The sequence below is a fragment of the Lissotriton helveticus genome, chromosome 3_1 (assembly GCF_964261635.1).
Source record: "Lissotriton helveticus chromosome 3_1, aLisHel1.1, whole genome shotgun sequence".
Classification (NCBI taxonomy): domain Eukaryota; kingdom Metazoa; phylum Chordata; class Amphibia; order Caudata; family Salamandridae; genus Lissotriton; species Lissotriton helveticus.
The window spans coordinates 466248908-466320996 of NC_136061.1; positions in this window are offsets into that span (position 1 = coordinate 466248908).

Here is a 72089-nt window from a genome sequence, read left to right on the forward strand (position 1 = left end):
CTAAAACTGACAGGTGCCAAACTGTAAATTAAAATGCAACCTCACCATAACTTGTGATTTTGAATTCTGAGTCCAGTGACACTAAACTTGGAAAGTCTATCTCTTCACAATTCAGAATTGCACTTAAAAGATGTAGTTAGTAATCCCAATGTTATCCTATGGGAGGGATAGGCCTTGCAGTACAGAAAAATGAAATTGGGAGTTTTCACTACCAAGACATGTAAATTTAAAAATATATGTCCTACCTTTTAAATATATATTTCACCCTGCACTTCGGTCATATAGGGCTTACCTTAGCAGTGACATACATATATTAAAAGGGAAGGTTTAGGGCTGGCAAGATGGTTACCCTGCCATGGTGAAGTGGCAGTGCAAAACTGCATATACAGGCGCTGCAGTGGAAAGCCTAAGCCGTGGTAAGAAGGCTACTTAAATGGCTGGCACAATGAGTGCTGCAGGCCCATTAGTAGCATGTAATTATGGCCCGGGACACATGTATTGCACTTTACATGGGGCTTTTAAGACAATTAAATATACCAATTGGGGTTAAGCCAAAGTTGCCATGTTTAGAGGAGAGAACACAAGCACGTTAGTACTGGTCAGTAGTGTTAAAGTGTGAGGAGACCTAAAACTAGCAAAAACAATGTTAGAAGAATGGAGGCAGTTAGGCAAAAAGTTGGGGGAAGACCACCCCAAGGCTGTTAGTTCTAACAACAACCTTGTAAGACAAATCTAGATCTGTATGTGTGTGTGGGTTGCACAGTGAGGCAGGCAGGTCGCTCCCCACGCTGCTACACAGCTCTGCCTGCATTCTTTTTGCCTAATCTTGTATTTTTCCCCTATGCCTAACTTGCTTTCTTGCCCAGACTTATTTGTATTCCCCTGTGCCTGTACTTGCTTTCTTGCCCAGACTTGTGTTTATTCCCCTGTGCCTGTGCTTGCTTTCTTGCCCAGACTTGTTTTTATTCCCCTGTGTCTGTACTTGCTTACTTGCCCAGACTTGTTTTTATTACCCTGTGCCTGTACTTGCTTTCTTGTTCAGACTTGTTTTTATTCCCCTGTGTCTGTATTGCTTTCTTGCCCAGACTTGTTTTTATTCTCCTGTGCTTGTTTTCTTGCCTAAACTTGTTTTTTATTTTCCTGTGCCCAGTTCTCCTGCGGCCCCCGCCCATTTTTCCCGCTCCCCTGCAATCCCATTCGCCGCCCTGCTCCCGCCTCCAGCTGCTCTTCCCTCCCACATCCTCTCATATGGAGGCCGCGCAGCGGCCGCGTCGCTGCCGTGCTGATGGTGTGCCCGTCTGCGCCCGTCCACGCCTGGACAGCGCCCAGCGCCAGGACCCCTGGACCCCACGAACACCATGACGCCCGACACCGCTACGATGCCAGAACCCTCCACGGACTCAACACCGGACGATCACACACCTGCTTCCTGGCCGCCCCGAAACGCACCCACGGAGCTTTCACCTGCCGGAACTGCAGCTTCACAAGCATCCGCCCCACCATGCTGCCGACCAGGAAAAAACCCAACCACCTCAGATGCATCCTTCTCAACACCCGCTCCGCCCGCAAGCATGCCGTTGAACTCTGGGACCTACTCGACTCAACCTACCCAGATGTCGCCTTCCTGACGGAGACCTGGCTGAATCCCACCTTGGCACCCGACATAGCCATAGCCGTATCAGAAGGCTACAAGATCACCCGTAGGGACCGCACCAACGGAGCAGGAGGAGGAATCGCCATTATTCACAGGAACACTCTCGGAGTCTCAACCAACACCCATGACACCCGCAGCACCGCCGAACACCTGCACTTCCAGATCCACACCGACCCCAACACCACCCTCAGAAGAACCCTCATCTACAGACCTCCCGTACCCTGACCACAGTTCATCGACTCCATCGCCGACTTGGTCAGCACACTCGCCCTTGCCTCCACGGACTACATCCTCCTTGGGGACCTGAACTTTCACCTCGAAACCAACAACGACACCAACTCCACCACCCTGATCGACAACCTAGCCAACCTCGGACTCAGAAAACTCGTCACAACACCCATCCACTCTGCTGGTCACACGCTTGACCCCATCTTCTCCGCAAGCCCCCACGTCTCCTTCAACCACACCACCATAATCCACTGGACCAACCATCGCTGCATCCACTTCACCTTCAAGAAACCCACCACACACGACCGCACCCAACAGATGCCTCGCTGCTGCTGGAGCAATGTCATTGAAGATCAGCTAACCACCACCCTCGCCCAGAGCCCACCCGCCGACCCCACTGACCCAGACACCGCCCCCACAACCTCATACAGTGGATCAATGACTGCGCCAACACCCTCTCCCCGATCAAGAAACCCTCCAACAGTCACCCCAACAAGAAAGTCAGCTGGTTCACTGAAGACCTCCGGGCCTCCAAGCAAACCTGCCGATCTGGATCCATGAACGAACCCCGGACAGCCACCCAGCCCACAAGAACGCCACCCGCAGACACCATCACCTCATCAGATCCGCCAAAAGGGCCTCCTTCAAAAACCGCCTAGACAACAAGGGGCACAACAGCAAAGAGCTCTTCAACATCGTGAAGGAACTCTCCAACGCCAGCTCCTACACCAACGACGTCCCACCCTCGCAAGACCGGTGCGACTCGCTGGCCACCTTCTTCCACCGCAAGATCGCAGACTTCCACGCCATGACCGCCCCGACAACCACTGAGACCTCCGCCCCCACGACCACCATCCGCACCAACTGCCTGCTCTCCTAGACCAACATCAATGATGATGACACCATTAAGATCATCAACACCATCCACTCTGGATCTCTGTCAGACCCATGCCCACCCCACATCTTCAACAAAGCCAGCACATCCATCGCACCCCATCTTCAGCAAGTCATCAACACCTCCTTCGAGACAGCAACCTTCCAGGAGAGCTGGAAGCACGCCGAGATCAACGCCTTACTCAAGAAACCCAAGGCGGACTCCAAGGACCTCAAGAACTTCCGGCCCATCTCCCTGCTCCCGTTCCCGGCACAGGTCATTGAGAAGACCATCAACGAAAAACTGACCCGCTTCCTCGAGAAGAACAACATCCTGGACCCTTCCCAGTCGGGATTCCGCAGCAACCACAGCACTGAGACTGCCCTCATCGCCGCCACCGATGACATCAAGTCCCTGCTGGACAATGGAGAAACGGCAGCCCTCATCCTCCTGGACCTGTCAGCCGACTTCGACACGGTCTGCCACCACACACTACGAACACGCCTCCAGACCACCGGGATCCAAGAGAAGGCCCTGGACTGGACCACCTCCTTCCTCTATGGCAGAACACAAAGCGTCCACCTTCCCCCTTTCCGCTCCGAAGCCACACAATATCTTCTGCGGCGTACCCCAGGGCTCATCCCTCAGCCCAACTCTGTTTAACATCTACATGCCACTGCTCACCCACGTCGCCCGTCAGCACGACCGCAACATCTTCTCCTACGCCGATGACACCCAGCTGATCCTCTCCCTCACCAAGGACCCCCACACCTCCAAAACCAACCTTCACGAAGGAATGAAGGCCATCATTGAATGGATGAGGAACAGCCAACTGAAGCTGAACTCGGACAAGATGGAGGTCCTCATTCTCGGATCCACCCCTTCAGCCTGGGACGACTCCTGGTGGTCGACCGCACTGGGAACCGCTCCAACACCCACCTACCACACACGCAACCTAGGGGTCATCCCGACTCCACCCTCTCCATGACTTAACAGGTCAACCCAATCTCCCCCTCCTGCTTCAACACCCTCCACATACTCCGCAGGATCTACAAATTAGATCCCCACTGGAACGAGAAGAACGGTCACCCAGGCCCTCGTCAGCAGCAGGTTGGACTATGGAAACGCCGTCTACGAGGAGCCTCAGCCAAACTCCTGAGGTGGCTCCAATGCATCCGGAACACCTCTGCATGCCTGATCCTCAACATCCCTCGCCGCAGCCACCTCCCACCCCACCTGAGAGACCTGCCCTGGCTCCCAGTCAACAAGAGGATAACCTTCAAGCTCCTCAACCTAGCACACAAGGCACTCCACAACACCGGACCAATGTACCTCAACAGACGACTCAGCTTCTACACCCCCACCCGCCAGCTCTGCTCTGCCGACCTCGCCCTCGCCACAGTCCCCCCCTTCTGAAGAGCGACCTCTGGTGGGAGATCGTTCTCCCTCCTTGCTGCCAAGACATGGAACACCCTCCCCATCCACCTACGGCAGACCCAAGACCTGCTGACCTTCAAAAAACTCCTCAAGACCTAGTTTTTCGAGCAGTAGCAGCATTCCCCACCCCAGCGCCTTGAGAGGAAATACTGAATTCAACACCTTTGAAATACCAAACCCCACGAGGGGTGGTAATGTAGTGCATCTCGACAGCACTTACACAAAACTTCTTCGAATATGAGGGCACTCTGTACCTACAATGCCATGGCACCAGCATGGGCAGCACTTTCGCGCCGAGCCTGGCGGGTCTATACGTGCATCATTTGGAGACCACAAAAATTCTAAACCCAAATAACCCCTTCAGGAACAACATCCAGACATGGAAGAGATACATAGACAACGTTTTAGTCATCTGGACAAGTGACAACCAGTCAGTCATGGCTTTCATGCAGTGGCTTAACAATCAAAATGCCTTTTTAAAATTCACCCACTCCAAGTCCAACAAGTCTATGGATTTCCTAGACCTTAACATTTATCACGACTCAGGGTGTCTGAAAACAGAAACCCATTTCAAACCCACCGCAAGGAACTGCTTACTACGCTTTGACAGCTTCCATCCGCAACACCTGAGAGAGAACCTGCCCTATGGGCAGTCCCTCCGCCTGCGCCGTAACTGCAGTGACATAAGCAAGTACAAGGTACAGGCCGAAGACCTCAAAAAGAAACTACAAGACAGATGTTACCCCGACAAAGTCATAGACTCAGCTATGAAGAGGGCCCGAAACAACAACCGGGAGGCCCTGTTGGAAGATAAAGTTCCCAAAGACAACTCACAATCCAGAGCAGTATGTGTCACCACATAAAGCACGCATTCGAACCAAGTGTCAAAAATGGTCACCAAACACTGGAGGATATTGACCAGTGGAATGTTACAACTAGAAAAACCTTTATTTGCCCACAGGAGAGGTAAAAATCTAAAGGACATCCTGGTACACACGAGACAACCCAAACCACCCGAGCAACGAACTAGGCTCCAAGGATTACAGGGACACCATCCCTTTGGCAACTGTAACAGCTGCCACTTGACAAAGAAAAGTCTGTCCCTCACCTTCATGGGACCAAATGGGATCAACGCAAATTTTCAAATTGCAATAGCAAGAACGAGGTGTACCCTATCATTTGCCCCTGCAGATTGAAATATGTGGGCATGACCACTAGACCAGTAAATATCAGGATAAATGAACACAAAAGCAACGTTAGATGCAAAAAAGCCACCACGAAGATGGCTGCGCATTATTTGGAGAGGCAGCATTGTGTCAATGAACTCATCTGGACTGTGATAGAACAGCTACCCACAGACACTGGCCTTTTTGAGAAAGAACAGAGGTGGGTGTTCCGTCTGGGGACCAGCAAGACAGGCCTTAATGATGCCATACCTTGGGGGCAATTACAATGAACTCTCTATGTACTATTCGAGTTATGCCAAGTATTTTTGCCCTATTTTTGCTTTACACGCTCTTTTGGCATTTTCTCTGAAAATTACCTTGTCTGCAACTGACTACATGTAATACACAGCCAAATGCCACCCTTGCCGTGTATACTTAACATTCGGGTGGCCCTGATCAGGCCTTACACTCCTGATTATCATTTTATTAGGAGTACGTTTTCTGGGTTGATAAACGATAAAAACAGAGTCCATCCCAGCCGTTTTTTCCAATACACTGAGCTCTGGGACCTCCGTTACCTAAGCGAACTAACAACAAGCTTAGAATCGAACCGCGCATGTGCGGAGATGACCCGCCTTTCCTCCGGCACATGCGCATTAGATCACATCACGAATGCGCATGTGCGGCCAACGGGACACCGCTCCTCCGCACACGAACAGGGAAGCTACAAAACAATTTAAGTAACCAGCCCATATACGGGCGTACTTCCGCCGGTAATTGGCAGACAATTAACCTATTTTCTCGGCGAGAACGGGATATAAATAGATCTGGCCCTCAGCACAGCGGCATAACCACCGGAGCAGCGCTGAGGGGAAGAGGGCAGATCGTCTCCTGTAAAATCATGAGTTTTGGCCAGACAACGCTGAAAACCAGGTTTTTCCTACAATTGTAAGTAGCAGATCCTAAAACAAGGTTTCCTCATGGCAACAGATTGCTGAACTCAGCATGATGACACCCCCAACAAAGCGCAAAAGCTCATGAGGCAATGTCACCTAACACAGAAATTAAGACAATTGTTATATCTGTTTACCTCTGTTAGAAATCGGATCCCTGGCTGGCCAGGGCTTGCGCCAAAGTCAGTCAGAGACCACCACCTCCACGTCAGGGCAAGGGAGTTACACGCCAAGATAACCCCTGCTCACCCCCTTGGTAACTTAGCACGAGCAGTAAGGTTAAACTTGGAGGCGATGTGAGTTAAGTATTTGCGCACGCACCCCAGCAACAACACCCAAGGCCCACCACAAAGGACACTCCACACAAGGTTATATAAAAATAGCCTTTGTATTACACCAAAACACATTAGATAAAAACACACACTTTACAATGTGCCAACAGGCACGGGCAGAATTTACAGGGGATATGTACAAGACAGGGCCACCAGGACCACTGTCAGGAATCAGCACTTTTAGAACTTAGCATTTTTAGAAAATAGTACTTTTAGAACATAGCACTTGGAACATAACGTACACAACCAGTAACTACTGGTAACGGGTAAGTACCACCTACGCAATCCTAACCACCTTAGGAACAGGTCACGCAGGGAACCAGGACCTCACTAGCACCACCTGCACTAGGAGAACAACCCCCTAAGTATCACAATACCTGTAGGGGTATAAGCACATAACACATGATGCATAACATACATTCAGCGGTGTAAGGAAGGAAAACACATGATGCATCAACAATACATTCAGAGGTGTAAGAACAAGGCACATGACGCATAAAAACACATTCAGAGGTGCAGCAAAAGAACACTTCGCAGAAATCACATTAGCACAGAACTTACATCAAGTCCAGGTTGCGCCACTGCACCAACACCTAAGCGTAGCAGCTGCCCACTACTTGCTGGGCAGCTGAGGGACAAGACAGGGCCTAAACGCTGCAGCTGGCACTAAGTGCTGCCCAGCTGGGGAAGGCCAGGGTAGGGACGAAGGAGGGCAACTCACGCCTAAGTCCAGAACATGTCCCTAGGAAGGAAAAACCTAAACGGTGCAGCTGCCAACTAATTGCTGGGCAGCTGGAAAACAAATCTGCGACAGGGTCTCTCACTAGCCCCTCAGGAAGCAAAACTGCGCAAACGGGGAGCCTTCTAGGCTCTAGGACAAATAATGCGCCCATTGGAGCCCTCTGGCTCAGGAAATCATAAGGCGCAGCGTGGGAGCCCTCAGGCTCTGCAATTATTGGTGGGGCCAGGGCAACCATCTAGCTCCTTGTAAAAAGGTGGCCCCATCGTTGGAGCACCACAGCTCTGGGGGAACACGGGCCTTCCGAGACCTCAGGACCCCCCCGGGGCCCCTGAGCACTTCTGTCACATTGGAGAAGCCCACTTAGCAAACGGGGCCGCTCTGACACTGTCCTTCTCTAGTGCCGCAGTCAGCACGAACAAGCAACATCTAGGGAGTCCCCCCAGCCCTCCTCAACTTACCGGGCTGTTCCCAGGGGCTCCTCAGACTGGACGCGGCAGGGGCAGGCGTCACGCTTCACCCGGTCCCCCATCTCGGGACCGGGACTTGGGAGGCAAAGCCCTACAGCTCCGGGCTGACTCCTCCTTTCTGCTGGCGGCCCCGGGGCTCTCCCCACATCATGGGAGCCCCGGGCGGCCATCACTCGGTCTCCTTCTCTTTCCGGCCAGCGGTAGTGGCCAATCACAGCGCGGCAATGGGGCGGGACTTCGTCTGCAACCCGGAAGTCCCGCCTACGGTCAGGCGCAAGGCTGCCTGACTTCCTGTGCGGCCATCTTGACGCGGCTCGGGCCGCGGCGGTGATTTCGGGGGCAAAACGAGGGGTGGGCACCCTCGAGATTAAAATAAAATAGAGAAGCGAGGTGGGCACTCGCAAAATAATTAAATAACGGGGTGGCACCCGTAATTAAAAATATAGTGCAACGAAGCACTCTGGGGAACAAAAAGGGCAGGAGCGCTTCCCTCAGAGGGAAAACGACAGCGCACTGCCCAGGCATGCAAAATGAAGTGCTCACGGGGCGCTAGGGGCAGCCATAGCCCTGGGGCAAGGACAAAGGCACAGCAGAAGGTCCTGGGCATCAGGAGGGGCATGCAGGGCCCAGGGGCCAGCGCACAGGGCAGGAGACAGCCCCCATGGCGGTCCCTCCTGGGCCCCACCAGCAGCAGCCCCCTCCTATCAGGACCCAAGCAGCCAGATCCATAAGAAAGGTCCATCAAGTATCCAGGGGCTGGGCAGGGCCCAGGGAGGCAAGCCTTCCCCTGGGCCCAAGCAGCAGCACGCCCCTGGTAGATTCAAGTCAGCAACCAGAACAAGAACATTTTCATGGGGTCACAGCCCCTCTTTTATACACCTTTTCCCTTTGTCTTCAGGTGCAGGGTGGGGGGAGAACCAGTCGCAGCTGGTTTTGGAGCACTGTGTTTACCTCAGCCACCCTTTCCATTCACCAGGCAGGCTAGGGTCATCAGTCGCACCACAGGGGGCGGAGCCAGCATTGTGTGGGAAAAGCCCAGCCCTATTCAGGACACAGGTGCAGCAGCTCCCTCACATCAGCATGCTAATCTCTCCATTCACCACCGGGGCAGACCCACAGAGACTCCTGGAGCCAGGCTCCCCAGCCAGCTTCAGCCAATCACGCGCCAGCATACTTACTGCACAGACAGGCACATGTCTAGAAGTGGCACTTCCACACTAGACACATTCATGCCGCATACATGTTATGTTATGTTATGTTATGTTAAAACCGCACTTCTTGAGCGCACGGCTACCCCAAAAGGTGTCCCGGCGCTTTAGCAAAGAGGCCTGAACAGAACCAAGAAGACCCAGAGGCGAATACACTCTAGGCGCACAGGTTATGCAGAGAAAAGGACGGTCTTCAGCTCCTTCCTGAAGGCCAGAAGGTTATTAGCCTTGCGAAGTGAAAGAGGGAGCTCATTCCAGCAGCGGGCTGCCATGAACTGAAAAGACCGGCCACCCATCCGCACTCGTTTGATCACTGGCACCTCCACTTTCGCCAAATCAGCAGATCTCAGTTTCCTCCGGGGAACGTAAAAAACAATACGCTTCCTGAGGTAAGCAGGGCCCGTAGAGTGGAGGGCTTTAAATGCCAGCGTGAGGATTTTAAACCTGATTCTGCAAGGCATTGATAGCCAATGCAACCTGCCACGCAACAGAGAGGCACTGACTCTCCGCGGAAGGCCAAAAATTGCTCTGGCCGCTGAATTTTGGACAGTTTGTAATCTGGACACCAGATATTTAGGTAGTCCTGCCAAAAGTGCGTTGGCATAATCTAGACGCGATCCCACAAGCGCTTGAACAATATTCTTGCGGTATTGTAGGGAAAGCAATGGGAGAAATTTTCTCACCATCTTGAGAATGCCGAAGCATTTCCCCGCTAAACCCGTGATGTGTGGACGAAAAGAGAGATCGTCGTCAAATACAACTCCCAGATTTTTTACTTGGGAGGATGGTTTCTCAGGGGGAAACAAGTCCGGGGGCCACCATGTCTTCCAGCCAGGGTCAGGGGCACAGCCAAAAAAGAGCAGCTCGGACTTATCCGAGTTGCATTTCAGGCTCTGGTGCTGAAACCATGCAAAGACTGCACTCAAACAGTCTTTGATTCTGCCGCCGTCAAAAACCTCTCCCTTCCTGCAAGTAAACAGGAGCTGGGTGTCATCAGCGTATGAAATGACCCGGGCTCCAAATGCCTCCGCGACCTTCGCCAAAGGGGCCATGTAAATGTTAAAGATGGTGGGGCTCAGGATAGACCCTTGAGGCACCCCCACCTCTAGCGAAGGCATTTCCGCGGAGAACGGTGGAGCCCAGATCACCTGTCGACGGTCGGCTAGGAAGGATTGAAACCAATCCAACACCGTCCCCCGCAGTCCTATCTCCCTGAGTCTTAAAAGGAGACCTGCGTGTGGGACGGTGTCGAAAGCCGCCGACAGGTCCAGCAGGACCAACATAGCCTTTCCCCCATGATCAAGCGTCTCCCTGATGGCGTCGGTCACCTCCACAAGAGCTGTCTCCGTGCTATAATTGGCACGGAAACCAGATTGGGAGTCATGCAGCAGTTTGTTATTCTCGATAAAGGTGGTAAGAGTATGCTGAACATGCTTCTCCGCCACCTTCGCCAGAGCAGGGAGGAGAGAGATTGGTCTATAGTTGGCCGGCTGCAAGGGGTCAAGCAGAGGTTTTTTGAGCAGCGGGAGAATGAGAGCATGCTTCCACTCTCTAGGGACCACTCCGGAGCTCAGAGACATGTTAAGCAGGGGGTTCAGCAAGCTGTTTACAGCTGAAGCCACATTGCTCAGGCATTTAGCCGGACAAACATCCAAGGGGGATCCTGATTTTAAACGGGAAAGCAGCTCAAGTGAGGTTTCACATGAAAGCGGGGGAAATGCCGATAATGTGGGCCCGGCCTCTGCTTCAGCAGATGACAAGAGCTTTTGATCGCTCCCCAAGGCCGCAACAGCCTTCAGAGGCCCCACCCTGCCAAATGAATCCTGAATCTTTAAGATCTTACATCATTTCGCAGCATTCAATCACACGAGTCCGCACAGACTCGAGCCTGTACACCTCACGCATCAGGAACTACCAGGGACACATACATTCCACATGCATTCCTATGGGAGGACAGGCCAATCTCACACACGCACTCAGGGAGCGCACGCACTTTACACTGCGCCACAGTGTCAAAGTGTGCAAAGACCAGCAATCACCATCACCAGGTCACCAATAAAAGCAAAAAGTTCAGGGGTGAACCTACCAGAAGGGCCAAGTCCAACAACCTCCTCATAGAAAAGGAATCTTTTGGAAACAACATCCATCCATACATATGTGTGAAATCTTTGTGTTTTTGTGTGTCTATGTCCTTTTTCACTTTTTTCCACAGGGTGTATGATCTAGGAGGCAATCTACAACCCTTTATTTACATATTTATGCATATTTCTTTGTCCTTAAGGTCACTGAAACCCACTAGACAGTTATAAATGCATATCGAGAAAGATAATGATTATGTATTTTTCTCCCTCCAGGTCTTCACTAAAACGCCAATGGGGTGAAAAGACTACGTGTTCGAATTACTAATTAGGATCATACACACTTATAGTTCACTAATTTTTGTATAATACACTTTAATATAAACATTTTTTCATGTGAGTAAGGGGGGATAAACTTGTGCAAATCCTGTCCTGAAGAAGGAGTTCTGTACTCCGAAACATGACTCATGTCGACGCACTTTAGAGGTTATTGTACATAATACTACAACATTAACCTCACACTGCACCCCTTTTAACAATACCAGCCGGGGCCTAATTAAAAGTTTTTTTTCTCCCCACGAGCCAGGTATTTTTTAACTATCACCATCACCACTCCACCACTCACATATAATACCCCACACACTTTAACACATAGTTCACAGGAAGTGCTCCCACGTAGCCGTAGGTCGCAGCACGCCGCATCCCGTAGAGGGGTGCGAAGACCCCAATGATGAAGCATGACACCAAGGGGCCTGTTGGTGTGTGAGGGGTATTCAAACAACACGGTGTGCTCCCCACCACAGTAGGGACCACCACTAACCCCCAAGTGGATTCCAATTTGTTTATTTGTGGACATATCCATAAACACATGATACAAATGACACTGCTTTGCTATAGTATACTTTCTGATAGACACTCTCTGGAAACATACTGCCAACTTCTTACAATAGAATTTGTGGAGGCCCACAAACAGATCTTGTTATAAATTACCCTACCAAGAATTTTAACACGGATGTCAATGAGGGAGATTGGGAGATGACATCTTGGATCTCATTGATCACTGTTTTTGAAAATGGGGATAATTATTGATGATGATCAGGACCTTGGTAGGTAGGAGTAGGCTAAATTATAAAAGATGTTAGTCTATAGGTGTTTCCATAGACCAGGGTTACATTTAACCAGGTCACTTTCACTGTTACTCCAGGGTGCTTTCCTACTTGGGCTCTGTTAGTTGGCCTCCAAATGTTTACTTAAAGAGATGGATAATTAGATCTCATGTGTATGTGGAAACGTTGGCTCTTGAGTAAGTATACTGGGAATACGGACAAAATAGATTTGAGAAAAATGCACCACACAAAATTCGTTAGGGATATGACAGCTAAACAAAGAGACATGGCTCCTAGGTGACCTAGTAGAGTTTATAGTATCCCAGGAGGCCTTCAAGTCTTTTAGAGAAGGGGAAGGGACTAGATTCCCCTACATTTTCTATTTGCCTGCTTTTAATTGATAATTTATACTGCATATGGGATTTGGATACAGCTTTAGAATCTCTTGATTTAGCTCCCAGAGCTTTTTGTAGCTTTTTGTTGAACCTTCTGTGAATTTTTGGTTGGTTACTGACAGGTTTTATGAGGGCAAGGTTAATGTGAATACAAAGATCTTGAAATGAGTTGACAATCACCTCCCGCCTTCCCACATCCTCAAGGCACCTTAAAAATGATCCGCCATTTTATGATATTATAAAGGGCTCTTCTTCTTCCTTATTGATCAAGATTAGGTTGTCATGAGAGATTTGTGGTCACCATAGATTGATTCAATGGATGTGCCTTTATTCTAAATAATCAACCACCCCTGGATATGAATATATAATCAATAACAGATGCAGCAAAGCTGCCTTGAAATGTTGGTGTGGATTTACACTATTTCTCAAGTACTACTGAGAGTTACATAGGTTGTGATCTGAAAAGTAGCCCTTAACTTCTGTTCTTCTCAGGTCCTTGATATCCAATAATGGTTACAAAGCTGCACTATTCTCACTAGTTTCAGAATCTTCCAATATAACATTAAAATCATTGGCAAGGATTAAATGAGGCTACTGTCCCAAAATGCTATATCTGTCTTTGATGATTTCCAAAAATCCATATCAGCTGAGTAATTTGATGTTTGGAAAATCCACAAAGTTATTGTTGAAATTAATCCAGCAAACACAAAAACTAGTAGTGTCCATCAATTGCTGCTGCTTGAAAGTCACCGCTTTTAGTTTGTATAGTCGGGGGTTTTGCTAGAAGTTGGCCTGGTATATGCTCTCAACTAATTAAAGTAGCCACCTTGTACCAGTCCAAACAACCCTTGTGGTGATTAGGTCAAAGATAACCTTTATTGAAAGCTATCCTAGTGGTAGCTATGAAGAGCAGCCTTCAGGCCAAGTCTTGAAGGAATGTTAAGTCCCTTGTTTCACCAGAATGCAACCTTATTGTATTGGTTAAATGAGAGAGAAACTACACAGTAGTTATAAAAATATGTATTTATTATCTATTAACACTCTCTAGTATCCTCTACACAAGGATAGAAGACACATCAAATAATACAGTTGCAAAGAATCCAGGTGGAGACCAAACCATATACTAAATAAGTGGTATACGAACCACAACTCAGGACTAGATGTAGTCTATAAGGGGTAGAATTGCTAGGACCCTAAGGAATCACCCAGGGTGAGTGAATAGGGACCCCACGGAGGACGGGTGCAGAGTGAGAATACGACTGCATACTCGGTACAATTCAATGGGAAAGTTGCAGTTGGAAAATCAGAGATTAAGGACCCTTCCCAGCAGATTACGAAGACAACCCTAGGAACTTAAGAGTTTCGAGGGCCACACCACCTGTGGATATCTTTGAACCAGAGTTACCTATCCCAGATGATCCAGGTGCACAGTTGCAAAGTGGTGTCGGAAACCCTTGTCGTTTTCTATGGCTGACGACAAAGAAATGCTGCTTCTGGAAGTACGAAAAGTGTCCAGTGGAATCCAAACATGGGTTCTAGATGAGAAGAACCTGAAAGCAGAGAGGACAGAGTCTGGGTCACTTAGGAGTGACCAGGGGCTCGGTAGACGAATGCTCACTGATGTCAGGTGCTTCAGGTGTGTTGACAGTGATGTTGACTCTTCAGCTGCGAGGACCCGGAGATGTCTATCATGATCAGGAGCTGGAGGCGAGCTGTCCCATGAAGGATGTTGAGTGCTGAGGATTCATTGTTTGGTGGAAGCACCAACAACCCTTGGCAGTGGCAAACATACTATATGGTCAAATTCGGTGTTGATCTGGCCCAACAGGATCAGGAGACTCACCACGGCAAGGGGAGTCAGAGCAGGCCTGGAGAAACCAAGGGAGCCCAAATAAAACAAAGTTGACTCTCAAGTGAACCCACAGGCTGAAGGCACAGGACTAGCAGGGGGACCTCAGGCGGTTTCAAATGATACCAGCTAGCAGGGCACAGAGGGCGAGGATGCCAGAGTCCTTCTCAGAAAAGATGCACTGGGGTCAGGGATACAAATGGCCCAATGCATGGAATTCTTGCATGAAAGCAAGCATGTGCAGTTGGAAATGGACGTTGTAAACATGAGTATGGCTATACGGTCTCCACTAGGGATATTTGCCTCAAAATTGGTAAGAGGGCAGCTCAACCCTGGAGACCTTCAGAAACTCACATCCGGTGTTGCTGCAGTCTCCGGAGTACGCAAGAGCTCTGGAGCAGCAAACCGGTCAGATTCATTATGGTGCCTGCATTTGCAGGGGAGTGACTCCTTCATCCCAAGGGAGATTCTTCTGTTATCTTGGAGGTCCACAGGATCCAGCACGGAGCCTGTATGGATCAGGGACAGTGGCGAGACTGGGGACCGCAAGCAAAGACGAAGTCGAGCCAAGAGAGGTCAGCGAAGTCCAGCATGGCCAAACGGTGGAAGTGTAGTGGTATCTACTCGCAGAATCATGTCCACGTAAAATCTAATGTCCTGTAGCCAGCTAACCCATTTTATACCCACAGGAAAGGGTTGGACAGATTCTAAGACCCCTCCAAGAGGAGGGACAGGACAGGGGGATGGCTGCACCCATGTCCTTTGTCCAGTTTCGCAGCAGAGCAGGATCAAATGGCTCCCAGAAATGGTTTGAGCTGGGCTATGCACAGGGATACCAAATGTGCCTCTCGTGCAGACTTTCTGGCACTGAGATAGTGCACCCACCCAGCCCCAATCGCTAAATCCTGTCTGGAAGGTAGTCACACCTACCTGTGACAGGATGCCTATTGTGCTGCCTTCCCCTGCTCGAACTTGGCTCAGCAGCAGAAGGCAGACTTGCGTCTGTGGCTGGCAGCATCCATTTTGTGCTGTAAGGCTCGAGAAAGTTGGTACCCGTAGACTTAGGGACCCCCCTAACCTAAGTTCTGAGGAAGGAATTATACCACCCACATAAGTTACTGGTGTGAAGGTATGATTCCAAGGTGTTTGACACCAAACACGACATACTTTGTTGCAGCCGTTTTCAGGATTTACAACAAGGTTAAAATGCACATCTACCTATATGTCTGGCAGTATCAGGTACTTGGGTCCCCTTTGACACATTTAGAGTTGTCTTGACAGCTAAGCCAATTGTTGTGGCTCATAGACTCCCTGGGTTCTACTGTGTTTTTCATTCTGTGTAGTTGGGGATGTGAACCAGGTAAGGGTCTTTAAATTTTGTATCCCTTTGACCCTCCCTCCTCGGTTTGTTGTGATAGTATCAAGTACAGCCCAGGAGAACGGTCTCCAAAGACTGCAGAGGAGCCTCGCTCATGCAGGGAGACCCTCTCACATAAACCCAGCACCCTGCCTTCAGGATGGTGAAGGCCTGCTATAGGGCTGACTTATAAGGTTTAGGGTGTAGTGATATATATAGATAAAGTGAACATATATCTCTCGTAAGCGGTTCAAGCACCAGCTTAGACAGGCTGCAGTAGCAGATCTGAGGTTACATTTTGCATGGCCTCTCATGAGTGTCATAATACATGCTGCAGCCCATGGGAGGCCTCTGGGGCACCTATGCCCTGGGTACATGGGTACCATATACTAGGGACTGATAATGGTACCCCAGTATCCAATATGGAGTTGTGCCAAAGTATTCACATGTCAATTTAAGGTAGAAATCAGATAGGCTGAGGTCCTGAATAGCAGGATCCCAGCCAGACTATTCAAAACTGTGGGTGCAAAAAGCAAAAAGTGAGGGTAACCATAAGAAGCAGATCCTACTTTCCTACAGTTTTGACTTCCATAAACATTTTAATCGATAGCGATGAACCTCCGAGAGCTAACCGGCGTTCCAAAGCACTCATAGCCATCAAAATCCACAGGTATAGAGGACCTGGGGCCCGATGTAGGTGGCCCAAATACCGGTCGGTAAGGGTGAAATTCGGTAAATTTCACAGTTACCGACCGGTATTTAGGCATTAGTGATGTAGGGAAGGATTCGGTATTAATACCGACTTCTAATCGGCCTTGCATTTAAGGAATCGGTAATACCGATTCCTTAAATACAAAGTAGGAAGCTCTTTTAAGAGTGCATTTGGGCCTTAGGAGTTGGTGGTAATTGACGAATTCCTTTAAAAAAGCAAATTTTTGCTTTTTTAAAAGTGCCATGTGGCACACATCCATGCCTTTAGGGCATGCATGTGTGCCACATGTGCACACATTCACATTTCAGGGGTGCAACAGGGTGTCCTAGGACACCCTGGCACCCTTGAAATACCTCTCGGTATTACCGATTCGGTAATACCGTATTGGTAATATCGAATGTCTTCACATTCATTCCTATGGGCCTCCAAGGCCATAGGAATGAATGGGTATGTATTCCTTATTACCGAATCGGAATGACTAAATCGGTAACAAGGAATATTAACGATTCGGTATGTTTTACCGAATATTTACCTACATCGCAAATACCAAATTCTTAATACCGAATCGGTAAAAATCGGTATTAAGAATTCCGTATTTGGCAATTACCTACATATGGCCCCAAGTCCCTTAAAAGAATAAGATGTTAAAGCCAGTAATAAAACCCTTTTAATCAGGCTGGGACTGTTTGTTTGATTACATATAGACACCAGATTGCAAAAATCAGCTTTCTGTTAGGACCAATCCTGGGGTGGCATCAACAAGGATTGCAAAAGAGTTAAGCTAGGACAGAATAGCTGGTCCTTTTGATCACATCCCTGTACACCATTTTGTATGCTCACCTCTTGGAGTGGTCCACAAGAAAGAGAAGGGGAAGTTCAGGTTGTTTCTTAATCTGTCAGCCCCTAGAGGCAATTCATTGAATGACGCCATTAATGAGGAAATCTGTAGTGTTAAATATGATTCCTTTGACCAGGCAGTTGATATGCTAAGGGGTCTGGGCCCCGGGGCCTTGCTAGCCAAATCAGATATTCAGTCTGCCTTCTGTTTGCTGCAGGTCCATCCTCTAGATTACCACCTTCTGGGTTTTAAATTTCAAGACAAATTCTACATGGATATGTGCATGCCCATTGGATGCTCCGTTTCCTCCACTTACTTTAAAAAATTCAGTTCATTTTTGGAATGGGTTTTTAGACAGGCGACAGGGCACCAATATGTCATGCATTATCTGGATGATTTTCTTTTTCTGGGGTCGGCGGGCTCCCGGGAGTGTGCTTGGGCGTTGCAGGAATTTTTTGTGCTCATGCGGGCCTTCGGGGTTCCCTTGGTGCCTGGGAAGATAGTGGATCCAGAGATCACAATAGAATTCCTGGGCATTGAGTTAGACTCAGTACAGGGGTGTTTCCGGTTACCTATGGAAAAAATTTAGAAATTTAAGACAGCACTACAATAATACTTTGCAAAAGATATGGTAACCTTACATCAGCTACAACAGACAGTGGGTCAGTTGAATTTTGCGCTGAGAGCCATACCTATGGCACGACCATTCTCCAGGTCCATCTTACAGACCATGACAGGTCTCCAAGAAAAACACCATCACACAAGACTGTCATCTGAGGTTCGCCAGGACATGCCTATTTGGATGGCATTCCTGGAGGGTTTCAATGGCCAGGTGGTGTGGCCCAGTCCTCCCACTAAGTCTGCGGAGTTAGGTTTATGGGCTGATGCTGATGGCAGTGTGGTGTTGGGTTCAAATCAGGCCTACATACTCTGCTAAACTTTCATACACCTTAGTATAGAAGTTGGCACGGACACTGGAAAAGGCAAAAGACAAGTTTATTAAGACCCCATGGGGTGGTGATACATTCCTACAGCACCCTTCGGCAATGTAAGAAGTAGCACACCGAACATCGGTGCGCGACCTCTTTTATACAGTTTAATAGCAATAAAAAGGTAGGCGGTTACAAGTTACATATTTTAGGTACATATAAGGTCATAAATGGAACACAGCCAGCATGTGGGAGGAGTTCAATAGCACTGGTCAGTTAGTGTTAACATTCCTAAAGAATGACCAGTTGATGCATAGTGCGCATGTGCGCTTGACCAGTACTAAAAATAGCCTGTTACCGAGCAGAATAGGTGACCATGGGTATCGAGAAAGGACGAAAGGGCACACTGACCACGAGGCAGCATGTTCATAGAAAATGGAAGCCAGAAGGATTCAAAATGGCCCCCGTTCGCTTTGGTCAAGTTAACGAAAAGACCGTGTAGCTGTGCTAAACGCTAACTCAGGAGCTGCCAAAACACGACAGACGGCCCTTTTAGCAAAAGCTACCTCATAATGGACGTAATCAGAATGTTCATCATCAATGTTAATAGCCATTATTTTCAATACTTCATCATTGATCAGTTTCTCTTGCTTAACAATAGCTCGTTTAGACGGAATACAGGCTGTGATACATACAGAACATAATGTAGGGCCACATTGAATACATAAACAAAGGGAAAATAGTACTCCAATAAAAATGCATAGAATCGTTAATAATTTCCAACCCCAAGTACTAAAGAGGGTCCAGAACCAACCAGAAAAGGTCCAAGCTCCATTTTCTGAGTGAATCTCAGCAGCTATCTTATGTAATTTCGTAATAGAATCATACACGGAAGGTGAGTTATCTGGCACGTACACGCAACAACTACTTCCGATGACGCGGCATGCTCCGCCCCTGTCAGCTAGTATCACATCTAGAACCATTCGGTTCTGGAGCGCTACAATTCTGATAATTTGCAATTCCTCAGTAATATTCCCTAAAGCAGAGGCAGTTTCATTAGTGACAGCTTCCACCACACGTGTAAGCCGCCTTATCTTCCTGCTATTCAGTGCAGCTCCTACAAATGAAAATAAACCCAAGTTGAAATCTACATATTGTTGTAAAGTGGTATCAGTTTGGTCGATTTCATCAAGATCTAATGTTCATTTAACTCTGTTCAGTACGAAATCATGGTACAGCACGTAATCATTGTGGTACATAGGAGGAGCAATAAATACAGGTGGTAATACAAAAGCTATGTAACACGTTCCTAACCATCCCAATGGTAGACGATGGTATCCCTTATTTCCACAAATGAAATATGTGTTACGTGAAGCTACGAATGCAATTCCAGTTTGCGTATCAAAGGTAAGTGTAATATTACATTCACTGCGGCCTACAGGGATTGTACCTTTATTTCTAATACACAGATCTGCTTTTGTATCAATAACTGTTATCATATGCAAGCTCGTCACATTTATAAGTCTTTGATTCGTATATACACGAGGTGCAGAGACATTGTCCGGACGATACTCTTCCCATTCAAATTTAGTTCCTTCAGCGTGTGGATAACCATCTTTGTCGTTATAGCATATTTTGTTCGATCGAAAAAGTAATCCACCTTTCGTTGGCCATCGCAGAGTGAAAAGAAGAGTATACCAAGCATGGCAAGAACCATTATGAGAAAACGGGAGAGGAATGAGTGGAGTTCCTCCCCTCTTCTGATGCCCGGGCAACATTCCACATACCCAACAATTGGACGTATTGGTCATATTATGAGTATAATGCAAAATCTGAATAAAACTGTTATTCAAATAAGTCTGCCTATGTCTTTCTTCGTGAAAAGGCAAAGTAAAATGAAAATGTTCAGATGGGCTTGGAGTGGTGGGCAGCAAATGTTCTCGTGCAGGAAACAATTGTTCTATAGTCCAAGCTAATACTGCGATCACCACTATGGTCAAGACAAACAAAACAGCACCAAGAATTCTCCCTTTTCGTGTCGAAGGAGATGCCATAGTTCACAAAACAATACTCTTCCAAAACAACACTAAACGAAAAAAAATAAAAACGATGGTTCTGGACCGAGGCTGCCGTTGATTTGTTCTCCGGGATTCAAGACGGGTGTCGCTACACTGGGCAGAACTGATCCCCCCCCCTTGATATTCCCGGCTTCCGTTTCACAAACCTCAGAGCGGTTACCAACCAGTTCAAAAATGCAAAAAGGAATCTTATTTCCTGGGACATAGATTGTACTTCACTTTATCAGAAACAGTGTGGTCCGGGAAGGCTCCCTCCAATTCATCAGGCGTGACAGCTGGGCTCTTTTCTGCATCCAAAATCTTTCTGTAGTCGGATAGCACCACAGGGCTCACCAGATCCGGAGAGACACGTCGGCAGTGCGTTGAATGTATCCACCGCTTCTTATTGGTTACTCTCACAGCAGTCCGAGTCGCCAGCAGCACTTGCTCAGGGCCATGCCATCTCTGTTCCAAACTGCTGGAGCGCTCGAACACTCGGATCATGACATGGTCGCCAGGACGAAGATCGTGAGCCTCACCAGTGGAGTTATCAGGGAGCGCTTCTCGAACCTGTTGATGAATAGAAAGCAAATCATTTGTTAATCGTGCCAAATAATCGTTCATCATTATACAAGGCACATCATGTATCAAACGAGGCTTAGGAACTCCCCAAATATTCATCGGCCTTCCAAACACCACTTCATAGGGTGTGAGGCCAGATCGAGAATGTGGCACTGATCGAATAGACAGCAATGCCAGAGGCAAAGCATCCGGCCATTTCAGAGATGTGGATGCCACAATCTTTGCTAGCTTTAGCTTCAAAGTCGCATCGTATCTTTCTACCAAACCTGCTGATTGCGGATGAAAGACAGCGTGGAATCGTTGCTTGATTCCCAATCCTTTCAGGACGTACTCTACTACTTTCCCAATAAAATGAGGACCATTATCACTCCACATAAACTTACAAACACCATAGCGCGGGAAGTACTCTTTGAGTAACACCTTAGCTGTTGTCAATGCTGTATTGTCTTTCGTAGGGTAAGCCTCAATCCATTTGCTGAAGGCACACACCACCACTAGGACATACTTGAGATTATTACAGCGTTCCAGCTGGATGTAATCCATCTGTAGTACTTCGAATGGTGCAGTAGGTGGAACAAACCCTCCTTTAGGAGTATGAGTCCCTTGTCCAGGATTGTGCTGTAAACATATCAGACAGGTCTGCACTACTCTCTTAGCCGTGCTAGCAATTTCAGGATTCTCCCAAACTCGTGTAAGCAATTTAGTAATTGCGAGAGCTCCAATATGTGCCAGCCCATGTGTCATTTGCACCATTGTTTGTAAATAGGCCATGGGTAGTTTCCATCTCTCCATATCTTTACTGCGCCAGCAACCCTCATCATCCAATACTCCTTCAGTGGCCCATTTCGTAAGTTCTGCCTCAGATGCTGATTTCTGTATATCTAGTATTTCTTCTCTAGCATCATGCCACCGCTCGGCTTGTGATTTTACCACATACATGGGGGAATTATTTTGTAGCATAGCGGTCTCTCTCGCAATGCGATCTGCGAAAGCATTGCCTTGTCCTATTTTGTCCGTCACCTTTTTATGTGCACTGCATTTGACTATTGCTACTTTCTTTGGACATAATAGTGCATTCAGGAGATCGTATACCAATTCTCCATGCATGATGTGTACTCCGTGTGAAGTCAAGAATCCTCGTTCCTTCCAGAGTAGGCCAAAATCATGCACTACTCCAAAAGCGTAACGACTATCCGTGTAAATGTTCACACATAGTCCAGCACTTAACTCACATGCTTTCGTCAAGGCTATCAATTCAGCTGCTTGAGCCGATTTCTGAGGTATTCGTGCTGCTTCTACCACTGTCTTAAGTGTCGTGATCGCATAAGCTGCGGAAGTCGTACCATCTGGTAACCTCACGCACGATCCATCAACCCACAGTTCCCCATCTACATCTGGAAAGGGTGTATCCTGTAAATCGATACGACCCTTTGTCTGTTCCTCAGTCAGAAAAACACAATCATGTTGTTTTTCCTTCTGAGTTTCAGCAACAGGATCCGGCAGTAAAGTAGCAGGGTTCAGTGTCGCACATCGTTTTAGTGTGATGTGCGGCGCCAACAACGTTAACTCATATCCTGTCAGACGGGCACTGGTTAGATGCTGTGTTTTCGTTTGATTCAATAACACATCTACCGCATGGGGAACTAACACCAACAATTTGTGTGACAAAACTATTCCCTCACTTTGTCGTATCGCTACTGCTGTTGCTGCAACTGCTCGAAAACATCCAGGCAATCCTCGAGCCACAGGGTCGAGTACCGCCGAGAAGTATGCACAAGGCCTCTGTTTGTCTCCGTGTGTCTGTACTAAAACTGACAACGCGCACCCATCCTTCTCGTGTACATATAATGTGAAAATCTTCGTGTAATCAGGTGTACCTAACACTGGTGCAGAACAAAGAGCTTGTCTCAATTGTTCAAAAGCATTCTGACATTCATCCGTCCATTCAATGGGGATCGGTGTATCTTTAGACAACAATGCCAACAACGGTTTAACAATGTGTGAAAAACCCAATATCCATTGCCTACAAAAAGACGTCAAACCTATAAAGGCACGAACATCTTTCTGAGTGCGAGGGACTGGTGTATCTAAAACTGCTTGAATTCGATCTGGTGTCAATGCACGGCCCTCCTTAGACAAAAGATGACCGAGGTAGGTCACCTTGGGTCTACAATATTGCAGCTTTTTCTTTGAAACCTTATGATTATTTTTGGCTAGGAAGGAAAGCAAGGAAAAGGTACTTTTCTCACATTGTTCTTGTGTGTCTGCAGCCAGTAAAATGTCATCCACATACTGAATAAGAACCACTCCATCTTGTAATTCAAAGGAATCAAGCTGTCTTTTCAAAGCCTGACTATAGATGCTAGGACTTTCTGTATAACCTTGAGGAATTCGACAAAATCTGCACGATTTATTATTCAATGTAAAGCCGAATAGATATCGACTATCAGGATGTACAGGAATCGAAAAGAAGGCATTCTTCAAATCGATGACTGTAAAAGTAGTTGCTGTCGATGGAACCAACGTAAGCAACGTGGTGATGTCAGACACCACCGGGTACTGAGGCACTACTATCTTGTTGATTTCCCTCAAATCAATAATAAAACGGTAAACCTTAGCATCTGTATCTCTTTTAAGGATCGGTAAAATTGGGCTGTTGCAAACATTGTAGGGGACTTCCTCAACGACTCCCGCCAAAATCAAATCGTTCACAATGTGTATCAAAGCAATTTCACCTTCTCTCGAAATTTTATATTGTGGGACACGTCGTAGAGATACTCCCTCCTTTACAGTAATACGTACTGGAGGAATTATCATTTGCCCTACATCCGTATCAGAAGTGGCCCACAACGTTTTTGGTAAGGAGGCTAATACTTCAGATTCATGGAGAAAACACACTCGCTCAATTGCTGGGTAATTCTCATTCAACACAACTCGTACTCCTTCTGGGGCACAGCGAATAGTAGCTCGAAAGTGTTTTAACATATCGAGTCCCATAATATTATCTGGTGTATTTGGAGACAACAAAAAGGGACAAGGGGCAGCGAATTTATCAACATAAAATGCAACGGGTTGAGACAGTGGGCTAGAAGTAGGTGTTCCATCGAACCCTATAGCTGTAATTACCTCGCCAGACAGGGGAGCCCTTGGAACCAAGTATTTGGACAAAGCGCTACGAGTAGCTCCTGTATCGACCAGAAATTGATCAGTAGAACCCAAAACATGTGCTTCTATATATGGACCCCTTTGATCAACTGGTACCTCAACCGATTCCACACCCCATCCTACGCAATCCTATGCATAGTGCTCATCACGTGGCTCAGCAGAGCCACCCTCATTTATCTGATATTGATTGCGATTATCAAATGTATTATAATCTGTCTGACCACGACCCCTTGCTCCATATCCTCCACGACCATTTGCTCCATATCCTCCACGATCATTTGCTCCATATCCTCCACGATCATTTGCTCCATATCCTCGCGGCCCCCCATAATTATTCCTAGACCTTCCACTTCCTCGTCCCCTCAAATTACACTGTTCTCGAAACACCGGACAGTCTGCAATCCAATGCCCAAACTGTTTGCAGTATGCACATTGATTCACAGAAATGTCAGAACGAGGGGGAGGAGCGTTATTGTACAATCCTCGTCCCCCTCTATTGTTTCCTCTCGTAGCCTGAACCTGAGCTAACATTACCTTCGTCTTCAAATCCTTCGCTTTCTTCTCACTACTTTCCTTTGCCTCCAATTCCTGTCGTTCATAATATTGAGCCATAGTCAAGAGAGAAGCAGGGGTTGCCGTGGTCCACGAACTTTCACTCGTTTTTAATCGTTTTGCAATCTCCGGTAGGAGATTAGCCACATACTTATCAACGAATAAATGCCTGCCTGTATCTTCTGTTAATGATTGCCCACTGTAATCATGGAATGCTGCCTCAAAGCGAGAGAAAAAGTCAGAAACCGATTCATCCGTCTTCTGCTTACACGAGGCTAATATAGTCCAATCAATCTTTTTAGCGGGAGCAAGAGTCTTTAATTTTGTTAGTATGGCCCCTGGAAGGTCTAATATTAATTGACAAGGCTTACATGCTGGTTCCCTATCTAAATCAGCTTGAGCAAGATCTTTCCAAGTGGCCCCAAGAGTCGTGTGGTCATCAAACTTACGAATCGTTCTCCACATATCAGGAGGCAATATCAACCCGAAAAACAAATCAATATCAACTAACGTCATAATACACGATGAAATTGCACTTTCAACACTTTCATAGAAAGCCGCAGGATTTTTACGGGGATCAGGCAAAGCATTCTTAAGCGCCATAACATCTGCTCTATTCCAAGGCGCATAAACCCAGTTATATACAAAATACCCTTTCGCGTCTTTAGAGCGTTTATCATCATCTGTGCCATCCCCTTTGTGGGGGACATATAAAGGCGCAGCTTCTCGCATAGGTCTAACATTAATCGCAGCGATCTTATCTGTTCCAAAGATAGGGCATTCTTTGGATATTTCCGTCGCTCCGGACGCAGGCGGACCCTTCGATTTTTCCGACTCCCGTAGCCGTGTCGCCTCATTCCGTAGTTGAACCAACCGTTTGAAAAATTCATCCGCATCTGAAAGAACAAAAAGACCTTTACGAAAGTTCTCACGACCCTTAGATATATCCTTGGGTTCTAATTCTGAAGAGTATTTTCTGAACCGTTCAACAACCTCATCTCCAAAATGATCTAAGAAATACAGTCGCTCTTGATCAGACCATTGTTCCATTTGCTTACTAATTTCAGAAACAGTAACAGTATTAATATTTAGCTTTCGTGCAAACTAACACAATTCCGCAGTTCGTTCCGCATGTAACCTTGTACGCTGCGTACGATCATTACCCTCATCTGATTCCTCGTTCGGAGCCGTAGGTGCAACGTACGGAGGCGGACAGCGATCTAGTAATGAAAAATCATCTGTTTCATTAGTAAGGACAGGATAAAGAGGAAGCCTGATAGGGAACTGACCATTAACCAGTAAATTATGTTCTCGCGTCTCCCTCTCTTTCTTTTCCTGTAACTCCTTCTCCTGTAGCTGTAAAGCTTTATCATGTGCAGCCTTCCGCTGCACCTTCTCCGCCAAGGCTTCCTCACGCTTCACTCGTTCACGCGCCTCTTTCTCCCACATACGCACGCAATCAAACATATCTTGTCTAGACCTTCGCTGAAACAAACACTGCTCCACATACTGAACCTTTCGAAGACTAAATGACCCATGTAATTCACGATCAGTTTTAGTATACTTATGCCATAACGTACTATACATTATTGGTGGAATACCGAATTTAACATACATCTCACGATTTGGAGTCCCCTCTGGGGGAGCCGGCTGTGATTCATTTAATCGATAATTGGTACCATTTTCAAAACAGCACATCCTTCGGAGCGTACTAAAAACAGGCATGTTCAAAAAGTACCACGAAAACTCGATACTACACAAAAATGGCACTTAATGTGCTTCATACACGGTGTGCCGTTCAAATCAAATAAATCAGAGAAATATCCCTACATGCCTGCCTATGTGAGGTGCACTTCACATATTCAAATTCAAAGTCAAAAGATTCAAACGTTAGCTAACTTCAAACAAATTCAAATTCAAATTCAAAATTCAAAAAACCACAGCAAGTGTCAGTAGACTACCTCACCAGTCAAAAAGCTTACCAAGTATCTTCAAAACGTCCAAGGTCCAACTGCCAAGTTCTGTGGTCGAATCAGCCAAAACGGCACATCACGACAATCCAAGATCAGAATCTCAGTCGAAGACCGGCGCCACCTGGAAGGTCAGATCGGAAGGAAGGAAAAACACACCGTGGGTGCCAAGACTCGGGTCACTCAATGGCAGCGATCGCGTCCATGGCGAGTTTCCTGACCTTCGTCACGACCTCTCCTTCGGGCATCCGAGTCGCCGATGAGTCCCTTCATGGTCGCCAATTGTGGTGTTGGGTTCAAATCAGGCCTACATACTCTGCTAAACTTTCATACACCTTAGTATAGAAGTTGGCACGGACACTGGAAAAGGCAAAAGACAAGTTTATTAAGACCCCATGGGGTGGTGATACATTCCTACAGCACCCTTCGGCAATGTAAGAAGTAGCACACCGAACATCGGTGCGCGACCTCTTTTATACAGTTTAATAGCAATAAAAAGGTAGGCGGTTACAAGTTACATATTTTAGGTACATATAAGGTCATAAATGGAACACAGCCAGCATGTGGGAGGAGTTCAATAGCACTGGTCAGTTAGTGTTAACATTCCTAAAGAATGACCAGTTGATGCATAGTGCGCATGTGCGCTTGACCAGTACTAAAAATAGCCTGTTACCGAGCAGAATAGGTGACCATGGGTATCGAGAAAGGACTAAAGGGCACACTGACCACGAGGCAGCATGTTCATAGAAAATGGAAGCCAGAAGGATTCAAAATGGCCCCCGTTCGCTTTGGTCAAGTTAACGAAAAGACCGTGTAGCTGTGCTAAACGCTAACTCAGGAGCTGCCAAAACACGACAGCAGTGTGGGATTTGGTGCCATACTTGGGAATGAACGGGTGGCACAACATTGGCATGATGGGTGGAGAATGGTGTGACAGTCAACACTGGTTTCCTGGAACTCTTTCACATCTGGGTGGCACTCACTGTTTGGCCTCAACATCTGCGTAATGACTCTGTGATTTTCTGGTCAGACAACATGACGGTGGTAGAAACCATCAATCAGCAGGCTGCATGGTGTAAAAAGATCCTCCGCCTGTTGAAGGAGATAGTGTTGTTATGTATGAATTGAAAATACAGTTTAAGACTAAACAAGTCCCGAGGGTCTTGAATAATGCTGCTGAAGCACTCTCTCACTTCAAGATGCAGGTTTTCAGAGAACATCTACCCTCTGCGGAGACAACCCCGACATTCTACCGGTAGTACTTCGGCAGATTGGTGCTCCCAACTACAGAACCTCATGACAGCTAGCCTAGCTCCCAGGACCAGGAAAGCTTTTGAAGGGGCGTTTTGGGCTTACTGCGCTTTATGGAGAAAGATTGGGTTTTAAAGCTGGCATGAGACAGGGGCACTCCTGCAGTATTTAGATACTTTGAGTAAAGAAGGGCACTCAGAGGCGGCAGCCAGGTGACATGTAGCGGCTATCTCCTTCTTCGCGCAAATTAAGGGCAGGGGGGACCCTACCAATAGTTTCATTGTTAGGAAGGCCCTAAAAGGGTGAAGAAGCCTCCAGGGAGCAGCACCAGACAGAAGACGTCCAATTGGGATAGAACTACTAACATCCCTACTGGCAGCTCTGAATGGCATCTGCAGCTTAACATGCAAGGTTTTGCTGTTCAGAGCTGCCTTTTCACTGGCCTTTTATGGAGCCTTTAGGATAGGGGAGCTGCTGGCGCAAAATAAACAGGATGAGCAAGGAGGGCTGCAGTTTGAACATGCAAAAGTGCAGGGAGACACCTTACTAACATCTGTAAAAAAGTCCAAAACTGATCAGGAAGCCCGTGGCGAGGGGATAGTACTCGACCGTGCACATGAAATCCTTGCTGCCCTGTGACTCAGCTAGAAACATTCCTGTGACAGAGGGAAAGTGCAGTGGGGGGAGCATTGATAATACATGCAGATGGGACCCCACTCACCAGGTTCCAGTTGAAAAGGGTCATGGAGATGGCAATAAACAGGGCAGGTTTGGATCCTGGGTGTTTTGGAGCGCACTCGTTCAGAATAGGGGCTGCCACTGAAGCTACAGCTAGAGGTCTGCACAGCAGCAGTGTAAAAAGGATTGGGAGATTGTCCTCCAATTGTCATACACGCTATGTGCTGCTACACCTGCTGTGAGTGGGGCACTTCACACTTCGCCGGGAGGTAGTTTTTTAAAATTATTGTTTTCATTTGTGTGTTTTAAACTGACCATTCACCCCCTGACATCCTCACGCTTGTGAAAAGCGGAAAAGCGATGTTGTCATCTGGCGTGGAACACTTTCACTAGCGCCTCGCTCTGCCCGCAGGCCACGCCCCCTTTGGAGGCCACACCCCCGCCCAATACTACATAGGGACGGTGAATTACTAGCGCCGCCATTTGCAGTATCACACTCCTGAGGCGGAAAGCCGGGAGGTAGTTTTTTTTAAAATTATTGTTTTCATTTGTGTGTTTTAAACTGACCACTCACCCCCTGACATCCTCACGCTTGTGAAAAGCGGAAAAGCGCTGTTGTCATCTGGCGTGGAACGCTTTCACTAGCGCCTCGCTCTGCCCGCAGGCCACGCCCCCTTCGGAGGCCACGCCCCCCGCCCTCTTGCCCACACTCCCATAAATCATGTGTTTCCCTCAGAAGCGCAGCGGACGAGCACAGCGGGCGCGACGATTGCGTGCCGAAGGCGCGCCTAAGGAAAGCCCGTCTGCGCCCGTCCGCGCCCGACCGGGACTAGGGGCACTCCATACTACCCAAACCACCCATTACTCCAGGGCCGATCTTTTGGAGTGTAATAAAAACAAAGATTACTTACTCCTATCAAAGGATACACTCCATCGGCTCTGTAAGCATGGTATCTTGAGCCAAGGCTGTCACCTTTCCACTCGTGCAGCATGTCTGGCACCGCCCAATCTACCCCCCAATTCGCTTACTATCCTCTACCTCAACACTCGATCCCTTGTATCTTTCTATTATTAGACACGGAGAAACCAGACATTCTCCTACTGGCAGAAACTTGGCTAACCCCTACCTCAGCACTCGACATAATAGCAGCTCTGCCACCTGACTACTACATTATTCAGGCAGACCGTGCTATCGGGAAAGGAGGAGGTGGAGTCGCGGCGATTATCCACTCTAGCCTGGATGTCACCACGCTTACCTGTCTGACGCTAGCCAACACAGATAACCTTGTATTAAAAATTGCTACTCCCCATATGACTATAGCATGCGTCCTCTTGTATAGACCGCCCACTTCGATGCCACCGTTTCCCATGGCCTTAAGTAAGCAAGTTGCTAACCTGGCTTTGGATCATGCCAGGGTCATGTTAGTAGGTGATTTTAATTACTGGTATAAAGATCCATCAGAGGGCCCTCAATCGGCAGAATTGACTGACCTTCTGTCTAACCTTAACTTTAAGCAACTGGTGCTCTCCCCCACCCACGACAAAGGACACATACTAGACCCGGTGTGGTCTAATACCACATGCGTGACCTCCCCGCTAACCCTGCCTTGCCTATGGTCAGACCATCTTATTCTTAAATTTAAGATTTGTGTTACTCCCATCAGAACCACTGTGCCAATCGCTGGCAGGTTAGCCAGAAATTGGAATGCAATGGACAAGACCGCTTTTCTACAGTCACTAGCCAATGATGTCCCCTCCCTGGACAACGACATAAACTTGTCAGTTTCCACTCTTACTGGCTGGCTACAAGCGGCTAGCAATCTTCATGCCCCTTACAAAAGAATCAGACTAGCACGGTGCACGGATGCCAACAGATGGTTTTCCGCCGACTTGAAAACTAGGAAACTGGCCCTCCGGCATCTTGAACGCCTGTGGCGCCGTGAATATGACATTGAGGAAAAAATTAAATATACTAGGGCGAGGAAAGAATATATGAATGCCATTTCCGCAGCAAAAGCAGAGTATTTCTCTTCTCGTATCCTAGACTCATCAAATAAATCTAAAGATATCTTCTCTGTCTTTAATGAATTGACCAACTTGGAGAATGTCCGCCCTAAAGTAATCCCTACTCAGGGTCTGTGTGACTCACTTAACACTTATTTTAGTGACAAAATCACAGACATAAAAACTAGCATTCCCCAATCAAAGACTCAAATCACGACCGGCATGGCAATCAAGACCGGTTCTGCCACCCTTACCAACTTTCAGCCCATAACTTATGGCCAGCTTTCGGAACTAATGACGAGAGTCAAATCCGGCTCCCCACTGGATATTTGCCCCCCTCGCATTTTTTAAAGAATGCTTCTCCACCTACCCAGCCCCTGTTCTTGCCCTCCTAAACGACTCCCTCTTATCGGGCATAGTCCCGTCTGCTTTTAAAGAAGCCACGGTCATACCTCTATTAAAAAAAAACGGTGCTGACCCTGCATGTAAGGCAAACTACAGGCCCATCTCCTTATTGCCTTAATTGGCAAGAGTCCTGGAGGCACACGTGGCGAAAAGCCTCTCTAATTTTCTGGATGAGTCCTCCTGCTTTGACCCTCATCAGGCTGGATTCCGGCCTGCACACTCAACGGAGGCAGTGGTCACTGCAGTTTTGGACACACTTCGAGACTGTGCAGATAGACGCTCCCCCCAGGCCCTGGTGCTACTGGACCTGTCGGCCGCGTTCGACACGGTCGACCACAACATCTTGGTCGACCGTGTCGGACAGGCCGGCATACAGGGCACGGCGGCCTGCTGGCTAAGGTCCTTCTTAGAGGATCGCTCCCAAGCGGTGCGCCTGGGGGACCTAACCGGTGTTAAACAGCCTATTCCATGCGGAGTGCCACAGGGCTCCTCCCTGTCACCTCATCTTTTTAATATATATATACTCCCTCTTATACAAACCCTGAGGGACAAACAGGTGAGAGTATTTAATTATGCAGATGACCTGCAGTTACTCTTCACCATTGACAACTCCGAAAAATCCATTAGTCACTTCCAGTCAACCATGAGGTTTATTAAATCCTGGATGGATCCAAATCAGCTGAAACTAAATCCAGGTAAAACCGAACTGGTACTGACGGGGGACAGTGCTAAGCATTGGGGTTCCCATTATTGGCCATCAGATCTGGGTCAAGCTCCGCAACCATCATCATCGGCTAAAACGCTTGGAGTCATTGTGGACAGTGACCTTTCATTAAAAGCACAAGTGGGCCAGGTGGTTTCCAAATGCTTTTACCAGCTAAAACAAATCAGGAAGGTCCGGCGACTACTAACCCCAGAAGCTATCACCCAGGTTGTGATCGCCACTGTTCTGTCCCATCTGGATTACGCAAATGCCATCTATTTGGGTCTCCCAAGCTTTCTACTCAAGCGTCTCCAGATGGTGCAGAACTATGCTGCTAGGATGATCCTAAAGCAACCAAGGTGGCAGGCAGCGACTCCCCTTCTCATCAAACTGCACTGGCTTCCGGTCACACAACGCTGTAGCTTCAAAGCAGGCTGTATGATTTTTAAGTCGCTGCATGGCAAAAGCCCTAAGTTCATTAACCAACTAATCACCAGATACGTTCCCTCCCGCAACCTGCGCTCACTCCACCTAGGCCTTCTCCAGACTCCCCCCTTTAAACTTAAACGCTCTGGTGGACGCAGGTTTGCAACACTTGCCCCTTGCTTATGGAACACCTTTCCCTTGGAGATCCGGTTTTGCCAAGATCTCCTTTCTTTCCGGAAAGCACTGAAGACCTGGCTTTTTAGACAAGCTTTTTAATCTACCTTTTCTCCTTACCCCCGATTGTGTTACTGTCAATTTTAGCGCCAAGAAACTAATCAGTGTTAGTGCGCTCAATAAATGATTTAATAACATAACATAACATAACTTCGTACTGATGCATGTCCCATCTCTGCTTACATTTACAGTTTCTCAAACCTGTCACTCAGGGGGGAAACTGCCGGCGGCGCACCAGCAGCAAGATCCAATACAAGGACAGGCACATCCACAGAAAACAGGACCACATGTTGTTTGGGTCATTGGCCACTCTTATGTGAGACGTTTGAATGCAGTTTTTCTTTCAGGAAATTACAAACACAGAGTTGAACAGGCCAGTTTTAGGGTGTCTTTTCATGGAAAAGGGGGGCTCTGTCTTAGTCAGTTCAGGAGTTTCGTCACGTAGATGTTGGGAAAGCATAGGGCACCACCCAGCATAGTCATCCGGCACTTGGGAGGGAACGATCTTTTAGACCTGGGTAGAAGGGGGTTAAAGGAAGCCATAATCTCCGAAGTAGGTTGGTTAGCTAAGACATGCCAAGGGTGCATCATAGTATGGTCTCAGATGGTTATTCAGGTCTCCTCAGCTACAAACAATCGCACACAGGTGTATCAGGGGGAGCCGTGCTTCTTAAAAGGTGGGGTTGACCTGACTAGGGTAGGGAATGACATCCTGTTAGAAAATATAGTTGCTCGGTTGGGAAGTTTTAAAGACAGAGCATGACCTTTCAGTGAGGAAGTTTGGGGGGGGCCAGATAGTCGGTCAACTACGCTGACCTGTGGCAGTAAGGTCATGATTGGTGAGCAGTAAATTTAAGGTCGTTAGTGGGCGGCGCTATTCTTGAATGGAGTTGCCCAAGGGGAGGGACAAGTGGTCTCTCCTAGAACTCCAGGGGGCAGTTACAGCCTGTTGGCTAGAAGGATGCAGGGGAGGGGGGAGTGACACTTTCTCTAAGCTGGTTGGTCACCCCGCACATGCACAATGACGCCAGTAAACGGCACAGAGATGCAAGGGCCCCCTTTAATAAAGTTAATAGAGCGTACGGGTGTTACTGGGGGGGGGGAGTACCCTCACGGTAATTGGGACCTCTGCGCATGCACACTCTGAATGGAGTTCATGGTTAATTGATAAGGATCTGACACCAGTTAGTGACGTTGCCGTAGGCCCAAAATGGATACACAGAAAAGTAATTACTGTATGATTATGGTTAATATGTTAGATACGGATAGGAAATACCTTGTACTAGAATTATGTTAAGGTTAGCCATCTGACATCTGTTTTTATCAATTGTAATCAATGTCATGGAAAGTTTTTGTGTAATCATGTAAATATTGTTTATTTCAATTTTGTTTTATTATTATGTTTAATAAATACGGCCGGTGGTTGTACGACCCCCGCTCACAAATAAATCCCTCTCATGTCATTTTAATAATGTTTGATAAAGGAGGAGGGGGGGTTTAGGTAGTCCTTGGCCATATTTATTTATTTATTTTATTTAGAAGCTTATAAAGCACGCGGCTACCCCCGACGGGGGTGTCCTGGTGCTACAGACGGGAGGCAGCGGAAAGGTCAGGCGCGGCTAGAGGTTGGAAAACAACCAGGTTTTCAGTTTACTAGTTGAAGCCGTCATCTTGAAGGTTAGCTCTCTAGCACTCCCTACCCATTTGCCTATATTAACAGTATTCCAGCGCAGACACGCCAAAGGCAAGCCCTCTGCGTCCCTCTGTGTCTGGACGGTGCGAAGAGCATTGGCAGTTTGGAGTAAGCCCCTATTCAATACTCCAAACTGGAGCTGCTGAGTTGGCCCACTGTCCTGCCTAGCATGTCCTCGATCTTGCCCTGGCAGAAACCTTCTGCAAGAAATGCAGGTTTCGATTTCTGGATTCACTAAGGACCAAAACAGAAGTCAAGATAATTCATACACCTCAGGCTTCGGCCAAGATTTTTTTTTTCAATTAACTGCATGTCAATAGTTAAACACAAAATGAAGCTCATAATTTTGTGGAAGAGCATCTGCCAGATAGTTTTCCTAAGGAAAATGTGGTTTCAAAGGACTGGTCCTCTGACCTTTCAGCCATCTTAAAAGGTTGTAAGTTTTTGCCATTATGCGGCTTGACAGGCAGGTGCAAAGAGTTTAAGCAATCATTACAGTGCACCTTTTCGGGGCTTGGTATTGAAGAAAGTGAAGCAGCATTTATCTCTCTCTTGCATTGACCATTAACTGTACAATATCAAGAATTCTAATTTATTGTTCCCATGGTCCTGCTTCTAAATTTGTCTCATCATTAGCAGATGCCTTGTCCCACTGGTACTTTGCTATTCTATGTTTACAGTGGTCGGAGATCCCAATATGCATTTTGATCATGCTAATTGGCTTGCAACAATGACTCTGACTCTGACCACAGATCAAGAGGGATTGCAGCGCCTTCAACGTGTTACCGCCCTTACACGTAGACGGAGGTACAGTCTTGATCCTGTCTTTTCAAAATTGACTAGTATAGTGATTAAGCAGCCTATTCCACTCATTTGGTCCAACCATTTTGCTATCATTTCTTGGTCGTCTCTGCAAAGGCTCATATTAGTCACGTATCTGCTCATGCGGCACAGACAATGTGGTGGGCTGGAACCTTTGTGTAGGAGAGTAGGGTCTGCTATCCTATGGTCACCCCAAATTTTTGCTTTTTGCTTCACTGGTTTATGACTTAATGCGGCTGTGGGCCTGCTAATCAGACCCACAGCCTGCTGTTCTCTCTCTAAATTGATGCCAATGCACATTAGGTGCATTACGAAATTGGAACTGGTTCACCTTATTGGTCCCTGTAACAGTGTACCCCAGGTACCCAGGGCATAGGTGCTTCCAAGCCCTACCAGGGGCTGCAGCACATATTGTGCCACCCCTGGCCTGGCCTCCATATTTGACACAACTGGCTGATCACTCAGCTGTGGTAAGTCGGTGTAATCACCCCTTACTTAGGTATAGTATATCTACATCTAACCTAAAATGGACACATATGTTCCTATCAGCCACTCCTATGGAAGGCCTCATCAATCCTGGAGGCAGAGTGCTTGGAAATATGTGAGATGATGCTCTGGCATGAGCTGAGCCTGTCTGCAGCTTTCGGAACCACGTCCTTCAGCTGTTCCATGATACTGCCATACCATATACTCTTAAGTGCATTATGAACCTCGCGGTTAAATGCTATCTTTGGTTTGGCTTTATCAAAACATGTCGAGTAAGGTGTCATACGAATTGGAATACTACCCCCTTGCCAGTTCTGGCAACGGGGGTAGCATTCCACCCTTCTAGAGGGACACAACATGTACATAACCTGAAACCCGGGTAAAGTTAAACATGAGCCTCAGCATCACAAAATGGATGCTGCCACCACAGACACAAGTCTGACCTCCTGCTGCTGGGAGTCCTTCCAGCGAGGGTGGCTTGGACAAAGGGTTTCCTGCCTTGGGAGGTGCTAGCACCACCCCAGACAGGTTTTTGTGTATTGGGTAGGACAGGGCTGAATAGAATCATACATGCCTGGGGCACACAAGGTGTCCCTGTGCATTTAATGAGAAAAGAATGGAAAGATGCACACCTTTTTCTTCTTTCATGTATGTCCCTGTGCATTTGCCAGTTCAAACCGGTGCTGGGGCTCTCCATCCCCAGCCTTGGCACGAAACTGCACAAAGGAAAGGGGGTGTAACCGCCCCCCTTCCTGGTCCCACCCAGAGGAGGGACCTAGTAGGTCATCCGGCCCCCAGATTTGGAATAACAGTAGGAGCTGTGTCCCAGGATTTCATATCATCCTGAACTCGACTTAAAAATAAGAAGAAGACTGGACTTCGACATTCTGCTGCACAGAAGACGGAAGAGAATCTCCCTTGTGGCCAAGGAGTGACCACCCTGTGAATACAGGCACCAACCAGCAACTCGACATCTGCTTTGCCGCCGCCTCCCGCTGGAGCCCGAGCCCAGAGCCTGACAAGACCCAGGCTCCCAGACATCTCAGAGCCTGATCCACAGTCCCTGAAAAGAAGAGACCCATGGAGGCACCGAGAGACGTGGGACCGGACATCTTGGAAGTCCCCCGAGAAGCTGACTGCGCAGCACCCGAGGCACCCTCGATGCTGTGCTTTGGGGTTTGAGAAGCGCCGACATCGAGCAGCATTTGCACCGAAGATCAGCCCCCCAGCATCTCCACGATCTGCGTGGGGCCCTTTTGCACTTTGCCACTCGACGCCGCGCCATCCCGGCCACTTGACACTTGGCTAGCGGCCATCTTGGCGATGAAAACTACAACTTACACTGCTGGTCTGGTTGCTCCAGAGTAGCCCTTGCTCCCCTGAAAAAGAGCACCTGCTCTGACCTTGCTGGTCCGAGTGAGAAGCTTGCATTGATTCCTGCGTGGCTTGCATTAGCCAAGGCCTGTTTGCTCCGATCAAGAAGCCGACACCGCCAACAGCGAGAGCTTTTGTGGGACAGCTCGTGACCAACGCCTGGACATCCTCGACCTCTTCGTGTCCACATGGCTGCAGAGACAATCTTCACTTCATCACCTGTTTACACCCGACATCGCCTGGTTCCATCCTGGTTCCACGGTAGTCACTGGCTAGTGACTTTGAACATTGTCCCCTCTGCTTTCAGGTCTTCACCTCTTCAGATCCACCCTTGGATCCACCGGAACTCTCCTCTACGACCCGCCTGCAGCATCTTCAGCTCCAAGCACCATCGACCTGCGTGACGAAACCCGACACTACTTCACACCTGTGCACCCGCTTCCTGTGGGTAAGGTAACTCAGCAACGCCGGTGTTCCCACACTGGTATACACCTCTAGTGCCTTAGTCTAAAGTTTTATCCTTGTAGGTCCATCGGAAGGTTCCTTAAACACTAACTTTGTAATTTTTACGCACCATTGACCTTGCATTGGTGCATGCGTGCGCTTTAAGCGCTGCACCCGAGTCCCGCGGGCCTTTCCCGACTTCATCACTGCTAGTCCCGAACAGCTCCAGCGATTTCCCAGGCCCTAGGCCTCCTTCCTTTTCCCATAGTTGTCCTTATACCACTATTTTAGTATATGGTTTAGGTGGCCCCTAGGGCTCATCCATATTCGTGCAACTTTTGTATATTTAAACTGTGTTTTGTTTTAACGCATTTGCTTCTGTGCTCATAAAGAGTATAGGAGATATTTGTAGAAATAAATCTATATATATATTTTCAATATATATCTGTGTGGTGTCCTTTCATTTGGTATTCAAGGGGATTGTGTATGGTAAAACAGCTAGCTTCACATGCCTTTACAGAGTTTAGCCTAAGACTGCTTAGTCCATGCTACCCCTAGGATAGCTTTTCTACAAGGTTGACTTACAACCAATCATCATAAGGGTTGCTTGGCATGGTACAAGGTGATCACTAGAACTAGTGAGCATCATATACCAGGCCAACTTCTCACACTTTGGAGTCCGCATGAGCTCAGGACCAGAAGACCAGTCAGTTGCATTACGATAAGCAAACACCTAGGCACACATAAGAGAGAATCAAGTCAATGTGAATAATGATGTTCACGCTACCTGGTACCGAGTGATTCGTCGTGGGGCAGCACTAAACACACTGCAATAAGACTGGATACTTTGAACAAAAACTAGATGAGCCCGATCTGCAACTTTGAAGACTCCCCCATGACTTAGAAATTTGCGACAAACCTTGCACAAGAGCAGTTACGTCGCACAATTAACTTGTAACAGTGCCATTTCTGCAATTAAACAGAACACTGATGATCTGGAATTTGTCACCTTACCTCCCTTACCTACATTAGCCCGGCCGAGTTGGAATTATCACTGGCTGAACGAAAACACGGATCCATTTACTGTTCCACAGCCCTGAATAAGTCACGGCGCAATACTCCTTAGTGCGATGAAACACGTGTTGGCTGGCTTGTTCTACGTGCATTTATTGTTGAAAAGGAATAGAAAGAGTGAACTACATACTTACATCACTTCCGTTCCTTCTATTTGGACAATACTTCTTGCTTCTTTCAACATCATTATTCACATTGACTTGTTTCTCTCTTATGTGTGCCTAGGCGTTTGCTTTCTGTCTGTTCTGTGTGGGGTTTCCCACACTCATTTAAGGGGTTATAGGGCTTATCCCCTTACCTAGTTTGCACCATACTAATTTTGTTTTGTAAGATTTTACTACTTAGCGTATAATAGCTGAGCACCTGAACTAATCCCTGACCTAAAAACCCTTTTTTAAGTGCAGTTGCATTACGGTGCCTGTAAATGGAAGGGAGTGACACCTTCACTCCAAGGGGGATACTTCAAGTTGTAGCCTGTATTGCGCATGGGCACATACAATGCTTTGGTCGGAGAGGGAGACAAAGTTAGGCCCAGTCAAAGTCCTGCAAAGTCCAGAGTGTCCAGACAGTCGAAGGTCAGTGGTTTCATGTTCAGAATCATGTCCGAATCTAGGGTCCTATAGCCAGGTGAGCCCTTTTGTACCCACAGGAAAGGGTTGGAAAGATACAGGGGACCCTCCCAGGGGAGGGTCGGGACAGGGGGAACGTTACACCCATGTCCCCTGTCCAGTTGTGCACCAGAGCAGGAGCCAACGGCTCCCAGAACTGGTTTGAACTGGACTATGCCCAGGGACACCAAATGTGCCTCTTGTGCAGACTTTCAGACACTTTGGAAGTGCACCCACCCAGCCCCAATACACTAAATCCTAATAGGAGGTGGTCACACCTCGCTGTGGCAGGATCTCTATTGTGCTGCCATCCTCCGCTTAAGCTTGGCTCAGCAGCAGGAGGGCAGAAATGTGTCTCTGGTCAGCAGCATCTATTTTGTGCTGTCCGGGTCGAGAAGGTTGGATCCGGGAAGACCAGGGGCCCACGAAGCTTGCTTCTGAGGATTGGAATCATACCTCGTACACCGGTTACAGGTGTGGAGGTACGATTCCAAGGTGTTTGTTACCAAAGACAATATGGTTTGTTGCAGCAGTTTTCGAGATAGCATTTTACGCGAGTATATAATACACCTCTATCTATATGTCGGGCTGCTTCACCAACAACCCCGGAGAATGGTCTACGAAGGCTGCTGGGGTGCTCTGCTCGTGCAGAAGCACCCTCTCATGTGAAACCCAGCACGCTACCCTCAGGATTGTCAAGGCCTACTATAGGGAAGACTTATAGGTTTTGTGTGTAGTGACTTATGGATATAGTAAACCTTTATCCAAAGTAAGTGGTGCATGCACCATATTACACAGGCTGCAATGGCAGGCCTTTCATGGGTGGCATATTACATGCTTCAGCCCATGGGAGGCCTCTGGAGTACCCATGTCCTGGGTACATGTGTACCATATAATAGGGACTTACAAGGGTACCCCAGTATCGAATCTGGAGTGTACCTAAGTACTTAACATTTTATGGAGAAAGCAGATAGACTCAAGTCCTAATTTGCAGGATCCCAGTCAGATAGTCAAAAAAGTGTAACATCAAACAAAAAGTGGGGGTAACCATAAGAAGCAGATTCTACTTTTGTACAATAAGAAGCTTTCTAATTTTATTGAGAGGCATGAGCTACTACACACGATGCAATCTGCCTTTCATCCCTTATGCATCTTATGCTTCTTTCAACAATGTGTCTCATAATATTTTGATTGAGAGACTCTGGAACAGTGGGGTGGGCCATAAAGTGCTGAGTTGAGTCACTTCGTTTTTGAAGGAATGCAGCTTTCAGGTATCTCAAGAATATTATCGATCAAAAGTGGTGTCTCTGAAGCAAGGAGTGCAAAAGGGCTCCTACTTGAGTCCGACCTTGTTTAATATGTATATGCGCCAGCTGGCAGAAGTCATCAAATGCTATGGAATTTCCATCATCTCATATTTGGATGACACTCTGCTTATCATCACGCTGCCACATAATTCTTCCCACATGGTCTCCTCCCTATGCTTCTGCCTTGCAGCGGTTACCATGTGGATGGATTTGAATTGCCCTAAGCTCAACACAGGATAGAACGAGGTTCTGATTTTGGGTAATCATTCTAACATTTCTTCCACTGCATGGTGGCATAAGGAGCTGGGCCCAATACCTGTTCCAAAACCTAAGGTTAAGAATCTTGGCATCAATGAAAATCTGTCTTTTGAGAGCCAAATACCTGCAGTGGCAGGAAAATGCTTTGAATGATTGGTGAAATAACTGTTGAGGAAAATCTCGGGGCATATTATCAAGGACAGGCGATACATTATCGCCGCTTTTATCGGCAGGAAACTGCCGATAAAGCGGCGATAATGGCCTTGATAATATGCTCTATGAAGTCCAATCGAAGCCGATGTTAGATGTGTTCACATCTAACATGGGCTTCGATTGGAATTCATAGAGCATATTATCAAGGCCATTATCGCCGCTTTATCGGCAGTTTCCTGCCGATAAAAGGATAATGTATCGCCTGTCCTTGATAATATGCCCCCTTGTGTCTAGTGCAAGAGCTGGCAAAAGAAACCAGTGGATTAGGCCCTGCTTCCATCTAGGCTTGACTATTGATGTGTTTCATATATTGGAGTCATGCAGTGTAGGATTAAGAGACTACAAAGAGTGCGGTATGCTGCTGCATGTCTTTTATTGAACCTGCCTAAGCGTGCATTGACAGGGGCTTCACTTAAGAAGCTTCACTGGCTACAGGTGAAGCAGAGGTTCTCTTTCAAAGTCTTGTGCTACTTTTACAAACCATTTGCCCAAAAAGTTTCATGATACCTTCAACCTTTTGTAAGACCGTATATTCCTTTAAGGGATTTGAGATCGTCAGGGGCTATGTTCTTAAACGTTCCCAAAGTAATGTAGGTGGGAGTTCTTTCAGCTATTTATATATAGCCAGCCTGACCTCGTGTGAAGCGGTTGCTCCTCCATTCCTCCTGAGCCCATATCGCTTCCTCTGGTATCGTAGCGCTGCTCCCCTACCATACTTGTGACTTATTATAACTGAGTCTACACTCGCTCCGCTGCGTAGCGCTCTGCATCTTTTTGTTTGCCTAATTGAATACGTGTTTTATTTCAGTCTACACACGCCCCGCTGCGTAGCGCTCTGCATCTCTTTGTATGCCTTATTGAATACGTGTATTATTTCAGTCTACACACTCCCCGCTGTGTAGCGCTCTGCATCGCTTTGTATGCCTAGTTGAAAATTTGTATTAATTGAGGCTACACCCGCTCCGCTGCATAGCGCTCTGCACTACTTAGTTTGGTGAGAAGAGTTAACTGTGACATATCCGCATTGCCTGGCCCGTGTAGCACTTTTCCATTTGGGAACGCTCCGCATTGCTATCTGTGTGTCTTTAATTGACATTGTGCCCGTCTTCCACCGCCAGCTCGCATCACCCGACCCTGTTGTTTTCCCCTCGTCCATTTTGTTGTGCCTGCAGCCCGTCCCTCCCCCTACGCTCCCGCCTCCCTGCTCCCCCTCCCACCCACTAGACATCAGGAACATCCCGGCAGAGGAACCTCCGTAACCAGCCTGACCTCATGTGAAGCGGTTGCTCCTCCATTCCTCCTGAGCCCATAGCGCTTCCTCTGGTATCGTAGCGCTGCTCCCCTACCATACTTGTGACTTATTATAACTGAGTCTACACTCGCTCCGCTGCGTAGCGCTCTGCATCTCTTTGTTTGCCTAATTGAATACGTGTTTTATTTCAGTCTACACACGCCCCGCTGCGTAGCGCTCTGCATCTCTTTGTATGCCTTATTGAATACGTGTATTATTTCAGTCTACACACTCCCCGCTGCGTAGCGCTCTGCATCGCTTTGTATGCCTAGTTGAAAATTTGTAATAATTGAGGCTACACCCGCTCCGCTGCGTAGCGCTCTGCACTACTTAGTTTGGTGAGAAGAGTTAACTGTGACATATCCGCATTGCCTGGCCCGTGTAGCACTTTTCCATTTGGGAACGCTCCGCATTGCTATCTGTGTGTCTGTAATTGACATTGTGCCCGTCTTCCACCGCCAGCTCGCATCACCCGACCCTGTTGTTTTCCCCTCGTCCATTTTGTTGTGCCTGCAGCCCGTCCCTCCCCCTACGCTCCCGCCTCCCTGCTCCCCCTCCCACCCACCGCCCCCTCCACCTCTCCACTTATGTCAGATGCACCAACGCGCAGCGTCCACGCGCTACGGCCGCGCCGAAGGTGCGCCAAAGGTAAGCCCGTCTACGCCCGTCCGCGCTTGGACCGCGCCCAGCGCCAGACCCCCTGGTCCCCGCCTCACCCATCCTCCTCGCGTTATATACGACGCCTCCTCCCTCCTTGCACTCAACCCCGGCCGACTCACTAACTGCACCCAAGCAGCACCAGGACACACCCATGGACCCTTCACCTGCCACTCCTGCAAATTTACCTGCGTCAAGTCCCAAACTAAATCCACAAACACCAAACAGAGAGCCAACACCAACCACCTCAAATGCATCCTTCTCAACACCCGCTCGGTTCACAAACACGCCATCGACCTTTGGAATCTACTCGACACCATTTCTTCGGACATCGCCTTCCTAACAGAAACCTGGATGAATGCCTCTTCAGCTCCAGACATCACCATAGCCATCCCGGACGGCTACAAGATCATCCGTAAGGACCGCCCCATCCAAACAGGAGGAGGCATCGCCATCGTCCACAAGAACACCATCCGCGTCTCAACCAGCTCAGATGACAACCTCGCTATCGCCGAACACCTTCACTTCCAGATCCACACCGACCCCAAGACAACACTTAGGGGCACCCTCCTCTACAGGCCACCAGGACCCCGTACTAAATTCAGCGAAGACATCACTGACTTTATCACCCCACACGCCCTCCCTTCAGAAGACTACATTCTACTGGGAGACCTCAATTTCCATCTGGAAAAGAGCAACGACAGTAACACCACCACCCTCCTGGACAATCTCGCCAATCTCGGACTCAAACAACTTGTTAACACCCCCACACACTATGCAGGACACACACTCGACCCTATCTTCACTTCCAGCAAGCATATCTCCTCCACTCATACTACACCCCTCCACTGGACGGACCACAGCTGTATCCACTTTATCTACAATAAGACCTCGACCCACAACCACCCTCAACCAACTCTGCGAAGAAATTGGAACAAAATCACCATCGACCAGATCTCCACATCGCTTCTTCAAAAACCCCCTGCCTATTCAACGAACCCTAACCAAGCCGCCATCAACCTCACACAATGGTTAACCCAAACCGCCGACAAATTAGCACCCTTGAAAAAACATCAAACCAAGCAAGGTAGCAAGAACGCCCCCTGGTTCAACGACGAACTTAAGAAATCCAAGAAGCTCTGTCGTTCCCTTGAGAAAACTTGGAAAACAGACCCAAACACTATCACCCAAGCCGCCTTCAAAAACGCCACCCGCAAACACCACCAACTAATACGGACAGCCAAGAAATCAGCACTCAAAGACCGACTAGACAACAACGCCCACAACAGCAAGGAACTTTTCAACATCATCAAAGAATTCACTAACCCCACCGCCAGCTCTAACGACATCACCCCCTCTCAAGCCCTCTGCGACTCCCTTGCCTCATTCTTTCATAACAAAATCGCCGACATCCATAACAGCTTTGATAACACACCTGTAAACCAATCCACCCCACTCACCTCCGAACCGTCACCCCCTCCGAATATCCTTCTCGAATGGAACCCAATCACCACAGAAGACAGAAGAGACCATTCGCCTGATGAATTCCATCCACTCAGGATCCCCTACAGACCCATGTCCCCATCACATATTCAACAAAGCAGACTCCATTATCGCGCCCCATCTCCGAGATGTCATCAACTACTCCCTAAACTCCACCACATTCCCAGATAGCTGGAAACACGCCGAACTCAGCGCCCTTCCGAAGAAACCCACAGCTGACCCCAACGAACTCAAAAACTACCGCCCCATCTCGCTCCTCCCATTCCCTGCCAAAGTCATCGAGAAAGCCATTAACAATCAGCTCGCCACCTTCCTCGAAACTAACAAATCACTCGACTCCTCACAGTCTGGCTTCCGAGCCAAGCACAGCACCGAGACCGCCCTCATCGCAGCAACAGACGACATTCGAACACTACTGGACAATGGAGACACAGTCGCCCTTATCCTCCTTGACCTCTCCGCGGCCTTCGACACAGTCTGCCATAGCACCCTTATACAACGCCTCAGAAACATCGGAATTCAAGGAAAAGCATTGGACTGGATCATTTCATTCCTCGCTGGAAGAACTCAGAGAGTCCGCCTCCCCCTTTTAAGTCAGAGGCCACCGAAGTCATCTGCGGCGTCCCGCAAGGATCATCACTCAGCCCCACCCTCTTCAACGTCTACATGAGCCCCCTCGCAACCATCGCACGTCAACACAACCTCAACATCATCTCCTACGCTGATGACACTCAGCTGATCCTTTCACTCACCAAAGACCCAACCATTGCCAAAAACAACCTACACGAAGGAATGAAAGAAGTAGCCGAGTGGATGAAACACAGCCGTCTAAAACTGAACTCGGACAAAACGGAAGTCCTCATCCTAGGCTCATCCCCTTCCGCCTGGGACGACTCTTGGTGGCCAACGGCCCTAGGAAAAGCCCCCATACCGACGGACCACGCACGGAACTTGGGCATCATCCTGGACTCCTCACTCTCGATGAACAGACAAGTCAACGCCGTCTCTTCTTCATGCTTCAACATTCTACGCATGCTCAAAAAAACATTTCGCTGGATCCCCACCGAAACAAGAAAAACGGTCACCCACGCACTGGTTACAAGCCGTCTGGACTACGGAAACACCCTTTACGCCGGTTCCACCGCGAAACTACAGAAAAAACTCCAACGCATCCAAAATGCTTCAGCCAGACTCATACTAGACATCCCCCGCACAGACCACATTTCTGCTCACCTGAAAGACCTTCACTGGCTCCCCGTCAACAAGAGAATAACGTTCCGTCTCCTCACCCACGCACACAAAGCCCTATACGAACTTGGACCTGATTGTCTCAACACGCGCCTTTCCTTTTACACCCCCACCCGCCAGCTGCGTTCGTCCAACCTAGCCCTCGCCGCTGTTCCGCGCATCCGCAAAACCACCATGGGAGGAAGATCCTTCTCCTACTTAGCGGCCAAGACCTGGAATTCCCTTCCCATCCACCTCCGTCTTACTCAAAACCACCTAGCCTTCAGAAAACAACTTAAAACATGGATATTCGATAAGTAAACCTCCCCCCCCCTTCCTCAAGCGCCTTGAGACCCTACGGGTATGTAGTGCGCTATATAAATTCTGACTTGACTTGACTTGACTTGACTATTTTGTGACGAAATTGTGGAATGCTTTTTCCCTGACAGTTTGCCAAGCCCAGTCAACATGTCCCTTCAGAAAAAGACTCAAAACTTGTTTTTTTAAATCTTAGGTTCTATGGGGGTCTAATAGCTGCATTACCTAGCTCCAGTACACCTCATATGAGCTAGATGTGCGCTCTAGAAACTTCATTATTATTATTATTGTTATTATTAGTATTGCTACTGCACTACTGCAGCTGGCAATCAGTCTACAGTGACGGACTGGGAACCAAAACTGGCCCTGGCAAACTGCTTGACTGCCACCCCCTGGGGGGTGGGGGGAGGGGGGAAGTGGGGATGTGGCCAAGCTGTTTACTACACCATCATTTCTGAGAATTAGAGGCATAGAGGGATCTAGGTAGTTGTGGCATGCAGTTATTTCAGCAATATATTACCCATAATCCCCACAATATTTCATAATGTGACTAAAACAATGACATTTTTTTCTCTTTTCTGCAATAGAAATCTCCAGAGTTTCAGGCAAATACCAGATTTTCTACTATGCAGTATTTTCACACTTTTCCTCCTTAGAATGGTTACCAGATTTGTAAGTAGGTAAACTGCACAAGAGAAGAATATGCCAACATTGCAACCCTGTGAATACCACATTAACACTATTTACTTCACAAGGTTACATTTTTGGGCTGCTTAAGTCACTTAAGATACATCAATTCATGTGAAGTACTGCTTTTATTAGTGAGCATGTGATAATACTGGGTGGGAGAGATGTTGCTTTTCTCCACCCACTTTGGAACTATCCATAATAGAAATATGAGGATTTTTCTTTAAGAAATTGTTTACCTAGGTAGAAAATGATGGGTAAGATAAAGTGCTGGCAACCTCACCCACTCTACTATCCATGACTCCTCCAAGTTCCTTGTCTTCAGTATTGTCTAGTGTTGGTGTCTCTCCCTGGGTGTCAGACAATCCCATCCTGACGCATAGCCCAATTTGAATTTCTTTCTGTCACAAAACTCCTCTCTATGACACTCCACTCTGCTATTCCACTGTATGCCACTCCACTCTACGTCACAACACTGTATACCAATAAACTAGATGATATTCCACTCTACACAACTGTACTCTCTGCTATTCCACTGCACACCAGTCCCCCGGTACGCCACAGCACTGTACTACACTTTACTGTACGCTATTCCACTATATGCACTATATCCACTATTCCACTATACGCTATTCCACTATATGCTGCTTCACTGTACAACTCTCTAGTATACACCACTTCACTTTATGCTACTCGACTATATGCAAATATACTCTACACTTCTGCACTGTAGGCAACTCCACGGTACAACACTCTATTCTGTGCTATCCCACTCTATGCCAATCCAATCTCTGCCTCTCTAATATATGCTATTACTTTGTACACCACTCCATTCTATGCCATTCCACTTTACACCATCCCAGTCTATGCAGCTACAGTTTACACCACTCTACTGTATGTTTCTCCACGATATGCTTCTCCACTCTGCACTATTCCATTTTATACCACTTCACTGTTTGCTCCTCCACTGTACACCATTCCACTATATGCTATTTAACTCTGTGCCACTAAACTCCACACCGATCCACTGTACACAATTTTACTCTGTGAATCTCTACTCTATGCCACTCCACTGTGCGCTATTCCATGCTACACCACTCCACACTAGGGGGCCGATTATGATGGAGGATTTTCCGCATCTTTCGGGCCGGCGGAAGCCACCGCCGGCCCGGAGGATGCGGAAAATCCTCTGCGGACCCACCAAAGACCCACCGCCACATTAGGATGGCTGGTGGGTCCTGGTTTCCGTCCGCAGCTTTTCCGCCGCGGTTGGCTTACAACCGCGGCGGAAAAGCACTAATATGGTGACGGTGTCTCTTAGACACCGTCAGCCAAATTAGGATGCCCGAAAAGAAATGCTTTTCCACGGCGGGTTTTCCGCCGTGGAAAAGCATACGGAGCTTCACTGCGGGGGCCCGTTGCAGGCCCCCTGGGAGAAGGGGAGGTGGGGGGTGCACATGGGGGTACCTATGGTACCCCCCTGCATTTGTATGCAGTAATCGGCAGGCAGCTTGAAGCTTGAAGCAGCACCCGCCGCAATGTTAAAGATTGAGGATGTGACCGTTACCCTGGCGGTCACATCCTAATCTACACGGAGGGACCGCCGCAGCCCCTGCGGACAGTCCCTCCTACTCTATGGTGGCGGACGGACTCAGGTCCGTCCGCCATCATAATCGGCCTCTAAGTTGCTGAACTCTATATGCTCTTCTAGTGTATGCCACTACACTGTACCTCACTCTACTGTACACTGCTCCACTCTATGCCATTGCAATATATACACTACTCCAGTGTACTGTATTACACTCTAGTACACACCATTCTACACCACTCCACTGTTTGACACTGCGTTGCCGGCTATTCTACTGTACACCATCACACTCAATGCTACTACATTATACAACAACCCACTATATGCTATTCCACTCAATGCCAAATCACTGTATGCCACTCAACTCTATGCTACTTCACTGTATGCTAGTCTTCTGTATGCTATTCCAATGTATGCCATTCCACTCTATGCCACTCCCCTGTAGTCACTTCACGGTATTCTATTCCAGAGTACACCACTACACTCTACCTCACTCCACTGTACACTACTCTATCTCTATGCCAATCCACTCTGTGCCTCTCCACTGTACGCTACTCCATTCTTTGCCACTGCAGTCTACACAGCTCCCCTCTACTCCACTGTGCTCTGCTCAGCAGTACCATACTCCACTCAACAACAGTCTACAGCCTTCTACTTGACCACACTATACTCCGCTGTATAGCACTACACTGTAAAACAATGCACTCCTGTCAATGCCACTGTGCAGCAATATACTGTATAGCATCTTGTGACACTGCACTCCGGTCTACATCACTCTGCTCCTCTCCCTTTCTGCTCTGCTCCCTCTATGCCGCTCCAACCCGGTGAATATACACTACTCTGTGAGACACTACTCCACTGTACTCTGCTACTGCACTCTTTGCCACTGCCATTCAATTGTACAGCAGTCTATCCCACTTTACTCCACCACACTGTACTGTATGCCATGCCACTCAACTATACAACACCTTTATCCACTCTGTAAAACTCTACTCCACACTACAACACTTTCTGACACTCTAAAAAGGACCACTCCACTGTCCCACTCACCACTCCACTCACCAGCACTTTACTCCAAAGTATTGTATGCGATTTAACTCTATTCAACTCCATGCCACTCTACTGTAAAACACACTATTCCATTCTATGCTATGCCACTATACTGAACTTCACTCCACTGCTCAACATTTTACCCCCACTCAATGGCAATGTACAACACTCCACTCTACACTGCCTCACTGTACCACAATCTTTTACACTTTATGTAAATCCTTCCTACAAGACTCTTTTGCGCTGTGTGCCACTATACAACACTGTTCTCCACTCTATGGCCCTACACTATACTGTACAACCCTTACTCCACTCTATGCCAATATACTCCAGAGAGGAACATTGTACTCCATACAACAACACAATACAACACACCACTCCACTCCACTCCACTGAACGGTAACAGTGACCACTCCAATTTATAACAGGTTACTTGACTCTACTCTATACCTGTCCTCTCGATTGCACTCCATGCCACTATACTATACAACACACCACTGCAGTATATAAAAGTTTCCTCCATAGTATGATGTGCCACTACACTCCCTCTACTCTTCTCTATTCTACTCTATGATACTCAACTCTACTAAACTCCCCTCTACAACACTCCACTCTACACAACTCCACTCTGCGCTGTTCCACTGTACCCCACTCCACAGTAACACATTCCATGTTACTCTACTCCATTTTACTCCACTGTATGACAGTACACTCTATGATATTACACTGTCGGTCACTGTCCTCCAATATACTGTACCACACTCCAATTAACCCCTTCGCTGCTAGGCCTTTTCCCCTCATGTGCTAAGCCTTTTTTTGGCTATTTGGGGTAGTGCGTGCTTAGGCCCCTGTAACTTTTTGACTACATAAGGTATTCACGTAATTTTTGCGTCCTTTTTTTCCAACATCATGGGGATTCTAAAGGTACCCAGGGTTTGTGGATTCCGTTGGAGGGGTCCCAGAAATTAAGGAAAATACTGTGAAATGTTTGTTTTTTTCAGAAAAATTGGAAAAACGGCTGCAAAAGAAAGCCTCTGGGTTTTCCCCTGCAAATGGTTTCAAAACATTGTTGTGGGGCTTTAATCACCATTTTCCCAGCTTTTAGGGAATGACAGTCTTTTGTCAGAGAACAAACATTTTTTACAGAGTTTTGGCATTTTTCTGGGACAAAGCCTATTTTTGCTATTTTTAGTGCTTCCAACCTCCTTCCAGTTAATGGGAAAAATTTGTATGAAAGCAATAATGGATCCTGGAAAGCTATACATTTTATTAAAGTAGACACAATTCTGGAAACAGATTCTATGAAGGTTTCTTTATAGAAACTAGCAGTTAAATATTGGAAAAAATTAAAATTAGTTGAAAAACACAGCCTTTTCTGTCAATGTTTTCACCTGTAACTTCTTATAATTATGACAGCTCTTTGCAAGCAATATACCGCTACATTTTCTGGACCATCCTGGTTGTGGGGAGATACAGGACTTGTAGGTTTACCAAGAACCCGATGAACCCAGAGCCAAAAACTGCGCAGAAACTTTCAATGGAATTTTATTATGTACCGGGTTTAGAGCAATTATTCTTCGAAAATGTATACATGGAAAAATCGGTATGAAAGACACCTATGTATTTCTGAAATGGGTACAAATTATAGAGTTTAGAAACAGTACATATTTGAACATTTTCAAAATTGGGAATATTCATACTAGCTTGAGAATTATTGGTCATTTTTCAAAATGACTTATTTTTTACACAATGTTTTTCATTTGGAAGGCAGAAATGCATCAAAACTTACCAGCTAATAACAGTTGGTTTACAAATCTAAATTACCCCAAGTCTCCCGATAAAAATGGTACCTCACTTGTGTGGATCGGCCTTGTGCCTGTGACAGGAAACGGCGGAAAACACAACGTGGTCACACCTCAATTTTCACAGTAAACAATGACCCTAGCTGTAGTTTTTGTACCCTAGCTCGGCCGGCACCTTGAGAAACCTAGCAAACCTATAAATTTTTAAAAAGTAGATACTCTGGGGAATCTAGTATGGGGTGATTTGAATGCTTCCAACTAGGTTCTGTTACCTAGAATCCCTTGTAAACCTAATAAATTTACAAAAAAACGCATTTTGCTCACATTTCTGTGGTGAAAAGTTCTGGAATCTGCGTGGATCAACAAATTTCCACCCACCCCGCATTCACTAAAGTGTTCTGAGAAAAATGGTCCCTACTTGCATGGGTCGGCCTAGTGCCTGCGACAGGGAACGGCGCAAAACGCAATGTGGTCGCACCTCAATTTTGCAGTGAAAAATGACCCTTTTTTGGCAAAGTGCCTACCTGTAGTTTTTGAACCCTAGCTCTGCCGAAACCTAAGGAAACCCAGCAAACCTATACATTTTTGAAAACTAGACACCCAGGAGAATTCAGGATGGGGTGACTCGACTGCCTCGCACCAGGTTCTGTTACCCAGAATTCCTTGCAAACCTAATAAATTGACAACAAAACCCACATTTTCCTCACATTTCTGTGGTGGAAAGTTCTGAAATCTGCGTGGATCAACAAATTTCCACCCACCCCGCGTTCCCCAATGTCTTCTGAGAAAAATGGTACCTCCCTTGAGTGGGTCAGCTTAGTGCCTACGACAGGATACGGCGCAAAACGCATCGTGGTTGCACCTCAATTTCGCAGTGAAAAATGGCCCTTTTTTGGCAAAGTGCCTACCTGTAGTTTTTGAATCCTAGCTCTGCCGGCACCTATGGAAACCCAGCAAACCTATACACCCTGAATGGCCGTCGAGCACGGGGCCAAAAACTCAGGTGACCCCCCATGCAAAAGTAGGTGGTATTAACATAGACAATTTTGAAGTCACCTCACTACGTTTTGGGCCCTTGCCTGTCGCCGGTACTTGGGCCTCCCACACAAGTGAGGCACCATTTTTATCGGGAGACCTGGGGGAATGCTGGATGGGAGGAAATTTGTGTGAGCCCAGTGATGCCATGCTTTCTAACACAAAAATGTGTGAAAAAAATGATTTTTTTCAGCAAAAATTGAAGTTTGCAAAGGATTCTAGGTAAGGGAATATTGGGGGATCAACACAAGCCACACCTCCTTAGAAGACCCCAGGTGTCTAGTTTTCAGAAATGTGTGGGTTTGATAGGTTTCCCTAGATGACCGCCGAGCACAGGACCAGAAACTCAGGTGACCTCCTTTGCAAAACCAAATTGTTTTGACTGAATTATGTTTTCAGTTCTACAGCGTGAGATTCTTGGGACAATATTGCATGGAAATTGTGACAAACATTTTCAAGTTTGCAGGACATTGTGGATAAAAAAATAACTTAGAATTCACAAGAGAGACATGACCATATACTCCCATGGTTTAACAATAATATCTACATTTAGTAAGTTATTTATAGCTGTAATGTACACCTTAACAGAGTTACTCAAAAGTCAAACATTCCAGCACAGCTATCTATTCCTCAAACACACACACATACTGGTTGGATTTGGCACGAGGGCGAGTGATGGTTCAGTACATATACAAGATATTTCACAAAAATGAAATGCTCTGTCAATAAATAAATGCATAAAAACCGAACCAGTGACTCGCAACTCGTGAGCTGTAAAGCCACGACAAGGCACCAGCCGTTTTACAGGCCATTCACGCACCTTTCATACCTGATACACACCAAACCACATTACAACATTCACAAAAAGGGACAAGGTACACCCTGCTTCAGAAAGAGAAAAAAGACAAATGTTACTGCACAGTCTTCTAATCCGCAAGCACAAACACATACTGGTTGGATTTGGCACTAGGGTGAGTGATGATGTACATACAATTGTATTTGCAAGTTATTTCACAAAAATGAAATGCACTGCTAATAATTGAAATTATGAGAAACTGAACCACTGACTCACAGCTCGTGAGCTGTAAAGCCACGTCAAGGCAACAACCTCTTTACAGGCCATTCATACACCTTTCATACGTGTGACACATACAAAACATTCACACCGCCAGCCTCGGGCCCATCACATTACAACACTCACACCAGCAGACAGCGCCATTCAACGGCCCATCACTTTCACACGCCCACATTCCTGACACAGCAACTACACAAAATGATGGACTACGTGGAGTGTCGCTCAACTAGCAGTGTGTGTAGTGACCAACAGAAAGTAACTACTCACACACCACCAGCCGAGCGCCAGTCCACCCACACCACCACTCAAGCACCAGGCCATGCACACCTCCAGCCAATGCCACTCCACGCACACCGCCAGCCAAGCGCCACTCCACGCACACCACCAGCCAAGCACCACTCCACGCACACCACTAGCCAAGCGCCACTCCACGCACACCGCCAGCCAAGGGCCACTCCACACACACCGCCAGCCAAGCACCACTCCACTCACACCGCCAGCCAAGCGCCACTCCACGCACACCGCCAGCCAAGCGCCACTCCACGCACACCGCCAGCCAAGCGCCATCCACGTACACTGCAAGCCAAGTGCCACTCCACGCACACCGCCAGCCAAGCACCACTCCACCCACAACGCCAGCCAAGCACCAGCCTACGCACAACGCCTTCACATTTTGAATTTTTGTAAACAAAACAAACACAAAATAATTGCAAATAGATTAAAATCTAGTAACACAAAATCTGTAACTAAATACATTGCACAAATGCCAACCTTAAAACAAAATACAAATTAAAAAAAACACAGACCAGGCAGTACATTTTACCACTCATGGATACTCCCTAAAATTCTTTTGTGTGTGGTAAGCTCTATAACAAGCAGGCACACACAGCCCAGGGTTTGAAGGACACCCAGGGCAGTAAAGACGAGTCTCCTTCCGCAAACCTCTTCGCCAACAGACTGTACATCTCCTAGTGGGAAAGTCTTTTGTAGATGTGGGAGGAATGCAATCAGGAAAGTGGTGATCTTTCCATCGAGCCACATCCTCCACCACTCCAAATCTAGGAACACTTACTTGCTCCACAGAATTCACACAGGTTTGTGCACTTCAGCAACCTAACCCCAAACTGCCACAGGTGAAGTAATCTCGTCATGGATGGTAGTCAGCATGTGCACAGCCCTCCTGTCCACAAATTTCACAGCAAGTAGTTCTTCACAACGTAAGGAACTGCACTGATCCCTCTGAAGTTTCTTGCAAACAAGCTCCTTCGGAAAACCTTTGCGGTTAGAGCGGTTTGTGCCACATGCAAAAGTGTCCACTTTAAACAATTCCTTAAACAATTGCACAGCAGTGTAGAAGCTATCAAGGTACAAATGGTGGCCTCTGTTGAACAGTATTCTAGCAAGTCCCACACAATTTTCTCGGACACTCCAAAAGGGGATGGACAACCAGGGGGGTCAATAGTGGAATCTCTACCAGTGTACACACGAAAATTAAAAACATACCTTGTCTTACTCTCAGACAACATATACAGTTTAATTCCATAGCGTGCCCTCTTGCTAGGGATGTACTGCCTAAAAACCAAACAACCTTTGAACAAAATCAAAGTGATCAAGAACAGGCCGAACCTTAAAAAGACGGTCACAGTCAGAGTGACTACGTGGCAACGCCAAAGATTTATCCACAAAATGCAACATGCGTAGCAAAAGTAAATACCGATCACGAGTCATAACAGCTGGAAATATGGCTGTTGCCATCAAGGGACTGATAGACCAATATGAAGCCAGGTTTGGCTCCCTTACCACACCCATCAATAAAGTCAAACCCAAAAACTTCTTCAGCTCTTCCAGATTTGTGGGAGTCCACCGGGTAGCTCTAGAGTGGGGCCTAAGTTTGTCACTGTTGACCCTCAAAAACTGTTCAGCATACAAATTAGTCTGCTCAACAATCTCACCCAAAAACACATCATTCATAAATAACTGAAAATACTGTATAGGCAAAAAAAATCACAATCCACTCTACACCCTGCATCACCGCTAAATGCAGGCAACACCGGCTGCACCATTTTAGGATCAACCCAGAGTCCAACACTTCCAGTAGGGAGACTAGCAGCCTCAGGCTGCAATCCAAATGCCTCTTGCTCCATCGGCACAGCAGTGTCCTCCTCTAAAACAGGCCCTTCATCCGCACTGAGAGTACCTTCATCACCAGATGATTCCATGTGGAGAGAAAACTCACTGCCAGAATCTTCCCCTCCCTCCTCTCCCTCAGACGCACTGTCAGTGTCATAATCCGGCTCAGAGGAAGACTCAAGAAGCATACCAACCACCTGCTGAGCAGTCATTCTACAGCTAGCCATAATGATTACTAATAAAAGTAACTTGTCACACAAGTCAACAACAACAATCACTATGTAAAATAAGCAATGAACAAAATTGACCTTTATCAAAAATACCTATACACTGCAAAACAAAACCACTCACTTGCCAGAAGCAGCTAAACTAACAACTATGTACTCTGCACAGACACAGTATGGATCAACAATATCCCACTAAAAAAGAAAAAGAAAACACAAATACACATAAGCCAATGCAAAACACATCACAAAGATTTTCATGCTCAAAACAGTAACTAAATGCCACTATGAAACCACTTACAAAAAAAATTCATGCATTGCAATATTACTCATTTAGAGTACATACAACAAAAATATTTTTCTTACCTAAAAAATGCAACAAAACTGCAGAACAGCCATTGTCGAAACCGCAAACAGGAAGCAAAAGCTTTACACTAGATTTAAAAAGAAGAAAAAAAAATTAGAATCACATATTAAAAAAATGCAACCGTCCACCTGCCAAGCTAAGGGGTAGGTGGGCCTAACAGTATAAAATCAAAAGGGGAGCAACCCTTGCCCGTGAGGCCACCCCCACCAAAACAAAAATAAAAAAAACTCTGGTGTCTAGTGGCTACTGCTCCCCTGGGGACAGGTGGGACTAAACACATGCTGCTACTCTGCCACGCAAAGATGGCAGAAAAGGCCACAATTATCCTCCCATAAAGGGGGAACGACCCATGTCCAAGGGGCGGATCCCCAACATAAAAATAAACCCTGGTGCCCTAGTGACCCGAAACTGAATAAATATTTTGCCATTGCCCTAAAATGGCCCCCGTGAGAGTGGCCCTTGCCCAAGGGGCCACTCCCCAAAACAATGCCAGATTTTGCTTTTTTTTTAAAATAAATAAAGTTGTGCCCCCGCCCGGGTGGCCAACAACTTAAAAAATATACCCCCTAAAGGGGAGCGACCCTTGCCCAAGGGGCCGCGCCCCAAACCAACAAACTTTGCGAGAATCGAAAAAATAGAAAATCCCTGGTGTCTAGTGGGCAGGAATGCTCTAAAGAGGCATTGAGGGAAAGGAAAACCCTTTCCTTTCCCCCAATGCCTCTTTAGTTTAAATCCCCCCCACCCCAGCCCCCAAACTTACCTGTTTTTCCTCCGACGCGCAGGAAGCAAATGGCTTCCCTGCGCGTCGGAGGAGAAAGGGAACCTCTAATGAAGTCAGCGCGCCTCGCGTGCTGACGTCATTGATGACGCGGGCGGGGGGAGGCAGGGGAAGGTCTTCCCCTGCCTTCCCCGTAGAAACGAAGGAGATCGGGCTCGTCATGAGCACCCGCACACTGTATGCCATGACGAGCTCAGCTCATCATGAGCATACAAGGGGTTAATTACACTTCACTCGATGCTGATTTTCATAGAAAAATTAAAAAGAAACATTGAAATTTAAAGAACGAAACAAAGGTTAAACTGTTGGTTTTGTTAAGAAAGCTTTATTTATTCATTCTATACAAACCCCACGTGAAATACACAAGCATTACAAATTCTAAAGTTATAGTTATACCTTTAATTTATACATTACACAACACATTTAAATTAATATAACTTTATTTAGTATTTAACTACAAACCCAAATTAAATTTCACAAAAATTAAAGATTCAAAACCTTAGCTCAAACATTTAATTTATAAAGTATGTAGCACCTTCAAATCATTATAATTCATGTACATCCTTAGACACTGTATTCAGCTCAATAGCAACACCTCATAAACTATAACTTACCACTCTACCATGCACTGTATTCTCACATAAGATGTGATTTGCAATGGTATAACTAATATTGTAAATGCATATGTTTTTCAATGGAATGAGTTGAATAATATAAAACGGTATAAGCAGTGCATGGAGAAGGCATGAGTTACAGTTAATGTAGTTTTCGGTTTATGTTAAAAAGAAGGAGCTTTTTCTCATTTGTGTGCACTTACATGAGAATTAAGCACTTTCAAGCTTAACAAAGCCAGAGATTGCTTATGACTCACTCTCTGACAAAGGCATCTTAATTGTAATTCGTTATTCCAAATTTCCTCATCTTTACAGGCCAATTATTTGTCTTTTTTACTATATTTTAAAGTATAATCATCTTGAATTCATAGGGAATCATAATCTAACAGCACAGTGAAGGTACCCGGAGAACTAGATATCATATTTGGTTTTACAGTTCTACAATAGAAACGGTATATTCAGTAATTAAAAATTCCCATACTCAATATTCCCAATAATCATTTTTAAATCTTATAGCCAGGAGCTTCTGATTTCTTCACATTTTTCTCCGTACAGTTATCAATGCCAGAGGGCATTTTTTGCTTTCTGTCTCTGAAGTGACGTGGCTGGACAGCTAAATCCATTTCTAATTAATGAAAGCATTTCTATTCACAGCATCCACTTTAATTACAGATTTGCAACACATGAAAATATGTTTTATCCTTCCTACTTCACAATCCATGTAGTCTGCAGGGAGCCTTGGAATAATGGCTTAATTATATAACTTTAACATGCTCTTTACGATAAAATGTGAACTAGTTGTGATCTTTCTTAAGTGACTGAGGCAGGGAATAAAATTGTAAACATCATGCAGCTGGTAACATTATTTTCAACTGTGACATTTCCCTTAAATTGTATTTTCACAGTTTGACATTCTATTATATTTTTCAGTGTCATGCCCTGTTCCACTTTAGTGCTTTTTTTCTGGTGACATTGATATCCAGTCTTTGGCAATGCTTTGGCAATGTTAAAATGTGAGTTGTCTAAGTGAGTATAAAATAGAGAAGAGAGATATCGGTAAAAATGATTATCACATTCTTAATATCCAATGTGCTCCAACACAATGTCCTTGTAATATTGAAGAGCTCTTCTAAGCATCAAAAATACCTCTAGTTAGGATCCATAGAGATCCCATACTTCTTGTCAGTGGTACTTGCGTGGACCCCCACTCAGTCCTTATTGAAATCAAAGGATCCCTGCCTAAACAATTTAGATGACTTGAAACGCAAAACAATGCACAAAAATACACAAAAAAGTGTTAATGGGTAGGTTGGAATATTTTTAAACTACATTGCTGCCACCAATTGTTGATTATATATTCTGTTTGATGTACTTGCACAGCACCCACAAATCAATCACAGAATATTAAGTTCATTTTCAGTTTCCAAATTCAAATTACATCTCATTTGCAGAACATTTTGACATTTTCATTTAAATATGCTTTATTATTATGTTAATGTCATTTTATTTTCGAAGCAATCATGGACCCCCTGAGTAGGCATTGCGGACCCCCTAGTGGTCCCAGACCACAGTTTAGGAATCACTGCTCTAAGTAATAATGGTAGAGGTTGCAAGTTGGTGCATGTCCGGAGAGGGCCCACAGTGACCCACTTTTGAAAAAGGCAAGTAACAGATTTCACAGCAGCTATTTCTAATTCACATTGCCTGGTCTCTTTTTAGGTCCCTTGTCTTTGAAGTAATACTTCACTGAAAGCATATTCCACATTCTTATCGCAGCTCCTCTGTATAGTCCTCATATTAGGTTATTCCAATTTTCACACAGAAATGTATTTACCCCTCTCCAATTTTTTCACACCTTGTCAATCACAAATGAACTTACAAGAAAACTGGCATGGTGGTATGGGGTAGGCCCTCTTTTACTGACATCCTCTTCACACTCCATTCCCCTATTCCTTCTGCCTTCTGTAAAGTTCTGTCTAGTTACCCATACATTGTTCAACTGTGAGAGGACCTATCTGGACATTCAGCTCTTGTGTCTTGTTCAAGGATCTTGAAATTCTGTTGGCATTCAAAATTGGCCTGAATATTGGTGAGCCTTCTCCAAGTGATCGGATGGATCCTTGACTCAGCAGAATAGCCGTGTGCCTCTTTCTCTGGCTGAATCAGAGAAGCTGAGGCATAGTGGTTACCTCTACAGGAGAATTGTGCCCACTACAACTACTATCAAGTGTACACTGGTCAGTGGGTGATTACGGCCACCACCAACCACATGAATGGCGAGGAGGAAGCAGAGAGAATAATGACTACAATGCTGAAGGATGCTGACTGCTACATGCAGAGGTGAGCCATCGGCCCTTTGCTAAATGATTTTTCTTAGTGCCATCCCAGATGCCTTTTTAGTATTTCAGTATTTGGAGGATTGCCCCTCAGTCCTCCACATAGTCCCGAGGACTAGACCCAGCCAGCCGCTGTCTGTGTACAAGGGCACATCAGGAGGATATTTTCATCCCAAGCATTAGGACTGCATACTGACATGCTCCTACCCATATCAGAAATTATATCAAGAACCAAGGAGATTTATGACCTTATTTAGAGTTTTGCAGACAGATACATCTTTACGATTCTGATGCATGAAAAGCATTTACCAAGCCACGCAGTGCCATGCATGGTGGCCTTGCATAGCTTGGAAAATCTGAATCTAGGTTTTGCATTGCCATGCGTCACCTTGCATGGTTCAATGTATGGGGCGCAGCATTAACTGTGTAATGTCCCCAAAGTTTCCTCAAATATGAAAAGAGAACATATAAAGTCCAGGACTCCAACAGTAATTTGATTTGTCCTCCTAAAAAAGAGTATGTTTTAAAGGTAAGGTACAGAACAACCACCATAATACATTATTATCTCACATCACACTCCCTAAATGATTCAAAAATTATGAAGATATCATCAATATGTTCTGACCATGCGGCCATAAGAACAGAATGCCCCTAACAAATGTCAAAGGAAAAAACATACAGAGAGCACAGTGACAAGAAACTACTGCAAGAGTCAAGCTTTTAAAAGGATCATGCAGTTCATGCTGCAGATCTTCCCAGGTTACCAGGATTCAACACACTACTGTTATATGAACGTTGTTTAAAACTTTAGCAAAAAGAGTGATAATTTTATAAGCAATACTAAAACACAGAATTTAAGCACAATGAATGAGTCTAGAATATTCATCAGAATTAAAAGAGCAGGCATTCTTGCACAATTAATGAGACTAGATTGTTTATCAGACTTAAAAGAACAGGCATTCTTGCAGTCTAAAAACGATTCGCAAACTACTTGTGGAACGTGCCAAATCTGAATTCAAAGAAGATTAAGTGAAACAGGTAATTGTGAACTCTTCTACAGTTGGGCAACAGGTTTTTTTTTAGTTGTGAAAAATAAGGTTGAACTATGTGCCTTGAAATGTTATTGAAAAATACGTTATATTTGTACTGCATAGAACAATACCATGAATTGAACCTGTACGTACACATGTAAATGCTCAGTAAAGTAGACACTTATCCACACCATCACGGAATTGATAACAAGGGTTTAAAGAAAGTACAAAAACGCACTGAGATAGAGGTATGCCTGACAACATATTTCTTCTACAAAACAATAGTCTTTACGTGTGCTGTCCTCTTTAGCACACACACTTAGAAGAAATAGCATCACAGGATATATTATGAGAAGAAAGGAACACCTCCTAGCACACAAACTATCAAGGACACAACACTAGCACCCTTGGGGCATCACTCTAGGGTGTTTACATTCTCCTTTTCACACAACACAGCTCAGAAAATACATTCTTGCTGTGCTGTGTTATGTCAAATATTTTTTTAAATATACCACACAGTGCAGTAAAAGCATATTCACTTATGAGAGAGACATTGTATAGGTAAATCTAAGAAGGAAAAACATTGAGAGATTGTATTGTGAAAATAATCAACATAATAATAAGAGTAAAAGCATCAAATCCCTGTAGATAGAATATCATGAATCTTTAAGGACAATCACTTTGTTTGACACCCTTAGCAGGAGATTATGTCTTTCATTGAGTTGTGTCTTTACCGTTGACTCTGGTAACCAACTCTGTTCATATGAATGATACCACCTGCTCCTCCATCGGAGTCAAGTCCTTCTGCAGTTCTGGCCTTCCTTCTACGGTCATTGCAGCCTTCAGGCCCTGACCAGTTTTGCCTCAATCCTGCTTTTATCATGATCATGCCTTCTTTTTTGCATTCTACTACGGTCCTTCTGGTTGGTGCTACAACAGTAATGTGTCTACAATTGCTTGATATCAAACATCCTTTTTAGATAAGGATACCTTTGAGGTGATAATACAATACTTGTCTTGTTTTTTCACTTCAGAAATCAAAATCTGTTTTTCCTCTTCTGTACAGTTGACTTTCATTTACAGTGCCCCATCCACGAGAGACCCTCCATGTTGCTTTAACACTCCTAGTTCATCCATTTTGCCCATTTATCTCCATAGAAAAATGTTTTGGTTAAATGTGTCGCAGTTTTTAGTTAAATGCACCTCACTTGGCAAATCTGTGATGCAAATTAAAGTTGCATCACGTATTTCTGACTTGCTGCACACAATTTGGCTTTGTGTCATGTAAGAAGGAGTTGCAGTAGGGTGCGCTGTTCCACAACAACATTTTATTAATATTTCTTTATATGAGTTTCATAGATTTATTAACATGTTCGGCTGTGGTGTTTGTCAGGGGCACCTTTTATCCCCTTTACTATGTGTTCTACCTTTGGAACCCTTCCTATGCCGTATCAGGATAACACAGACATTATTGGATTTCAATATGGAAAAGAACATCTAAAGGTTTCGGCTTATGTTGACAATATACTTCTTTTCATTTCCTCTCAGGAACAGATTGTTCCTGCTCTTCTTTAAGATATATCTACATTTGCTTTGGCTTCCCGATATTAGTTCTGACAAAACTTAAATCATCCGTCTTACTAAACATACTTTTAGTCATTCTTTTGAAGGCACAGGTTTTCATTGGGTATTTCAAATTTGATTAGCTTCTTCCATTAACGACTCTGTTTCGGCAAATGTCAACATAAGTTTAGACAAAATCAAAAAGCTTCTTTCCTCCTGGAAACCCCTTTTTCTCTCCTGGTGGGGTTCTGTGGACTCTATCAAAATGATGGTTTCATCCATAATTCTATATACACTTTCAATGATCTTAGTCAATATGCCTGCTACGCTCTGTAAGAAATTAGATTCCTTTGGAACATCAAGAAAGCCAGAATCTCTCTAGCTTCCCTTAGGGAGGCTAAACAAGAAGGTGGAATTAATTTCCCTGACTTTCGGTTTTACCATAAGGCTTTCTGTCTCAGACAAACCACTAGACGGCTATCTTTATTGCATTCCTCGTATACCCCCTTATGGTTGGATGTTGGATGTTGAATCCTCTCTTCTTTTTCCGTTTCTCCCTTGTGAAGTTATTTCCTTCTCGGCTAAACCTTACATTCTTCCTTCTCCTCTTTTCAGACATACGTATAATATTTTAAAACCAATTTACCAGTTGCAACCTGTAACTCGCGATTCCTATAGTCAATCTCCTCTTTAGTATAATATTCTTATTATTATTAATGACAAACCAATTTTTTGGAAGGCCTGCAGACAAAGAGGTATTATTTGGATTAAAGACCTATTTCCTAGTCATGATCCTCTTCCCTTTTCACAATTTCAACTCTTATTTAAGTGTCTTTTTTACCTAAATTTCTCCTTCTTATAAATATTCTTCTAGATGTCCTCTATTCTTTACCGGATACTTCTCTTTCCTCCTCCTCACACACCTCCCTTGGTTCGAACAGTACCTATGTTCCAAATGCTTCAACAATTTATAAACTCCTTTGTACCCTCAATCATATGTTAGATCCAAATCTAAGTTTGAAATTCAGTGGGAACTGCACTTGGGATATACTTGGACTCTCCATTTTTGGAATACAATATGGGAAAAACTCTATAAAACTTCCAGAACTGCCTCTACTTCTCAATCTTTGTTCTACCTATATCATAGACTATGCTTTACCCCTTCTTTGCTATCAAGATTCCCCATGGACTATTCTCCTAAATGTTGGTCTTGTGATCACCCTTCAGCCAATCTTATGCATATGCTGTTTGTTAGACCTGGCACCTTGGCGTGAGTCTCCCTTCCACTTTTTGCTGATGTGCCTCAGATGTTTTGTTGGTGTTCGATGCTCAGGGCACTGCGCCACGGCCAATCCGTGCCCCAGTGCAAGTGCTCCCAATGTAAAGTGTATGTACAATTGATTTCCACGATTGGCTTATTTGGTTTACTATCAGTCCCCAGTATCATGCACGAGGAGTGCCGGGGCTTGTAGATACAAATGCTGCTAGTGGGCCTGCAGCGCTGGTTGCGCCACCCACAGAAGCGGCCTCGTAAGACATGACTCGGGTCCACCATTGCAGACCCCGCGTACAGTCCCGTACTGTCACGCTGACTGCACAAGTGCCCACACTTGCCAGTCCCTGAACCTTCCCTACCCTCCATATCAGTCGCCCCTATGGTAGGCCTACGGGCAGGGTGCATTGAAGCGTAAGGTAGGACAAGCCTAGAGTGTGCATGTCCTCATAGTTAATTGCCGCCATTTTTGTTCTTCACTATGGAAGGGCTACCGGTTCTCTTAGGCCAAGTCGGAACTATTACACGCTATAGTCCCGGCAGACTCAGGGAACACGGTAGCATGTCGAGTTTAGTATGCCTGAACTCAGAATAATAAAATACTTCCTTTAGTAGGGTTTATTTTAATATCCTGTGTTTTCAAACGCTACTTTTAGAAAGATAGCCTTTGCGCGCCTAACTATTTAGCCCGCCTCTGCCAGGATGTGTATCTGTTGTCTGGGTTTGTGTGAGTGACAGGGCTGGGAGATTCCCGGGGATAGTTGGGACCCCCAGGTGGTAAATAGGGTGCTTGCACCAGGATGGGTGGGCGGAGTAGTCCTTGACTCTGAGTAGGGTTGTGCTCTGCCACCACAAGGCTGGCTCCACCCCCCTGCGGAGCGTCTGATGTCCCTGCCTGCACTCTGAAAGAAGACAGCAGCTTCCTGTAAACAGAGTACTCCAGAACCGGGTTGAACTAGGCTCAGGCCCCCTGGCCTGCAAAGACAAAAGAATCGCAGTATAAATATAGGAGCCCCGCTCCTTACAAATCAGATCCAGTTTTGACCACGACGAACCTCTGCCTGACTAGAAGGACCAAGAGAAGCTGAAGGACGGAGACCGGTCTGAATCCTGTAGAACTGGTCTGCAGTGGTGCCTTGCTGAGAACGGAGAGGAAAGGACCAGAAAGGACTTTGTAGACTTGTGCCTGAAACGATCTCCAAGGGCTTGATCGAGAGCTTGCCCCCTGAACGGAACCCCAGGACCATTGGGTTCTATCTGCTTGTGCCCGTCTGCTGTTGGGCCTTAGTTCTTATTCCCTCGCCAGGGTTGTGACTCGGGTGCCTACGCCCCCTCCCAGGTCGTGACAGCTCGGAGCCTGGTCGCCCCGCCGTAGAGAGCCCACTCATCCCTGAGTCGCTCTCCGCTTCAGTGCCGGGCCGCCCGCTCTCCTGTCACCTTGCCGCTAACGGAGCGCGTGGTGCACCTCTCATCTTCTCCCGCCGGAATCTGCACGGAGCGCATTCCATAGCCTCGGACGGTCCGTACGTCGTAACGTACCCGACTGTCTGGCTTTGCCCTCCTGCATTCCAAGACCCGTGCTGCACCTCAAGAAAGGCCTCCCCATACAGTGGTACCGGAAGCCTGGTGTTGCACCCGTCTGCCGTAGAACGTGACGCCCCTCACAGATCCACGAGTACGACCCAGCGTGTTAAGAAGTAGTACGCCCCGCAGGCCTGAACAGCGCCTCGCCCCGTGAGCTGCATCGACCCCGGATCGCCGCAACCCTCCACAGTCCTGCTCCTCCACCTCGCACCTCGAGGGGGACCTGAGCCGGAGAGATCCTCTGTGGAACCGTCGGCCTCGTTCGGAGTCCGCCTTCACCAGCCGCGCCTGAAACGCCTCGGACTTCCACAAGCAAGGTACACGTGAACTCCGTCCCGAGCTCACATCGGATCCAGGGTCCGCAACGTTCTTATTTCCCTGTCATCGTACCTTGCGGAACAACGAACATTGAAAGACTAAATCTCTCCTAGTATAATCTGGTGGCCTCGAATTGCTAAACGTTATAAGGTCTTGCGATAATCCTGCTTGAATCTATCTTTTATATAAAGTATACTTATTTTTGATACAACTACACGACTGGTGTCCATTTGTGGTGGGTCAGTGGGTTTACTGTGTGTGATCATAAATGCTTAACTTACTATCGCCCTGAGGATTAGCCTTGTCTGCTCGCGCCACACTACCTAGAGGGTGAGCAGGGGTTATTCGAAGGAGTAGTTCCCTTGCCCTGACGTGGAGCTGAGGGTCCCTGCTTGTCACAAGTGCATACCTGTGCCAACCAGAGACCTCCGGTTCCAACACTGTTTCGCTGTCCCTCTACTGTGTTCTTCTGGGAAAAGGTCTGGTCTCAATTATCCCCAATATTCCACTTAAATTGTCCACTCAATCCTCTGATACTCTTTTTTGATCTCATGCTTGTTCTTGCCTAAATATTTCTATTAATTGGACATCTTCCTCAAATATTTCATATACTGCCTGGTGGAATACTGGTTGTTACTATCATAGATTAGATAGTGCCTTCTCCTCTTTATATTCTCCATCTGCTAATAGAGTTTGATATTGGTTACCCTTAACCTCTTTTTCAAATGATGTTCCCATGAATCTACTGTATGTACCTTATCTGAGAGTGTTAAACCAACATGATGTTAGTACTTCTCTACCATGAGCACTGCTATTGTTACTCCTTGTTCAACATTTGTTTATTAAATTATATTATTTTTTCACTTTTTAGGTACTTCTCTAATTTGCTTTTAATGCGGTCTTTCGGTGTTTATATTCCCCCTTTTTTCCTTCCTTCCCTTTCCTCATCAGAGTTCAAAAATTGTTCAACAGCTTAATTTCTTCATGATCTTTTCTTGTTTTCAGTTTTACAGTTTATCCAAGTTTTTGTATTTTGTTCCTACTATATCTTTTTTTTCCAATAAAGCTGTTTAACGAAAAAAATAGATAAGTACATATTCAAGCAGTATCTACATTGTTTTAAATGTAAATATTCAAGGACATACAATTTGGTAACATTGCAAACAACAATATTCACTGTCCATGGTACTTTAGCCTTTGTCGTCTTATGCTGTATACATTTGTCACTCGCTTCAGTAATTGTGAGATCATACGTAGTTTACTATTTAACTTAACAAATATCTATAAAAAGAGACCGGACAGAAGCATTATTCCATCGTTCACCGTTCAACCATTTTTTTCTGGCTATTCGCCCTTCGATATTCTGACTATATCTGCCTTACGTTCGTACTTCTCCGGGGACAATATATGGAATGAGTGGTACAGGTTAGCTGCGTCTTAAGTGAGGGACTATTTCACAGTGGGGTGAGGCCGAGGTCATTGAATGACCAAAAACATTGCCCTCTTCTAGGTGCTCAACCATTTCCTAGCTGCATTATTAAGCATGTACTTTATACCCTGAAAGCATCTGATCTGTTGGGTCTTCCTTGTACACATCCTAGTATCTGATCCTTAGAAAGCTGTGTATCATCATTATGATTCTATTTTACCCCTATCTTCTTGAATTCACCCTCTCCATATAATTGGTGTTCAGAAAGTGCACGTATCAGTTGGGGTGAGTGTCAGGAGTGGTCATCTTTCCATGAATCAATGAAGTGCTTAAATTGTCCTCCAACATTTTCAAACATCTGGAATTGGTTCTGCATCTTGTAAATATTTTTTTCATGAGTGACCAGTCTGAACATTTCTGCCGTTCATTTGAGATATGTAGGCACACTCAGGGCATGCCAGTGTCTGAGAGTACATACCATTTCTGCAATTAGTGTCATTGATTTCCACCTCTTCGAAGCGGAAGTAGCTATGTTGGTATCCGAGGTGACATAAAGTATGGCTAATTTCACAGATTCTAAAAGGAGCTGGGGCTATTGTTATATAATGTGCACCTTATGTATGTCCAGTAGCTGTGAAGCCAGGTACAGGACCATACTATGTGGTGCAACTTGCATTGCAGCTGGCGCATCTCCAGCTTCGGTAATCTGACATGAGTCTAGCTCTCTTTAACTTGAAAGGGGTCCAGTAACAGTCACAAAGCATTTTAAAGTATGCACACTTCATTCTGGCCATGGGTATGGGTTTCTATGAGTTCTGCCCAGTCTTTTTATATCACTTGCCTGTGCACTTTAGTTTTATTTGACATTCCCACAGAGAAGGCTTCATCTAGGAGGATCTGATTAAGACTGGTGACCACGTTTCTAAATTTGAACTGGTGAGTGCTGGAATGGGGCAAAGCACAATCCTAGCCTTTCCCTCATGTAGTGTCACATTTGACTGTAGCACCATACCTTGCGTCAAGGACAGCATATTCCATACATAGATACAGAAAGGTTTTGAAGGTCCCCCACAGTTCTTATCTTGTAACCTTCCCTAACTGTCCATCTGACCATACTTCTGAATGAATGAATGAATGAATTACGCACTTGTATAGCGCATGGCTACCCAAAGGCATCCCAGCGCTTCTAACTCATTCAGACTCCAAGATTCAAACAAACAGAAAGGTCTTTAACAATTTTCTGAATCTTAGGTGATTTGTCTCCATTCTAATTGCTTCAGGAAGGGTATTCCAAAGATTTGTGGCTTGTAAGGAAAAACGTCTCCCTCCGGTACGCACTCTCCTTGTCTTGGGGACCGCTAGCAAATTTTTGTTGGCGGATCTCAGGGTCCGCTTGGGAGCATATGGGCAGAACATGGATTGGATAAGCGCAGGTCCGGTTTTATTAACTGCCTTATGTACCATAGTCAGGGCTTTAAATTCCACTCTCTGTTTCACTGGTAACCAGTGAAGCTGGCGCAGACCAGGCTTAGCGGATGACCTACGCGGGACATTCAGCAACATTCGTGCTGCACAGTTCTGTACTGTCTGTAAAATTCTGATTGTCCCTAGTGGGGCACCGAGATATAGTGCATTAGAGTAATCCAATCGTGTCAGGATCAGCGCTTGCACCAAGATCTTCCTAGCTTCGAAAGGCAGAAGCCTAACAATTTTCCTCAGTAGCCTAATATAAGCAAAGCAAGTTCCTGCAACCCTCCTGGCCTGTGCCGCAAAATTAAGGGCAGGGTCTAGCCAGACCCCCAAGCTCTTAATTTTTTCCTTTGGTAGAGGGGGCTGGCCAAGCCTAGAAGGCCACCAACTTTCTACAGTGGCGGGTGGGTTGTGTCTTTTGATATTTATCCCTGCATTTGACACAAGGGTGCCTCACCACAACAACGCTGCCTCAAGCTGCATCGTTTTTGTTCATCACCCTTGCATTGTGGTGCGTTGTATAGAAAATACTGCACTTCCATGGGGCAAGAAAGTAGCATAGTGCAACACAGCAACTTCTCTGCAATGCTAGTCAACACAGCAATACATGCGTTTAAGTTAACCTTGGTGCTCTAGAGAGTAGCTCCTCTAATAGGCATATATGTTTGTTGAGCCAACAGGATGTTTTTGCTATATTTTAATGGTTTGGTGGCTCAGTGAACTAAAACATCCAATTCTGAGTTTGATGGAGTGAACTACTAGTAGAGTATACTAGTGGCTCAGTGAACTAAAACATCCAATTCTGAGTTTGGGAGAGTGAAATACTAGTGGAGTATACTAGTGGAGAAGAATTTACTAGTGAATATATATATATATAAATCAGCAAATCCTATTTTTGCGATTTGGTAACCTGTTACTGAATGGCAAAATGGGTTTGCAATTCGCTATTAGGAAGGGAGTCCCTTCCTAATCCGGAATCACATGGCTAGCTAGGAATGTTTTGTGACTGAAATGTGGTCACAAAACATTTTCATGTTACCACCTACTTCAAGTAGTTGGTAACCCATTTGCAAATGGTAAGGGGTCCCAAGTGACCCCTTCCCCTTTGCTAATGTTGGTAAAAGCGTTTTTTAAGAGAAGACAGTGTCTTTTTGTACACCTAAAAGCAAAGAAGCCAAGAGAAGAACATCAGTGAAATATTGCATTTCTTGTTGTGGTTCAATTACTACTAATACAAACAAACAAATATAATATATAACTTAGTGTGTGGTGGTCACACTTGTTAGTGTTATATTATTAAATTTTATTAACTCCATTTCAGTAATAAAAAAAACATAACATCGTAGCCATTCGTAAGACTTTGACAACAAGGGTTTTCTTGGTATTTCGTGTACACTCAGGAAGGAGAGGAAAGAAGAAGAACAAAAACAAAAATACAAATGGAATGGATTTGGAACCTGTTTGGCATTTATTTGCTCATCGCGTCATTCAGGGAGCTACAGCTGGCAAAGGGGATGGGATCAGTAAGCCAAGAGGAACAAAGGAAAGACATGCATGCTTATATGGCAAAAGCAGCACCGTACTAAACTACCACCACAAAGTGGCCACCAGCCTGATGGCCAGGCCACCTACAGCAGCAACAAGAAAGGAAAGATAGACAATGCAGGCCTATGGCAAAAGCACACTGCCTGGCTTCAGAATGGCAACCAGCCACATGGCCAGGCCCACAACAACAAGAAAGGGAAGACAGACAATGCAGTCCTATGGCAAAAGCACACTGCCTGTTTTCAACATGGCCATCAGACACATGGCCAGGCCCACAAAAACAAGAAGACTAGGCGAAAAGGAACAAAGGAAACACATGCAGGCCTATGTGGCAAAAGCAGCACACTTCTAAACTACCAACACAAAGGTCACTCTCAGTCACAACAAGCAGGAGGCCTGGAAAACAATGAACTAAAACAGGCCTATAATGGCCAGGCAAAAGAGGCATACTAAACTACATAGCTTTAATGCAATAAAATGCAAAAACAAAAATCCACAGGGCTAAACAAGGTTTGCAAGTTACACAACACCCACACCACACACACAACAAAGGCATTTATTTAACACACACCAAAAAAGTGAAATACCCCAAGAATACAAATTTTTCAATTCAATCCAATGCCATCCATGCCCTAAATGATGTTTGAATTCAACAGACACCACATAAACAGTTGTTTCATGCACCCATGACTACCCCTGGGAGTACTGGCTACCCACAATAAAAACAAGTAAAATGATGAAAAGGACAATAATTGTAGTTGCAATTGCTGCAATGCCCCAATCAAACAAACAACACCAACTTACTTTTAAAATCTCAAATTCAAAAGTCCTCAAGATCCAAAAGTCCTCAAATTCAATGATATATGATGCAGCAGACAAACGGGCGATCCTTCCAACTCCAAATCTGAATGAAAAGTGAACAGTACATTGACAAAGCACTGGGAGTAGCCTGCTGGACAGGAACAGATAGTTGGAGACTCTCGGGCACTTCCTTCCTCTAAAAAAATGCAAAAAAGAAAAAGTACCCTTTGCACAAAAATACAGCCAAATGTCAATCTGAGGAGTTGTATTCATCTAAATCATAATTTCTCAGAAGGTTTATGCTGCTTGAGAGATATTCTTCTCCAGATTGCAAATTTTGCCTGTTCGGCATTGCAAGCTTCATCAAACTTCCGCTGGCTGTCCAATGGCGCATCCAAATGACGTGTTCGCAATCGCACACTCTCGCGAGATCATGCGGGCGGCTACCAAAATCTCGTGGCGCTCGTAAACGGATAGGAAAACTCATTGGCAAACACAGGGATCCTGGTAGGTCGCATTTTGAAAGCACGAACAAGGGAAAAACTCTGCTATGCCGCAGATCGCAGAGTTTTCGGTAACTCCACATTCTACGCAGAATGCGGAGTTGCTCAAAATCGGCAAACTCCACAAGCTGAGCGGATTTTAAAGCCCAAGCATAAATAAAATGGATCCCCCAAAAATGGACAGCATTGTTAATTAGCCTTCACCAACAACTGTAAAAGAGGTTCAACATGTTCTTGGGTTTGCACATTTTCATTGAAGGTTTAAAGCAGACTTTTCTTCACGATCACCCAATTGGTAAAGAAGGGCCAGCCTTTTGTATGGACAGCAGCTGCTGAGCAGGCTATCCAATCTTTAAAGCATAAGTTCAACTCTGCACCAATTTGAGCCCATCCAGACCCCAATCAACCCTTCTTTGTGAAGGCAGATACCTCACAGTTAGCTATTGGGAGTGTTCTGTCCCAAAAGAATCCTACCACAGGCAAATTTACATCCATTGGCTTATTATTCACGAAAACTGCAGAAGGAGCTATTGGCCATCAAGGAAGATTTATCAGGATGATGTCATCATGTATTGGGTGCAAAAAACACCAGTACAGATTTTACCGTCACAAAAATTGACAGTTTTTCTCTGTAGTTAAGGCTTTTACTCCAAGGCCGATGCTTCGGCTTCTCTGTTTTAGTGATTTTGACTTTCTCATCAGCTACTACCCACGAACAAAATGACTGCAATCCAATATTCCGTGCCAGATAGGTCAACCTGAACGTAAGAGACCGGAATCCTCACCTTCTAGTTTTACACCCTCTGAAAAAATAGTGGCAATTACAGTTGCTGATACCTTCCTATCACTGGTAAAAAAGAATTCCCAAACTCTTAATCCACAGACTTGGTTACAGTACCCAACAAACAGAGTAAGAGATGGATATTTACTTCGTAAGAAGCATAGGTTCATACCTCACTGCGAGTTACAGCAACACATTTTACAGTGGCATCATAACTAAGCATTAACCATGCATCCAGGCATGAAGGAACCAATCAAAAGTTGTTTTAGAAATTTTTGGTGGGAAAATATACAAAAAGATGTTTAAACATATGTTAAAACATGTCCTGTTTGTGCCTGGAATAAGGAATACCATTCAGCCCCTGCAGGACTACTGCAACCACTGCCTATTCCGCTACATCCATGGCATACCATCAGTTTAGATTTTATTACAGATCTACCAGAATCCAATAAACGTACTACCATTCTGGTTGCAGTTG